This window comes from Pungitius pungitius, chromosome 4, assembly GCF_949316345.1.
Source record: "Pungitius pungitius chromosome 4, fPunPun2.1, whole genome shotgun sequence".
In the NCBI taxonomy this organism is placed as follows: domain Eukaryota; kingdom Metazoa; phylum Chordata; class Actinopteri; order Perciformes; family Gasterosteidae; genus Pungitius; species Pungitius pungitius.
In genome coordinates this window covers 16,973,285-17,033,993 of record NC_084903.1, presented here as the reverse complement: position 1 = coordinate 17,033,993, position 60,709 = coordinate 16,973,285, and the positions used below count along the sequence as shown (strand labels likewise).

The 60,709-nt window shown below is 41.9% G+C and overlaps 9 protein-coding genes across 13 annotated transcripts; 6 read left to right on the top strand and 3 right to left on the bottom strand.

The window, feature by feature from the left end:
• Nucleotides 1–7,392: 7,392 nt before the first annotated feature.
• On the top strand, nucleotides 7,393–13,415 carry zdhhc7 (zinc finger DHHC-type palmitoyltransferase 7). Of its 2 annotated transcripts, none has more exons than XM_037482558.2 (8): nucleotides 7,393–7,541; nucleotides 8,316–8,415; nucleotides 10,473–10,817; nucleotides 11,350–11,474; nucleotides 11,620–11,716; nucleotides 12,190–12,271; nucleotides 12,690–12,820; nucleotides 13,087–13,415. In XM_037482558.2, the coding sequence occupies exons 3-8, from the start codon at nucleotides 10,479–10,481 to the stop codon at nucleotides 13,285–13,287; spliced, it is 975 nt and encodes a 324-aa protein (XP_037338455.1). In that variant the 5' UTR covers nucleotides 7,393–7,541; nucleotides 8,316–8,415; nucleotides 10,473–10,478; the 3' UTR covers nucleotides 13,288–13,415. The 2 variants fall into 2 exon arrangements, with proteins under 2 accessions (XP_037338455.1, XP_037338473.1); XM_037482576.2 differs by having other exon boundaries at nucleotides 13,105–13,413.
• A 3,851-nt stretch (nucleotides 13,416–17,266) lies between these two features.
• terfa (telomeric repeat binding factor a) lies at nucleotides 17,267–24,815 on the top strand. Its single transcript, XM_037482544.2, has 13 exons — nucleotides 17,267–17,443; nucleotides 17,865–17,960; nucleotides 18,257–18,393; nucleotides 18,545–18,631; nucleotides 19,504–19,644; nucleotides 19,923–20,047; nucleotides 20,431–20,970; nucleotides 21,427–21,540; nucleotides 22,728–22,838; nucleotides 22,924–23,058; nucleotides 23,324–23,406; nucleotides 23,537–23,589; nucleotides 23,835–24,815. The coding sequence occupies exons 1-13, from the start codon at nucleotides 17,293–17,295 to the stop codon at nucleotides 23,991–23,993; spliced, it is 1,932 nt and encodes a 643-aa protein (XP_037338441.2). The 5' UTR covers nucleotides 17,267–17,292; the 3' UTR covers nucleotides 23,994–24,815.
• Nucleotides 24,528–26,025, bottom strand: nip7 (NIP7 nucleolar pre-rRNA processing protein). Its single transcript, XM_037482588.2, has 5 exons — nucleotides 25,863–26,025; nucleotides 25,663–25,749; nucleotides 25,438–25,576; nucleotides 24,864–25,004; nucleotides 24,528–24,665 (listed from the first exon to the last, which is right to left on the bottom strand). The coding sequence occupies exons 1-5, from the start codon at nucleotides 25,916–25,918 to the stop codon at nucleotides 24,546–24,548; spliced, it is 543 nt and encodes a 180-aa protein (XP_037338485.1). The 5' UTR covers nucleotides 25,919–26,025; the 3' UTR covers nucleotides 24,528–24,545.
• cdc42se2 (CDC42 small effector 2) lies at nucleotides 26,026–32,089 on the top strand. 2 transcript variants are annotated; one of them, XM_062561816.1, is made up of 6 exons: nucleotides 26,026–26,129; nucleotides 26,821–26,905; nucleotides 27,831–28,043; nucleotides 28,307–28,408; nucleotides 28,499–28,577; nucleotides 29,834–32,089. In XM_062561816.1, the coding sequence occupies exons 3-5, from the start codon at nucleotides 27,990–27,992 to the stop codon at nucleotides 28,571–28,573; spliced, it is 231 nt and encodes a 76-aa protein (XP_062417800.1). In that variant the 5' UTR covers nucleotides 26,026–26,129; nucleotides 26,821–26,905; nucleotides 27,831–27,989; the 3' UTR covers nucleotides 28,574–28,577; nucleotides 29,834–32,089. The 2 variants fall into 2 exon arrangements, with proteins under 2 accessions (XP_062417800.1, XP_037338499.1); XM_037482602.2 differs by lacking the exon at nucleotides 26,821–26,905 and having other exon boundaries at nucleotides 26,032–26,129.
• Nucleotides 32,090–32,849: 760 nt separating this feature from the next.
• Nucleotides 32,850–36,037, bottom strand: LOC119194999 (interferon regulatory factor 1-like). Its single transcript, XM_037449564.2, has 7 exons — nucleotides 35,948–36,037; nucleotides 35,757–35,856; nucleotides 34,339–34,518; nucleotides 34,068–34,229; nucleotides 33,911–33,963; nucleotides 33,660–33,750; nucleotides 32,850–33,436 (listed from the first exon to the last, which is right to left on the bottom strand). Exons 1-7 carry the CDS (start codon nucleotides 36,035–36,037, stop codon nucleotides 33,336–33,338), a joined length of 777 nt encoding a protein of 258 aa, XP_037305461.2. The 3' UTR covers nucleotides 32,850–33,335.
• Nucleotides 36,038–38,921: 2,884 nt separating this feature from the next.
• On the bottom strand, nucleotides 38,922–43,177 carry LOC119228436 (uncharacterized). Its single transcript, XM_037487977.2, has 10 exons — nucleotides 42,848–43,177; nucleotides 42,689–42,753; nucleotides 42,492–42,600; nucleotides 42,242–42,393; nucleotides 42,004–42,146; nucleotides 41,676–41,838; nucleotides 41,134–41,227; nucleotides 40,919–40,994; nucleotides 40,196–40,269; nucleotides 38,922–40,114 (listed from the first exon to the last, which is right to left on the bottom strand). Exons 1-10 carry the CDS (start codon nucleotides 42,859–42,861, stop codon nucleotides 39,214–39,216), a joined length of 1,791 nt encoding a protein of 596 aa, XP_037343874.2. The 5' UTR covers nucleotides 42,862–43,177; the 3' UTR covers nucleotides 38,922–39,213.
• A 184-nt stretch (nucleotides 43,178–43,361) lies between these two features.
• On the top strand, nucleotides 43,362–46,798 carry si:zfos-1056e6.1 (uncharacterized protein LOC107988029 homolog). Of its 2 annotated transcripts, XM_037487989.2 has the most exons (9): nucleotides 43,362–43,485; nucleotides 44,340–44,407; nucleotides 44,521–44,568; nucleotides 44,699–44,763; nucleotides 44,874–44,911; nucleotides 45,367–45,446; nucleotides 45,866–45,928; nucleotides 46,098–46,148; nucleotides 46,377–46,798. In XM_037487989.2, exons 1-9 carry the CDS (start codon nucleotides 43,401–43,403, stop codon nucleotides 46,428–46,430), a joined length of 552 nt encoding a protein of 183 aa, XP_037343886.2. In that variant the 5' UTR covers nucleotides 43,362–43,400; the 3' UTR covers nucleotides 46,431–46,798. The 2 variants fall into 2 exon arrangements, 1 of the variants encoding a protein (XP_037343886.2); XR_009956025.1 differs by having other exon boundaries at nucleotides 45,367–45,928; nucleotides 46,377–46,412.
• Nucleotides 46,799–47,000: 202 nt separating this feature from the next.
• On the top strand, nucleotides 47,001–51,411 carry ddias (DNA damage-induced apoptosis suppressor). 2 transcript variants are annotated; one of them, XR_009956024.1, is made up of 6 exons: nucleotides 47,001–47,393; nucleotides 47,609–47,770; nucleotides 47,954–48,053; nucleotides 48,754–48,780; nucleotides 48,866–49,067; nucleotides 49,367–49,494. XR_009956024.1 is itself a non-coding variant. In XM_037487965.2 (5 exons), the coding sequence occupies exons 1-5, from the start codon at nucleotides 47,272–47,274 to the stop codon at nucleotides 50,079–50,081; spliced, it is 1,413 nt and encodes a 470-aa protein (XP_037343862.2). In that variant the 5' UTR covers nucleotides 47,001–47,271; the 3' UTR covers nucleotides 50,082–51,411. The 2 variants fall into 2 exon arrangements, 1 of the variants encoding a protein (XP_037343862.2); XM_037487965.2 differs by having other exon boundaries at nucleotides 48,754–49,067; nucleotides 49,367–51,411.
• Nucleotides 51,412–53,970: 2,559 nt separating this feature from the next.
• Nucleotides 53,971–56,562, top strand: LOC119228004 (zinc finger protein 786-like). The gene is made up of 3 exons (XM_062561815.1): nucleotides 53,971–54,106; nucleotides 54,510–54,631; nucleotides 54,744–56,562. The coding sequence occupies exon 3, from the start codon at nucleotides 55,150–55,152 to the stop codon at nucleotides 55,906–55,908; it is 759 nt and encodes a 252-aa protein (XP_062417799.1). The 5' UTR covers nucleotides 53,971–54,106; nucleotides 54,510–54,631; nucleotides 54,744–55,149; the 3' UTR covers nucleotides 55,909–56,562.
• Nucleotides 56,563–60,709: the final 4,147 nt, after the last annotated feature.

Genomic DNA, 60,709 nt, shown 5'->3' with positions numbered 1-60,709 from the left:
ACGAGCTTAAGATGTTTTTCATGGCTTATTTGTAAAGCTCGTTGTACCCAATGGTACTTTGCCTCTGCTTGTGCACACTGCAGCCAAGAATACAAGGAGAGCTGGTGGCCTTGTGAGCAAAGGCTCTTGGCCCTGTCTGTTTCACTCTTGTGGTTTTAGAAAAGCCAACAGATTCAGAATATCCTCTCTGAAAGGCTTCCAGGTCGGATTTGTGTGGGCGGAGCGAAGGTGGGTGCAACAGAGATAAGCCACTATAAGGTTAGAGGTCATTGCATTGCAACAAATTTAGGAAATGTCAAAGCTCACTTCAATTCATTTGTGCATTCTGATTTAGTCTGATTTTTTTAAAGATTAGCTGCGTAAAGTACTATCATTCCAAAATACATGCATACCACACAATGATTGCATTTTACATTGCACCCAACCACAGCTAAGCCTTTTTCTCTTCTGCACCCTTCACTTGCTCTCCTTTTACCACAGATCAACTGATGACAAGACGCAGTGTTTAATTCACTAGCTCCAAATAAATCCTCTTGTGGTGTTTCAGTCTTTAAAAATGTATGAAGACTTTTCGGCTTTCTTTTTTTCTCTTTAAGTAAACGTTTCCCTCACATTGTAGATCAGAATCAGAATCAGCTTTATTGGCTTTAAAATGTTTCTAACATATACCAGAATGGGGAAGTGCTGCTTTACTTTAAACACTGGGGTTTAAAGTAAATTTATTCCCGATTTTCTTTCCTATAGTCCAGTTTCAGTGTTTTACCGTAGTCTCTTAACCACGCGTTGGGTGGGTAACATCAAACTACAAGTGAATGTCGAACCTTTCATTTAATACAAATAAACTTTGACCACGATTGTCTCTTCGTGAATATCCTAAAATCATCTAAATGTAATGTAATCAATCACTGACGTACAGATTTATGTGATTATCGCTTTTTCAAAATGTATATTTCCTCTCTCATCCCCTCTGATGTAGGCACCGCCCCACGTCGTATTTCCCCTTTGGCCTCCTGCAGCAGCACACACCCTGACCCACGGACCAGCTACAGTCACATCACACACTCGCTCCAAACCACTCTGCTCTCCACTCCACTTTGCTTCACTTGATTTCACCCCGAAAGCCAGCATGCAAACCGAGGGATGAGGTATGGGTGAGGGGGGACTGCACCAAAACAATGACACGCATGGGAGTCCAAGCCTCCTGGCAGGAGATTTTGTTTGTTACAAGAGCACTCAGCATTCATTATTTAATTAGATACAAGACTCCTAATTACATCAAGAGTTAAAATGAAAAACCCCTCCATGTCGGAAATTTGGTTCTCCCAAATGCATATTCCAGTGCATCGGGAAGGGGGCTGTTTTAGGTGAATGTATATCAGGCAGGGAGAGAACTTTTAGGAGGATGCAGAAGACAGTTTACATGTAGTCGTAGTGACTGCTTTTTTGACGCCTAGTCAGCTGCTCATCTAGCCAAAATGGACAAAGTGAGAGAAGTAGTTCTGGAAATGGAAATGGCTTCAGTCTCCTCATTCAGCCTTTAAGCTGCTTTAGAGGATTGCTGAGTATTTTTTCTCTCCCTCCCTCTAAAACAGAGCTGATATTGGCTCTGAACCAGAACAGGAGTGGACAGAAGCTTCTGAGCTTTCACTGCGCAGCCGCACACAGAGGGCATAAAGGCTGAGCAGCTTTGTCTTGACTTTATAATCCACTCTTGGGAAAAGACATGTGATGGCAGAGACTGGTTAGGAAGGTCATGCTGCTCCCTACTGGGGACATGCTGCTACAAGCTGGCACTCTTTCCCTAGCTGACCACATGAGACCCTGGTCAGGTCAAGATAAATATTCCACTCAGTCAGACTAAGTGTTTCTCTTCAGCGGTCACTAAATACCCGTTATGACATCAATGACAGGACCTAGAGTGTAACATGCACAAACGTTTTATCCTCAGGACAAATACAGCTCTCTGAGTTGCTGAATTACTCATGCTTTTTTTTTGCTGAAGTTCAAAGTTAAGGTCACTGTAGAAATGTCAAAAGGGTTCATTGATATGGTTTTCTAACAATAGTTCAGGCAAGCAAGATACCATGAAATGTTTGTCCATTTCTTTTACCTGCTTATTCTGGTCAAAGTTAGATGCTGTACGACTTACGGCTGTAAGCAGCATCATTTGAAAATGATTCTTGCAACCGTAGCAGTGAAATTAATAGAAAAATAATAGAAAAAATGAATACAGGCTTGATGCACACTGTGAAGGTTTGCACCATTCATAAATTTATCATGGAAATAAATGAGAATCAATGTTTTATTGGAATGGTGGGTAATAAATCAACCCGAAAACACATGAAAAGTAACACATGAAAAAGGACATTTAAAACCACTGGTATGGCACCTTAACCCGAGTCAGAGCTTTTCTCTTTGTGCATCCTTGGCCTTCCTTGGTCCTGTGCATGAGCACAAACTACCGCTGCTGCTGATTGGCTGGAACAGTGTTATCTGGATCCTCAAAGCAGCTTTGTTTGCTACGAGCACACAACTAAACGCGCATATCTTCAAATCAAGAAAATTACTAAATACTCTGGAAAAAAAATTCATGAATGGATGCATACAACATTTAACAACTGCCTATTTAAAAATGACAAATTATGTGAATTAAAATTCAAACTGAAGTATTATTTGACTTTGACACGAATTTTAAACCTCTTGTGAATTCAAACTGCTGAGAACCAAATCTGTGATTTTTTGATTGCTGGACGAGATCTAATCGGTACAAATTTTGTTGGAGAAGTGAACTGCTAGAAAACTGAAAAAGGCCCTCCGGCCGCGGAGCATCGAGGACGACCACCGGCTGAAGGAAGTTTGCTGTGATTGGAACCTTCGGTGTGCAAGTAAGACAACGTTTTGATCCCCTTACGTCCTTAGAAGGGTCCCCAGGTTACAAATGAGTACGACACATTGAGTTTAAAGGTGAAAGAAATAAGATTTGATGGACAAAGACACTCATTCGATGATTTCTCCGTGTAAAATGCTTATTGGAGGGGCGGGTTGTGTTACATCTCGTGGGTCATCTCTGGGATGTGTCAAACATTAGTGTAGATGTTTTAAAACACTATTATTTTGGTTTGAGGGTATCAAATAATCACTTAAATAATTGACATTTGTAAAAAAAGATGGCGCTGAGAAAGCCATGGAACGCTCAAATAAATGTTTTTACTTGGAAACCACCAGGTCCATAGAGACGGTTGAGGCGTGACGTCACGACGTGCAGGTGTAGCCAACACGGTGGTTAAAACCTGCTTATGAATGTATTGTTACATGCTCCATACACTATTTCTCTGATATTTAACATTGAAATGCACTCTGCTCGTTGTTGATGCATTTTATAAGAGTGACAAGAGAGCGATTTGTTAAGTAACCGTAAGGGACTGCATTGTGCGCATCTGCGAAAAAAGAGTGATAAACTAAGAAGTTCATGTGGTCATGTTGGATCAATGCCGCCGTGTTTCACTGACGCACTGCATATAAAACACGTCCACGGTGTCAATGACGTCCCGTGCGCACACATGCAGAATTAACGTGAACTGTGCCTTAGTTGACCCGCTAACTGGCTGATTAAAAGCATTTTAATATTAGAAACCCTAGCGTATTTTTTGTCACAGAATGACAGTAGGGAAGACAATAATGTGGTAATAATAGTTAATGTGGTGATCTGCTGTCGACTTTACAAATTAAAACTGTATTGCTCATGTGATCCAGAAATATTTCATGTAATGAGAAATCCTGACAGTTTAAATATTTTCTCTTAAAGCTTGTGTTACCTGCATCATGGAGTGTCTCACACAACACTGGCCCCTCGTCGATGACCACGGCGTTCTCCCCAACTCCTCGTATGAGGTAAGTGAGGTTAACATTTATGCTGTGGTTGAAGGTGAGTTTCTTCCCCAGGCATTTTCAGATGACAACGAGGAGGATGAAGAGGAGGACGAGGAGGAGGAAGATGACGAGTCCAACGGATGGAGCGACGGAGGGATGGACGGGGATGAAGAGGAGGAAGACCACGAAGATGACCCTCTCACTCAGACGTGGCCACCTCAGAGCTTCATGACGGAGTTGCACCGAGTGCTGTCTCACCCCCTCCCCTCTGAGGTGGAACGTTCTGATTCTGTGGGTAAGTTGTTTCCAGGGGACTTTTCTGAAGAGGAAGAAGAGGAGGAAGAGGAGGATGAGGAGGATGAGGAGGAGCCCATGTTGGACTTGGGGCAATTGAGGCAATTGATGCACTATCGTCTGGAGGCAGCACTGATATTACTGTGGGACCCACACGATGAGGAGGAAGAGGAGGAGGAGGAGGAAGACAAGGATTCTGGGTACGACTCCATGTCTGATGACGGATGCATGGACTGGGTGGCAGAGGAGGAAGAAGAGCAACATGAAGATGGCCTTTTCCTGCAGTTTGTACTACTGCAACCCCCCCCCCACTTCCTGAAGAAGCGCCGACCCCAGTCCCCCAGATGTCGGGATTGTCCACCAAGAGGAGCAGGCAAGAGGACGACACCGGTCTCGACCCCTTCTCCACTAAGAGGACCAGGGAAGAGGACTACAGGGAGTCAGCACCCTCCACTTCAGGCCTCGCCCCACCCACACACAGAGGATACTGGCAGCAGGCGGAAGACAGCGACTCGTTATTGATGTCCTGAAGAAGAACCGACCTCACTCTTTCAGATCTCAGGGGTGTCCTCCAAGCAGGAAAGAGGACTAAGAGGACAGGTAAGTGTGAAAAGGCTGAGGGACGGTGACGAGGACCACGTAGCCACAGTCCCTTGTACTTCAGGTCTATGCCCCTCGTCCACTAAGAGGACGAGGGAAGAGGACTAGAAGATACTGGCAGTGGGCGGAAAACAGCAACTTGGATTGACAGCGAAATTCTGATTGCTGCAGGATGTCAAACCGCCTTTCCCCGTGTTCAGCGAGGTTGGCTATAGGTAGCATCTTGCAGCAGAGTTTTTACTCTTGTCTCTTTATGGACGGATACATTTGCGACCAGTACAATCTCCCCCACTCCCTTCTTTTGTGGAATGTCCTGACCAAGCGCCGACCCCAGTCCTCCAGATGTCAGGAGTTTCCTCCAAGCATGCAAAAGGACGACATTGGGCAGGTAAGTTTGAAAAGACAGAGGGACTGTGTCGAGGACCACGTGGACACAGTCCCTTGCACTTCAGGTCTAGGCCACTCCTCCACTAAGAGGACCAGGGAAGAGGACTACACTGAGTCAGCACCCTAAAATTCATGCCTCTGCCCCTTCTCAATGAAGAGCCGAGCAGATGGCTACCTGTGGTTTTCCCTCCTCCATTTCAGGCCTCAGCTCCCCCCCCCCCCCCCCCACACACAGATACTGGCAGTGGGCTGAAAGCCCTCTTGCTGCACAATGTCAAACCTTTGTGTCTGGTGAGGACTTATAAAGCCCCAGACAGCCTTTCCTCTTGTTGTTAGTGTTACATATATCTTCTTTATGGTTTTAATTTGGATTAATAGTTGATGCTTTACAGAGGCCAGAGGTAAGGTAAGTACAGGGGATAGTTGTTATTCTGTGTTGTATTTTTCTTCATATAGTCTAGATGTTTTTACCAGACAAAGGTAGGTCTATGCTTATTAATAACATGCATACCAAACATGAAGTCTCTATAGACTTTATAGTTAAGAATATGAAGGTGACTGAACCCGCCAACATTTGTGTAATATTCCCAATGTTATGAAAAGGTTTTCAAGTTTATTTTACAGTAATCCAGGATCTCCTTGACAACGGAAAAGATGAGCCTACTACAGGACCAGATGAGAAGAAAGGAGGACAGGACGAGATGAGAACGACGGAGGACTACAGGACCAGATGAGAAGGATGGACAACCAAAGAGCGGCTGGCGCCTTTCTTTCATTGGGCCACGTAAGTAATCCTCACTAAAACTACTGAAGCATCAGTAATAACGATTCAACACAACAATGTAAAAGTTATTTATTTGAGCTCAAAGTTTTCATCACTTGTGTTTGTGTTTCACAGGGAGAGACTCCTCCAGGATTTCGTCTCCCTCCTGGGACAGCTAAGAGTAGAAGTCAACCAACCCGTCATCCTAGGGAGACCCAGACCCCTGAATCCCTCTCAGCACCCCAGTGAGTCCCAGACCCGCCACCCCAAGACCGCCCGCCCCAGCCACCCGGAGAGAGGACCTCAGCAGCTGTCAGCCAAGAATTCATATTCCCAAAAAATGATCATTCACAACTTAAACTTAAATAAAATGTCATGTTAATTATGATTTATTGTTTCAATTTTCATTGGCCTTTAAATGCATTACTTGTGTTACTGTATTAATACTAGTAAAGCTGTACAGTGCTGTGTATATTTACAATATTACAGATAAATATGTGGGGATGCATTAGATCAGTGTTTCTCAAATGGGGGTACATGTACCCCTGGGGGGCACGTGAAGGCACTTCAAGGGATATGTGAGATTTTTAAATAAATCAATTTTAAAATTGGCATCCATTTAAAAAATCTTAACAAAAATAGTTATTTAATAAATATTAAATAAGTGTGAATTCATAAACTGAATTCTATATTCAATAAGCTATTTTATTTCTAATTTTATTTCCCCCCCAAAATACATCCCCCATACTAGGATGCTTTTAGCCAACCTGGCAGACGCCCACTGTCAACACCTGTCAGAAAAGACGTCCCCAAGGTGCAACCCACCCAAGGTGTTGCTTCGGTTTAAGAAATCAGACTCAGAGGGCACATTGCTGTCTATTACATCGTTTAACAACCAATAAAGGCTTTGCACTGCGTAAGGGGTACTAACTTTATTCATACAGCACTTGACTGAAAGAAATATTTCTTAAGAAATACATCACTAAAAAAAGTTTGAGAGCCACTGTTTCAGATAATGGCTCAGTCATTCTAATAAAAAAAATAGATTAATACCGTATTTGTGTTGGAAACATACCCCAAATAAACCTGCGTGCGAATGTTGGATAATCCTAATGGGCTGATGCGGTAGCCCTTGCCATCAATGTGATATATATATCAAAATCAGCGTCCTTACACTGTATAAAGAGAGTTAACAGTATTTTTCAATATTGCTCAAAATATTGTAATGAGCTGAGTTAATGTGTCCCTGTTACAATATATTATAATAACATGATCTGCTCACTAGCTGCTGTCCTTCACCCCCCTCCTCTACGGAATGGCTGTCTATCATTTTGTTTATAATAAATGCCCATCTAATCCAAACCGGGAGCAGAAATGTGTCATTAGTGTTCATTGAAAGAGTAATTTACGCTGAGTTCTACGGTTCAGGGTCGACGCTTGGTTTTATTTTGAAAATCCAGACGGGAAGTAGTGTTGTATTATACTCGCTGCCTCTCGCGGAAAGTTGTTAGAGCGGTATGTTACTGCTGCTGCGGGCACGGCCGCGTTAAACCTGGAGTTTAGCCCAAACAAGCCTTGAAGATGTACTATGACGTCTTTCCGAACGAAATAAATAAGAAATATTACGGTATGTCATTCAGCTGTAATTCTGGGAGGCTTTGCTTTTAGCACTCGTTGCTCGCATATAACATGCTAGCTGTGTTAGCTTCTTTTAGTGGCTAACGTTAGTTGTTAGCAAGCGAGATTTACCAGCCTGCCCGGATGCCTGTGAAGTGTCAGGCTAGCAAGCTGTGTGTTTGTGTCTTGCTGAGTTTCAATCACGACCGTGTTACAGTTGTTGTTATTGTTGCTGCAAAGACCTAAACGAGGGCTCTCTAATATCAAACCTCTCCAGGTAACTATAATCTGTTGAGGGGCTTCGGTTTATCTTTTTTGTTTTTTTTAATCAAGTGATCATCTGTCCAGGGTCGAGGTTCGAACATCTAATCATAGACGCTCACTATTAAATGGAAGTAAAAACGTCACTTGCCTATCATTATATCACAGTGCTAGTGGTAAAGAAAAACACGGATGTGGTTGATGGCGATTTTTAGTGTAAGTAATTGTTGCATGTAAGATCTCGGCTACATCGAGGTGGTCAAAACGCTCTGGAGAGGATCCATTACCACCCCGGAGACATTACAGGAAACTCCGACAGACTGTAATAAGCAGAAAATAATTGCGTACCGTATTGCTATGACTAGCCATCAGGATTGGTGTTTTCTACACCATGCAAATACAGTTTCAACAAAAAAAGATTATAAGTTTCATGTCAGGATTTAGGTCTTTGTAAAATGAACTAGTGAACAGGCCTGTTTGTTTTGAATACTGGATGAAACCTTTTTGTGTGTGTCCTTTTCAGGTGTCTGACTCTATGCGCTCCCTACTCATGTACTTCATCCTAAATGCTGGTCCAGGAGGTGCACACCACAGCATGTTATTGTGAGGAGAGAACACATTAGGTAGGTCCCAACCGTTTCCTTAGTCTGTACGTCTCCTGTTTCACACCGAGAATAATCTCACAAGCATAATGCTATTATACCGAATGTTAATGGGTTTCTGTACATTTATGACTATCATTACACTAATCTAATCCTCAAGGAGTTGTCAATCACCACCAAAGATTCCCTCACAGAAGTTTACTTTTTTCAACTGTTTTTATTTGGTTGGTGATATTGTAGGTGGAAGCCGTACAAATTACAGGTCATGTGATGGTTGTGATAAAAGATAAAGCCAGTACAGAATTATTATTTTTTTTTATTTTTATTTTTGTTCATTGTTCTTTTGTTCTAGTGGGGGCTTGGTCCGTGCTATTGTGACAGTCTTTTTTGCACTCCGGTCAGGTTCACCCATCCGTGACCCTTGGAAAGACCTCTATTGTATCTTATTACATGCACACAAATATAAATGTTCTGGAGGCACAGCTTTGTTTTTTGGTATTGAATGTTAGAAAGTGTCTGTTAAATTCTCCATTAGAAATGTTTGTGTCTGTCAAATTCTGAAATTTGAATTTAAAGACGTGTATAGTTTGTGTAGTGTAGCCTCAGTCGAACCATTTCAAAGTAACTACATTACCACAGATTTACTATTAACTTGCAGTCACTATTAACAATATTTTTCTAGAGAACTTCCATTATTGGGTTGTTGTGTCAGCAGTGTTTAACCAATCCAATTGAAGTGCTCCTTGAGGATTACAAGGTTACGCTGCCTCTTATCTGTCTTTGTGATTAGTGTCTTAGTTATCATTTTGATATCATTTTGATAACTAAGAGCAGCGCACCCACACCACCCGAACTCGACTGAACTCGGTTGAACCCGACTCCCCTGTGACAGTCGGGTTACAGCTTTGCATTCAAAGCGCATCTCATCACCGTTGGCATTTCCATGTTCCCAGTAATTATGATGACACCCGCTGACGTGGAAATTATTTTAACGCAAGCAGAAACTAGCAGCAGGGTGGTGCTTGGAAAGCCCCGTAGCTCTGCACCGTCCATCTCGCTTGAAATGTCTCATTTGATCAAAATGTTGAGCAAAAGGAAGCAGCCATTTGCTTCAAAGCGTTAGTCAATTATGTGGCTTAATACGGGTATTGAGGCAATCGTGGTCTATAAACTGTCACTGACATTTCCTGAAGGGGGAGAACCATGTGGAAGGCTGACAAAGACTGTGTCATGACAGAACAACATGTGTGCATAGCAACTCTATAATGCCTTCTTATATCAGACGAAAGACTTCCCAGTGGGAGAAGTATCTCACGCCTATGTCAATACATTCTCTAGTCCTATTTTATCTAATGTTTTACAGTTAAACATACTTATCTCCCACATTGGTATTAGTCTGCACTAGTTTTTAAATGTCGCTTTATCCTATGTAGTTTGCTTAATTTGATCAGAGAAACAAATGTGTTTTTTTAAGGCTAGTCATACACTACATTGTAATATTAGTCTTCTTTTTACACCAGTTTGATCTGATCCTTGATAAGTATATTACATCCGTGTTTGTATTGCCTTGTTTGAATGGTTTACATACACAATGCATTTCTCACATGTTCCTCAGTCGCAGGATCAGGTTCCCTGAGGGATCGGGTCAGCCATTGATTTATCTTAAACAGCGGTCATTGTCTCACGGGCAGGTCATGAACGTTCTCTTGTGACCTTGACATAAATACAGAGGAAGAAACTCCAATGACTCAGGTCTGTTGTGATAACATGGCTGAAGGTCGAATCCATGGTTGACTCACCCTTGCTTATGTTAACTTTCCCCCTTCTGGTGGTGCGGTTCTAGGATGCTTAGCAAGAGTTGTGTAAAGCTTCCAGCCGGTACACATTAAACATGAAAATGATGTTCACGGTTGAACAATATATCCCAAAGGTTAAGGTGTGGCTATTATTCTATGTGACCATCCTTTCAAAATAATGACAACTATTAAATACTGTACGTGTCTTGTCCTCTTTTTTGAATTGTCAGAAGATCGACACAGCCTCTTAAACTTGCTTCAAATATTTCCCCTGAACCCCAGGGCAGGATGCAGTCTTCAAACCACCGACTGCGAGAAATGGAGCAGCACCACCCGCTGCTGTCGGCGGGTGCCGGTGTCGAGACAGGAAGCCTGGCAGCCGGCGTGATGGTTGGAGGAGCTGGCCACGCAGGGGGGAACCGCACCATGTGGTTCATTCAGGACAGCTGCGGGATGGTGTGTGCAGGCATCACCTGGTTCCTGGTGCTGTACGCTAATTTCGTGGTGAACTTTGTCATGCTGCTGCCCAGCAAGAACTTCTGGTACTCGCTGCTGAACGGGGCCACGTTCAACTCCCTGGCTGTGCTCGCTTTGGCCTCACACGTGCGCACCATGATGACCGACCCGGTAAGGCTTTTAAGAAAAGTACGAGCGGGTCAGGTTGAGGATGCGTATGTAGAAAAGGGAGTAGGGAGGAAAAGTAAGTAATGTATTATATGAAGCATTCCGACATCTTTAAGCAACCTCCTGCAGTATGTGACGGCACAGTCAAAAGACAGTGCCACTTTCCTGAGGATCAAAACGGACAAAGAGAGAAGTTAACTATTTGTGGCGTAAGGGTGAGCAAACATCCTTTGTGCTCAATGGTTACGTGTAGGTTGCCTTCCACCTGAGCATCTTTTTCCTGTGTGTGACATACTTGGTCCCCCTCGTACACTCAAAAGCACGTTATTCAGCCAATTTGTGCATCAGAAGGTCGTAGGGCAAGTACTGTGGTGCTGCTGCTGCAGTGTTGACTGTTGTTTACTCACAGAATCAAGATGCCAGCTGACAGCTGATGAAATTGCTGCAAAGACAAAGATGCACAGCACGTTGTTCATTTGTTCAGACTTTTGTAAGTGACAGCCCTTGTCTTTGTCTGTCTTCACCCCCTCCTTAGGGTGCGGTTCCTAAGGGCAACGCGACCAAGGAGTACATGGACAGCCTACAGCTGAAGCCTGGTGAGGTCATCTACAAGTGCCCAAAGTGCTGCAGCATCAAGCCTGAGAGGGCACACCACTGCAGGTCAGTCTAATCCATTGCTCGGGCCAATTGACAGACCAAATGAAATAGTGACATTCTGCTTTTGTACACTTTGTGTAAACCGCTGCAGTAGAGACATCAACTTTCAGTTTGTCATGCATCAACATTTTGTCTTTCTGGGCTGCAGTATTTGTAAAAGATGTATCCGGAAGATGGACCACCACTGCCCCTGGGTCAATAACTGTGTGGGAGAAAAGAATCAGAGGTTCTTTGTTCTTTTCACTGTGAGTATACAGAAGCACTCGCGGTGCAGTATGTTTTCATTTTCACAAGGGCCGTGGTAACGACAGGAAATGCAGTGAATGGATACAGTTATTACTTTAAATGACTTGACGTCCATTATCATAAATGATTAAAAGGATTCTACACCTTTTTTAATTTGAATATTTTTTGTTTTAGAATTAAATGATATATACTTGTCAGACTAAAGGAGTAGTTTCCACAACTTGTATTTCTACACCAAATAACCGTCTGAGTTTCACAGTTAGTAAACAGACTCACGATTGTCATAGATGGAGAGGTTAATAGTAAGGAAAACCACTACACACACTGTTTTTGTTTTTATTATCTGAGCATACAATACCAGTGTCTGCAAACCAAGCTTGTGGGATAGGAGTGGATTTATAGTTTCTCTTCTCTGCCTTCTCTCTTTCCCCTTTTAATCATTGTCTCTCTCCTCCCCCCTTTCCTTTTACAGATGTACATATCTTTGATTTCTGCCCACGCCCTGGGCCTCAGTGGCATGCACTTCTTTACCTGTATTAAGGTCCAGTGGAACGGTGAGGCAATAACACAAACAGTGAATGTCAGAGAGATGAGTATATATATATATATATATATATATATATATATATATATATATATATTGAGACAGCTTACAGATAGGAAGAGAGCCCGGCATGGCTAAGTGGAAAAGGCAAAGTCATTGTTATCATGTTGGCGCCAACAGCTGCTGCAAACAGCTGCCATTGATCTGTTCCTGCTCTCTTCTGGGTCTTGTAGGAATGAACCATAAAATGAATATATTATTTTATTTTTGGTATAGATATAATATTCCAGCTTTGAGAATCAGGTAACAGTTTGTGAAGATAAACGAGAGTTTATATATATATATATATATACACACACACACATATGTATATGCATCTGTAATTAAGTTTATTTCATTTGGCATTTTCCTTTGTTCCCTCTGACTAGAGTGCAGCAACTTCTCTCCAGGGGTGTCCGTGCTGCTGCTGATCTTCCTCTGTCTTGAGGCCATCCTCTTCCTCACTTTCACTGCTGTTATGTTTGGTACGCAGATCCACTCCATCTGCAATGACGAGACGGTCAGTATTCACATCACCCGGCAAACTTTGTTCCCCTTCACGAGTTGTGTATGTGTGGGAGCTCATAGCACTGATGAGGAAGATGACATGAGATAGTCTTGATACAGTATATAGGATGTGTTAATAGTTGTATGTCCTACTTTTACTTTTGAGGTGAGAAAATATGTTTTTTAGCAGGTTTGATGTGATATATTATAATATGTGCATCCAGCATACTGATGAGCCAATGCAAACCGGGACTTAATGAGGAATCTTTTATTCACCAGGCCTCTAATGTCTTGCAGGAGATCGAACGTCTTAAAAATGAGAAGCCCACATGGGAGCGTCGCATGAGATGGGATGGAATGAGAGCTGTATTTGGAGGCTCGCCCTCCCTGCTTTGGTGCAATCCGTTCACAGGCCTCCGTCTGCGGCGCCTGCTGCTGTTGACCCATGGTCGCCGCGGCGGGTCTGAGTTCTCCGTTTGAGAGCCGGGCGGGGGGGACTCAGATCACCAACACTTGAGCGCGTGTGAATATATCCTTCTTGAAAGGGGCGAGGATGGACCTCTGCTCCGAGAGGCGGTGCTCTCAGTGTGGGTGATGGAGGCGGGGGGGGGGGGGGGGGGGGGCAGTGGGACCTCAGTTAACCATCACTGGGAGTTTGGATCCTCACATGCTGATGAAGACCCAAAGCCTTTGGGCTGCAGAAGCATTCTAACCAAGTGGAATTTTGTTTCTACCACGAGCAGATGTTTTGGTTTGTTCTTGTGTTTTTAGGTAGAGCATGCGGTATGTATCTCAAGTGAGTCTTTTCTTCCTTGTGAGACGTCCAAGGTGCTGATTGAACTCTACTCGCCCCGCTAAATTACACAACACAACTGCTTGAATCAGTAACATATCTTTTACCCTCACTGGACCAGATGAGTGGATATAAACTGGGGGCTTGAAACTTGTTCTGTTTGGATCCGCACAAAGAAAATCACATTCAAGGACATTCACTACTTCCATGGCCTTGATTTGCATGTACAATGGCTCAATCAGTCCGTGCTGCAGCCAATCGAACGAGGCGTTCATCATCTTCATATGGATGAGCAGGCTACTCTGAACTCAGGCCCCATTCTCATTCAAGAGGACTGAGTGGTGTTTCTCATCTGTTGAACCTCTGTCGTGATTTCCTTCATTTGGCTGGAATTGTTGATTCTTTTAGCTTACTCAGGCCAGTAGAAATGAATTGTCCTTTTTTAAAATAATGGCTGAAGGCTTCTTTACCGTTCATCGCTGTGAACACTCCTTAGTTGTTGACCACAATGCCTCACTTGAGATGACAACTGTTATACAGAATTTTCATTCGGATACTCAAAAAAAGATCAGTTTTGTATAAATTGTACGTACGTATACATGAATTTACCCTTCAAACACTTAATGCTTCTCCAATTCTCCTTCTCTAGAGATGAACAGTGTCGCCCAGACCACTGATTAAACTCTGTGTTTTCAAGAAGTCATTCAGGTTTAACAACTTTGGCTGCTGAAGAGACAGGAATCCTTCATAGCATTTTAACCAGACAGCCGAATTCCAGACCTCCTTCGGCTGCTTTGGAGCTCACTCCGATCTACAGAGCCAGCCTCCTGTGGAATTGAAAAGGAGGTGCTTTGTGAAAGGGTCACTCTACAAGCTTTGATACTGAACAAAAGCCTTTCCTGCTTCACTACAGAAAATTCAGGCCTGTAACATCCAGCGGCAGGACTGTAGCGAATATTTTTCCAGTGTTATTCAACATGCATCCAGGCCTAAGAAAAAGAAGAAAAAACATATTGAGTCAATTGAAAATTGCCATACTTATGTTTTCATTCTGTCAGAACTTCTCTCTTATTTTTATCTGCATAATCAATGGGCCTGTTTTCACTGGACGAATGCAACTTGAGGATTTAAAGAAACTTCTTGACTGGCTGGTATTGTCAAATCTAAAGTAGTCTAATCTTTGTGGTGCGTTGGGCGTATTACTACTATTTGTTCTCCTCTGTGGATGCCAGGAGAAGGAACTCCACTGTTTACACTAAATAATGGTATCTGATGCTCTGTGGCTTTTAATGTTTTAAGAAATGTAGAATGTTAAACGTATCTATTTTGGGACGAAGGGACGCACCGCACTGAAAGCTAACTAATATCATGGTACGTTATTTATGCTAGCCTCTCATTTCTGGTTTCATTCTGCAGGGCTGTATTGTTGGTAGGAAATGCATTTCTTATTTGTGTCATACTTTCTCCATTCTTGGCATGGTTCATTCAGCAGGCGTTGCATCATAACGTGCTCGATCCACTGTTTTAAATTTTAAATCATATGTAGAAATAGAAGACCAACTAAATATGACTTGGCAGCAATCAATAGTAAAAGTAATGCTGCTTAGGCCTGCAGGTAACAGCTATTCAATATAGTTAAAGGCAAAATGGGCAAAATTACATCCAGATGCAATTGGAAAACTTCTAATAAACAGAGAAAATGACTTGATAGAAAAATTATGTCAAAAGTTGGACTCGAAGTGAAAAGACTAAGACACTTACACTTTCAGTGTTATTTGTAGGATGTAGCAGAGCACCAGCGCTATTTATGGATTGACAAATATTTCAGTGATGACTGCATATGAACATTGGATGTTGATAGATTTTTATGTGGGTACGCTTGGTTGAAGTCTTTCACAGGATGGTCCCGATTCATGACCTAAATCTGATGCTGTAATCATAATGTCTTAAATTGAGATTCTGTAACACTGTAAGTAGTTTTACATTCATGGTCAGCGATAGTATCAATGATTTTTAAAGGATTGTACCAATAATTGTATTTTCTCCACCTTTTGCTGTGTGACTTTAAAATACAATCAACATGGGGAGAGGATTGATGGACAGTGAAATGTGAAAAATTGTGTAAACGGATACATTATTCGGTCAAGTTTCTTTTCTCATACAAGTTTGCAGTAAAAGTGGATTTGCACAGAATATGTTAGCAATGATTCTTAACAGGATGGATATTTGATCAGAGAATGAATATTGCTGTTCAAGTTGAGAGAGCTTTTGTTTTCTACTTTCCTGGGAGAGGTTTTCCAAATGAACAAAAGTCTTTCACCTTTATAAACAAAGTATAAAGGTTACCATTTACAATATATGAATGGAATGTTTTACTCTAGTTTTTTTTAATTAATGTCGTAATTGTATGTCTTATATCCTCAATGTTCTTTTGCATAATAAACTTGATTAAATTAAAGCTATGAACAATGATTGGTAGACCATCACACATTACTTTTCTAACTCCTGGGTTCTGTACAACAGGGTGATAATCTGCCAGACGTCTGCGTAAAAATCAAGAAAATGATTTTAACCTGATTGCACATGGAAAACGCACATCCCAAATCAGTGAAGAGAGTCCTTCTGTCTTGTAGGTGGCAGTACAATCTTTCAGAACAGAAATAGGTTTGTCATTGTATTTCTATTCCCCGAATACTGGACTGCGGTGAAGCTAGTCTCTACTCCCATGCAGTGCGCTCATGTATTAGGCATTACGGTAACAGCGTGGAGGAACTTCAAAATAAGAGCTAAGTTCCGGTGGACGTCAAAAGACATGTCACATTCATGTAATAAATCAGTCGACGGTCTGCAGTATGATGATTTCAAAATAACAATACACTAAATCAAATTCAGAGACCGCAAGGTGACACAAAGAGACTAGTTGAGTTTCTGATTCATAGCATACATTTCTCCTGTCAGCTTTAAATACATTTATAAGGCAATTCATCTCTATCTTCACGTTAGATTTGTGCTATTATTCCAAAGATAATAGCAAAGTTACTATTGACCTTTTCCTTTACAATCGAATCTTAATTTAGAAGAAAGTTTGCTCATGAGTTGACTGAAAGTTTTTGAAGTCGATCTAGTGTACGATCAATTTGAAATCATACTAATTTGTGTATTCTTTATTAATGTATTTGAGGGAGTAGTCACACAATTGGAATTGCATTTCTTCTGGAAAAACAATTAGCATGGGGTCATTATTCATTTTCAAAGTTATGTATTACATTTATAATTTGACATTCATTCAGTTTCAGTTACATACATTGATAATGTATCCATAATTTACAGAATTATCCAATTATCCAATTCATTGGAACCTGGCTCTTGTTTTGAAGTCAGCTCCTAGACGCTCTTACGCTCTTACCGTAATGCCTAATACATAGACGCTCTGCGGAATAACCTGCGGACTGGCGCGTCTGTATCGTTGGAAGCGAAAGCTGGCTTGACTTCAGTTTTCGTGGTCAGGTCTCGTATTATAGGGTTGCGTTGTCATTTTGTCTAGAATCCACATCGCTGAGACGAAGTGCAACCTGTGAGAACAAATGCAGGGTGCAAATCCCGCTTGAAGGTTCTCGCTGACGTCATTAGCCCCGCCCTCGCCGATACATCGTAACCGTTAACTCCCTCCAACTTCCGTTGATGGTGTAAATATGGCGGCAAATGAAACTGAAGTCAACAACATTGCTGCAGTGGAAGCTACTGTTAACCGCTGGATAGTGGACTACTATTCACATCTAGCGTTAGATTTTTTTAAAAACAAGAAGTACGCAGAGTTCTGTGGTATTCGAGATGTACTTCAGAGTAAGTATGAAACACTCATCGTGTGCTCGCTCCTTATTCCACACGGATGTCGTAGTTAGTTGCCCTAACCTGGTCGCGAAAAGCTAACATTGCTTTTATAATCCGGACACGCGCAATTTTACACTGGTTCCGGCCTTTTATTTTCGTCAATCGCCTTGACAACATAGGTAATGTCAATTCATACATGTCAAGGAATCTACGTATGAACTTTAATATATATATATATATATTACACTTCCCGAGTTAGTGCTCCTTTACGCAACATATTGTGTTAGAACACAGCATAGTCGTCTATAGGACATGTATTTGCTGTGGGTCGACCCGTCCTTTTTTAATGTCCTGCCACCTATATGTGAATACATAAGCCAATGTACCTTTTTTTTTCGGGGGAATGACGTGTTAATTCCTCGTCTTGCTGTAGGTGTCCTGGTCCGTCCTCTGGAATCCTCTGACGGAACTCAAATTAAAATTAGGATTTTGCAGTTCCTTTCCCGGATAAGTGATGGGGAACATCTTGGTGAGATCAACCGTGGTGCTTTTGGTCATCTAACTTAACTTTGGCTACTCATGTGTATTGCTTGGTTTTTCCTGAAATGCAGACGTATGATATCTGATTTCCTCCTTACCAGTAAATAAGATGTATTTAAATCTAAATAAGCTGTATTAAATTCATTTAAAGGATGTCAGGTAATCAACTGTATCCTTACATCCTATTTGTTGAACAGAATTCAATCCTTGTCCATTATGCATCTAACCTTACTAGCGTATTCGCTCCAAACACCATAGTGAATTAAGATTTGTCTTTGCCTACAGACCTAACATTTGAGTCCGATGAGTCACTTACTCCTCTGGAATCCGCCTTAATGGTCCTGGAAACTATAATGCAGGAATGCATAACGTCATTGCTAGAGCAAGATTTCGAGAGAGTATGCACTTCGTTAAAAGAGATGGTAAGGGGATTTTTGTTATGTTTTTTGCAGCTTAAATGTGTTCAATGTGCATGCTGCTTCTTGACTAGAATAAATACGCTGGGGTTGTCTTAAAAATACTTGCCGTCCTTAAGTTTCATGTTATAGAACTTTTTTTAACTTCTTTTTGCAGATTGTGGGGCTGTTTATTAAGAACAAAGAGTTTGACCAAGCAAACAAAGTTCTGAAAAAACACTTCCCCAAATCAATGGTTGGCAAGGTGAGTTCATCAACTCAAAGACTATGTTCACTGAATAACTCATTTTATTGAGTCAAATCCGTATTCAGCTTCCTCTCTTTTGGTTACTGCTTTCATGTGGTCATTATTCCCTCTCTGCGTGCATTGTTATGATGATCTATAAATAAGTTAAACAGATAACTTGGTAATAAGAATCAATATTTCTTCTACCCTTGTGATTGTCAGTATTTATTCCAACACGTATGCATAATCAACTTTTTTTGGTCAACATTTAACAGAATCCATCTAGACGTATACGCACGGGATGTTCTTGTCGTATATACTTTTATACACGTATTTATCATTGTTCACCTCTTGGTAATATACCATAATATATACAGTTTCACAGTTGCCTTTGTTACGATTGGTTGTCCTTAAGTACAGCAAGAGCAAAATAACCCAAATTTAAAATGCTAGTGTACTCCAAACTGATGACTTTGTCGCACAGTTCCTCTATTTAGCTTGTGATCACTCACAGCAGTGAACCGCGTCCTCTGTGTAGTCTGCTGATGGTTGGTGTGAAAAAAAAAGTTTTAGAGGGGAGTTAAGGGTCCGAGTGGGGGGGGGGCAGCAGCCTCCTCGTCAAACCTCTTGAACCCTTTTTGCTGTCTGGCTCCATTCGAGGCCTCTTCAATCACCGGCTTGTGGTCAATGGATCCTGGGGCCTCTGCATTTTTCTTTTTTTTCTTTTTTAATTTTGCTGCTCCTTTCTGTAATCATTTCTGTCTTCAGTTGTATCTCGCAAAGCACATTGATGATTCTCATAAATATAGATGCTAGGTCAGCCACACATTCAAATGTTCAGGTTTAACGTGGTCCGTGTTGCATGTGACATCTGTCTGTGTTCTCTGTAGAAAGCTATATTCATGGGTCTCATCAACAAGAAAAGCAACGTGCACGAAGTCATCGAGCAAATCGACTTTCAGCAGTTCATGGATGAAATGTTTGCCTTCTGCCAGAAGCTCTGCCCACTCAATCTTCCGTTTCTCAACAAGGTAGGCTGCTATAGTTTAGGCATGAGAAAAGGGCTCACTGCCGTGAACCATGATTCTTTCTTGCATTCTTTGTATTAATGAGGCATTTGACGATTCATTTAAAAAAAATGGGTTTCAGAGCTGATCTGTTAACGGCACACATCACAGTAAAGCCTTACCTGTAATGACTTACGCACTTGTAAGGCCAATCCAGGGATGCAACACTGTTGATTTGCTGATGTCTGTAGATAAACGGCTGTACGCTTGTTGTGTCTTTTGGGTTTGTGCGTGTGTGACAGGCTGCAACACAGCTTCTGGATAAAAGACTCTCGGAGCAAGTCGTTGATGCCGCTGGGTCCGATGAGCGAGACGAGGCCCTTCCTTCCTCCAGTCAACAAACAAACCCCGCCCAGTTTGTGTCACGGTAGGCTCTCGCTCCCTCCCTTTCACCTCACTTCAATCATGTTCTTGATTACTTTTTATTATGCATCTTTGTTGGCTCACGTCATATGTGTGTATGTTACACTCCCTACCCCTCTTATCATTGGACTGCGTAGTAACGTTAGCAAAACCCACATCTTCCAGTTGGTAAATGTGACACAGAGATATGTTAGTTTCCCCGTAGATCTCATCCCCACCACCTCTCTCTCCCCAGATGATGAACAACCCAAATCCATCCGATAGACAGAAAATGTTTATTTATTTCTTCTAGGGCTCCAGGCTGAATGCTTCAAGCACAATTATTATTATTGGGCACCTCTGTGTACTCCATTCAACCTCTTTTTCCTGTTTTTGTCTATCTACCAGTAAACCTGCGATAATCCAGAGGTCCAGGCTGGAGATGGCCTACAAGGCTTTGGCTGCAGGTTCTGGTGAGAGGACATTTGCTCAGCTGGAGGAAGAAGTGGCGGAGGAACAGCAGGCGAGAATCAACGATCTTTCACAGTGCCTCTCGCCTGCCCCCAAGAAGGCCGCTGTTTTGGACTCTGAGTCGGACGCGCTGTTTCAGAGAGACTCAGGAAGCCCCATGGAGGCTTCCCCAGCCGACCAACCCCAACAAACGGATGCCGTTCCTCAAACGGAGTCTGGTTGTCTCTCAAAAGGCCCACCGGTGCTGCGAAAGAGGCCCATCCACAGCGTGGCGCGCCTGGTGGTCGAGCCGGACAGCCAGGCGAGCTCGCAGTGCACGGCGGCCTCTTCGGGACCAGAGCCTGACGCCAGGCGAGAAGGGCCGCCGCAGTCCCCGGCTACTCAAAGGGAAAACGACTCGCTGAGCCTGGAAGCGGGTAGCGATGTTTCTGTACCCGTGCGGAAGCTCCGTCGACGAGCCAACAAATTTTGCAACAGGTAAATGTTTTTTTTTAAGAAACGTACATTTTCGACGGTGAAAGCAAACGTGCTTTTCACCGAACGCTACACAGTCAAGTGATTTGGTCGGTGGTCTTTAATTCATTTAACCACTTATTTTATAAAAGTGTTATCTCCTCAGAAATAGTTGAAATGACTGCTTTCGCTCGCTCTAGTGCATTCACCAGATGCACGATGGAGGTAGCCAGTGTAACAGAGCACAAGTACGCAGAGCTTATTCATATCATACTAGTTCTGAAATCTACAACTATTACATTAAAGGAATTCACTATTATTTTGGAAGTGTTTTTTAAAGAAGTAACCAGAGCACATTTTAAATAAAAAGTAATTTTCCCAAAAATACACAAAGTATTAAAAAAAAGAAAAATGCAATGCAGGTTCTGATATCTCCAGAGACGAGTGTATGGCGCACAAACTGTTTGTTTTGTCACACAGCGCCTCGATTATTTTGTCCCAGTCGTCTGAAGACGATGACCCACCTGGCTCTGCGGCCAAGCGGGACAATCCTGTGGGAAAACCATACAACCAGTCCAACAGTTTACTCTGCAAGTAAGTCCAAACGTTCAATACCGTCTCACATGGGTCTTCTGTCGGGGTTATTACCAGAGGTGGGATCAAGTCACTGTTATGCAAGTCACAAGCAAGTCTCAAGTCATTGCCCTCGAGTCCCGAGTCAAGTCGAGTCAAAGACGAAGCAAGTCCCAAGTCGAGTCACAAGTCACAGCCAACAAGTCTCAAGTCGAGTCACAAGTCGTACCATTTTAATTTCGAGTCATTTCGAGTCCTTTTATTATAGTGGGGACGGGGAACCCCGGGTGATGGTGCGCTGCCTCACAGACCTAGACTACGAAGGGAAGGGTAATGGTGGATCGACTGTGACTGTGTTATAGTACTTTAACGCTCACCCCAATGCTGCAGCGTAAATAAGGAGGCGATGACTGGCTTGCAACTCCGCTGCATTTATTTATATAAAACAACTCAACTTCGGTCACTGTTGGCCGTCACCACGCCGAACGAACACTTCCGCATTCACGGCCCCCCAAAACTCGGGTTGTCTCGCGTAACTACAGCTGGTAACAGCAAAACGTGAACACATGCAACATCTGCATAACTGATTAACTAATAACTTTAACTCAGCTCATTACACTACTTTAAAACTGACGTTGACATAATGTTGGCGAGGATTTCCATCGGAGTCTGAATCCGGGTTCAAAAATCCCGATTTTTGTAACCATGAACGAGCTGTCTCGTTGATACGGTCAAATGGACTGCAGTGATTGGATGTCGTGCAGGCAGCGCGCGCTCTCTGCATACAGGTGGCGCATAATATTTTGGCAGATGCAGATAAACAGAGCGGCGCGGTGGTGTGAATATGTTTACCCCCAGTTTTCATGCAAAGTAGCAAGTCTTCTCGAGTCAAAAGGCTCGAGTCCAAGTCAAGTCACGAGTCATCGGTGTTCAAGTCCAAGTCGAGTTGCAAGTCTTTGTACGTTTTGTCGAGTCGAGTCACAAGTCATCAAATTCATGACTCGAGTCTGACTCGAGTCCAAGTCACATGACTCGAGTCCACACCTCTGGTTATTACCCACACCCATGTTTTCTGCCGTTATGAATAACTTTGCATCTATATTTTTACATTATCAAACGTTGTGCAATCGTCAGTCCAGTTGTAAACACTGTTATTGAATTTGACTAACACAAAAGAACGCTTAACCTAACCCACTTGCATTGTGCAGTAATTCCACTGAGTCCGAGCAGCCAGCGTCGGACAGTGGGGACGACCCACAGCAGGCCCCGGCTCCCAAGAACCCCCCGGTGCAGAAACGTCGCAGGCAACTTCTCAGCAAGCAAGTCCAAATGCCACTTTGATGTGACGGCCTTATGCTGGCTCGTGATTTCTTGCCATTTGATAAACGTTTCATATTCACGCAGGGTTCCAGACGAGGTCTGTATCGTGGACTCTATGGACAGCTCACCCGAACCGTTGGGTGTTCAGACCGTGCCTCAAAGGAGCTCTACTCCTACCAAGGACTTTGCTCCAGACAAACAGCCGTGCCAATCAAAATGGTGAGTCAACATTGCACCAGCGGCTCAAGTATTAAATTAAACAAAGTAGCTTAAACTTTGACCCAAAGAGACCTCTGCATGAATTTGGCTCTTTTTCTATTCATCGGTTTTACAGATGAATTAATCTAAATTATCAGCTTTTCTCAAACGGGCATGGTTCAACATTTAGGTTTTCTATTTTTGAAATTAGTCAATGGCATTGTTTTAGCTCTTTGTCGCATCATAACTCGAGGGGTTTGAAAAAATGGTTTGCTCTTGTTCACAGGAAAGTGCTGTACAACAACGCAAAGGAGAGCAAGGAAACATGGAGTGACGAAGAATCCTGTTCAAGCTCCAAAAAGACTAGCAGTAATATTTTATAATACTATAATAATATAATAAATATAGTCATATTAATATACATTTATATGCTTCTACCTGTTGGCAACATTTTCAGAAGGAAGTATCTTGTTCATAGAGTAATGTTTTCTTTCCCCAGCCAAAAGAACACACAACGATAGCACCATTTCAACCTCAGGACACAAAAAGAGGGTAAGCGAGACATGGCTTGTTTGTAATCCAAAGTCAAATTTGCACAATACGTCAATTGCAAGGTCAACATTTGGTTGATTTTTGCATTGGAAAGAGTGAATTTTATGCCCTTTGGCATCTTTGAGATTTGATTATTCAACAGTTGATTAAAGCCTAACAAGAATATCTTAATTTGTATTACTTATCAACTACTCAAAATAAGAAATGACAAGGTTGAGTACACTCATGTTCCTGTTGTGTTGCAGAAGTGGAGCGAGGATGAGACGAATAATTTGAAGGCGGGGGTCAAACGGTTTGGCGAGGGCAGCTGGAGTCAGATCAAGGCATATTACTCCTTCGAAGACCGAACAAATGTCAACCTGAAGGACCGTTGGAGAACGCTGAAGAAATCAAACTTGATTTAGTTCAGGGAAGAAAGCCAGTTTGGTTCAAGTAGTTTGGGTAAAGTTTAAGGCACCTGATGGACAATATCTTAACCGGAATGTTAATCTCACAAGTATATCTCGTTTCCATTTCTCTCCTAATTTCCATCATGTGTCAATTTTAGTTCACAATGACTTCTAATTCAATAAATTTTTATAGTTTATTTTATAACTTTAGCTGCTCTTTTGTTTAAAAAAAAAAAATACAACAGTGGTGTCTTGTATGCATTTTCCAATCAGATTCTCAGTAGCCATATTTAGCAGACAAATACCAAGATGGATTTATTGACATTTACAAAAGAAAATCACAAAAGCCCCCCTTCATTTGGAGGATCTGAATAGACATCTTGTAGATGGGCAGTTTAGTGGTATCCCAAGTCAAGGCAATAGTTTTTTTGCATTGGATTTATGGAAAAGTCTGGTATAAAGACATTTCCGATAAAACAAACCACGGTTCTGGGTGTGAGTTAAAGTTGTTGAGTGTGAAACGGGTTGAAGAAAGGATCATTTGAAAGTCCAGCTATCGATGCATCTTTATGTTAACGTGTCTTCATTCCTAATGAACTCTCCTACGTCGGCCTGGTGGAACACTACGATGGACATTGGGTCCACTTGCCGACACTCCGCGGTACACTTGGCTGCAACTCCAAAACCCTGCAAAATGGGACACATGACACATGTTAAGGGACCCCCTCTGAGCAGAGGTAAAAATCATATGTGCAGGATCTGTTATGTGAGCAATAGACCCATGTGCATTTTCAGCATGATAGAAGTTTAACCATATTGGACATTTCCCCAAGCCCCCCCCCCCAAAAAAAAAAAAATCAATGACTGTTTAGTTCCAGAACTTACCAATGGCACGTCCGTCATGGAGTAGACCACAACTCCTTGGTACTGCATTGTGTTCTCTGTGATTCTCCCGAGCCCAGATTTCATCACATGGTTCCCGTAGAGGAAGGACTGCTCTGCTCCGGGTTTCACCCACACCTTGAACTACAAGACCAGACCACAAGCATCACGTTACCCATATGACATTTGTGTATTCCTTTTAAAAAAAGGAAAAGAACAGGACACATATAAAACAAATAAGTCTTTATATCTTGATGCAGGTCCTTCAGAGAAAGCTGCACATGAATACAAAACACCTGTTGCAGTAATGTAAGGTCTGTAGATAGTTAACTGGATCGAAACCAATAAAAATACAGCAATGTTGCAATTCAAATTAACGCATCCCATTGTTAAATACCCAAGAAGCAAAATATGTTAGTATTGAGTATAGACGTCATTCTAACATGTTATAGACTTGATTTGAAATAAATGCAAAATGAGGCTCTCCCGAAGAGCGCTCGTGTTGCCTCACGTGACCATTCTCCTCACTGGCAGTGAGAAGGCTGCAAATGATGAACACTTGGGTAGCCAGGCTCACCTTAGCATACGGCGCCAGGAAATCCAGAGCCGTGATGTGCAGGCGGAATTTGAGGGTCTTCGTGAACTTCCCAAAACACGTTCCCACTGACACGAGCTTTTCCCTTGCAATGTGTGTGGCCAACTTCAGGATTTTCTCACTGTGGACAGACGACGGAGCACATAAACGGATGTTTGTCGCTACAAGTCATTCCGGTAAATCACTCAACGTCGTTCCTCGTATTACCTCATGTAGTACACGCGGTCATTGTGCAGTCTGAAACAGTAGGAACCATCAGGTCGGTCCACAAGTAGTTTGATGTTTTCCCCGATGCTGTTGGGGTAGAAAGGACATGCATCACACACGCAGGCTAACAAGGATGCTACCTTATTAGAAATACTTTGAGTCTCCGTGGGCAGGCAAAAATGCCCGATAAGCCAACTTACTATTTCGAAAGCTTCTCGAACATCGTCTTCGTCTCTTCGTCGGTTAGTGGCCTCATTTTGAAAATGTAAAAGCAGCTTTAACCAGCGAATAGTTGGATCCCTTGTGAGAAGCGTGCAAAACGTGGGCAAGGACGGAAGCCGTCAACACTCACACCGGAAGTTGTATGACGTAATTAGTAAGCGTAGTTCCTGGTTAATTTTTTTTTTGCATTCTTTAGCTTTCAATCGATCGTTCGTTTTCTACTCCGACGAACCGCCACTCATCTGGTAAGTTTATTCACTAAAAACACTTAAAACGCATGGTAATGTGTTTATTATCGTGCTCGTAAACAATAATTTGAGCATTCAATGTTTTTTTACGTTTGGCTTTTGTAGAACATTGAAGACACGCCTTCAAAATTGGGCTCAGTTAGCCGGGGTTAGCTAGCTGTCAGTGGAAAAAAACACGAACCTCTTAGCTTGTGAGCTAATAGAGCTAGCCGCTGATAATGCTAACACTGGTTCGCTGCAGGCAACGACCGCGCTCTACTTATTCAACACGTCGTAACGTATATCGGTGAATATATCGAGCCTCTCCCGGGTGTGGGTTTAGCTCAGACCCGCCGTTTGGTGAGGGGATTTTTCGACGCCGCCGTGCGATATTACGTAATAATTTGCACGTAAATACCGATAACTTGCGCGTGATTGGTAACTTCGCGGGTTTTGGGGGGGGGGGTTTCTACATTCCTTAAAATCTACATGTATGACCTTTTACTCTGCCCTCACACCCTGGCAGCCGGTGAAAGGATTCACCTGCATTGGGCTGCTCAGTGACGGTTCAGTCTCGGTGATGTGTAATGTCAGCCGGAACCACTAATATGGGAATCTACATTGTCAGCGACCTCTAAGCGTTTGGCAGATCACTTGATCCTTCCATTTGAAAGTCGTGGTGTCTGCATTGAATGTTCCTGTTTTTCAGATGACGTTAAAGTAAAGTTACACACAGCAAAAAAAACACGTTGTCTTTCGACACGTCCCGAAATATCTGATCCTGCTGCTGTCCGGTGAGACTTAAGCATTTCGAAGATGAAGTAACGTTACTTTTTAAATTCTTGCGTTGGCATGTATCTTGTTATTTTAACGTCGCATGCTGTGACACAAATGGAGATGTGACACATGTGACACTTGTGTCAGCCTGAGTCATCATTTGGAGATCCGTATTCATCAAGCCTTTCTTCTCACTCATGAAATGGCATACATGCCAACTACGCGACAAGAAGTGTTGAAACTTAAGGCAGCATGGGCGTTTTCAGTCATTTTATCAGATGCTCCCAATTCTCTGCAATGCATTTAGGTTTTTTTGTGTGTGAATAAGCCCCTTGATTATTTAAGCTCTGGAGGGGATATTAAAAGTGGATATCTTACGGCATAATAGCAGCACTTGAGCGTAAGCTGATCCGTGGCCGTTATTAACAATCACGTACTTTGTTGATTACACAGAAGAGGAGTTTCTGGAAAGTACAATTAGGTCATCCCTCGTACAACCTGTTGGTTAGTAGGTGACTGGTCAGGATCCCACGTTTAAGACATACAGAGCGCTTTGAGCCACTTCCATTGTTAGGGGTAAACATTGAGAATATAACTAGTGCACAGTCAAATTCCCCTGTTTAACATATGTGGCAATAAATGGCTTCTGATTCTGAAATGTCTGCTTCTTACAACTCAGTGCCTCATTAGATCACATCCGGATACACGATAGTAAATGTAACAGGAGTTTATACAGATAAAGGGAATCCTGAAAAGCGGCTGTGTGTACACAATATCTGTCTATAGGTTTGACTTCATCATCTGTAGGCCTGGGAAGAAAAGCTGCCCACATGTTGCTGGTTAAAAAAATCGAATTGCTTTACATGCAAAACAATGTGTTTTTAAAGTATTTTAGCGTTCACTAATCTTTTTTTCCCATGCCCTTTTTTTATCGCATGGCAGGAGCGTGCTGACCCGTTTTTGTGCCAGACATCAGGCGTCTGTTTCAGTTGTCGGTTTCCGGCACGTTTGCGTCTCTGGCAACACTGAACAGGAAGACCGACGCAGAGAGACGTCTGAACTCAGAGCGGAAACTGCTGCGGCTTCTTCCTCAGCTTCAGAATGACTGAATTCTGGGTTTGTTTCAGCTGCTGCATTGCAGAGCAGCCGCAGCCTGTGAGTATAAAATCTACCTGCAATTGACAAAAAATCGATTTACTTGATTTCAATTCAAAACGGGTCAGTATTTCATTGGAGTACTTTAAGGCATTGCTAGTTGAATAGGGACTCCCGCAAGCCACATCCTGCTGTCTGACACAACACAAATTTGGATTGAATTAGCTTTTTTGTTTGTGATGAGTCATTGTGTATTGTTGTAGTCAGCTAGACCTGATAATCCATGATACTTGTATGTTTACGGTACTTTTTTCTTTTTTTAGAAACGGCGGCGACGAATCGACCGCTCCATGATCGGGGAGCCAACAAACTTCGTACACACCACACACGTAGGCTCGGGGGACATGGGCCTGGGTTTGCCTTCAGTACGTTTTTTTGTCATCATTCCAGAATAGTCATCAAACAGAATGAGGCAAAACTACATTTTCAGTCAACTCACATTTATACCTTGGTAGGTGGACCTTGTTCAAGCCCAGATGAAATCTAAAGGGGGCTACGTGCATGGAGGATCCGAAGGTTCTCAGTTGTAACAAGGTGAGAGATCTTTGACTTTTTAAATGCAAATAGTGTTTTTGAATTTACTGTACAGTAGTTTATTAATATTAGGTCAACATCTTCCAAGCCTTAATCCATTGTGTTTAAAAAAGAAATACACTATCCAAAACTTAGCTGTGTTGTCACCAGCGGCCCCTGCCAGCGATGTAGAGTAATGCTTGTAATGCTTGTAATGCGTGAGGAATCAGCCGGCCGTCAATGGCACAGCAACAACAGGCATTAAAAGCTTTTTTGAGGACTTGCGATTCACCCCGATGTGAGAGGTTTTCGTTACAACACCGTTGTAAAATCATCCAACGGGACATTTGTTAAGTAATACTTCCACGTAGGAGACAGAGTTGACAACACACTTAGGTCATAAATAACGGCTTATCGGGGGGAGGGGGCGGGGTCAACAAAAAGTGCTGGTCATCAATGTTGTTCAACACCTCAGGACATGCATTTTAACCCATGAGTTACCACGAGGGTCTTGGCCATCAGCTGACGTTACGCATGCTTGTAGCGTCCTAACAGGGATTCCACACGCTCTGTGTTGTCTGCAGCCTAACTGGCTAACGTTTGATGCAACAGAAGCCGTGGAAGGACGTGGAGGTTCCCACTCGATCGCGACCGATAGCATGATCGTCCCGGGGGGAAGGGAGGGTGGAAGGGGGAGGTAATGATAGAAAAGCATGTTGGCACATGATGGCAAGTTCGTCCTAAGGAACCGTGAAAGGAAACTGGTAAAGGCCGTTAGCAAATATTTGCGCTACACTTTATATGGTCATGTTTTATTTGGGGACTTCAGAACTCTCCCTTTTAAGGAATGCATGAATGTTCCTCCTCTCGATCAGCTTTGCAGTGGCTATAACCATTTCCCATGTGACATTGACTTTGCTGTCGGTAAGATTATTTTTATTAAGTTTGGTTTCGGCCTGATTTGAGCAGTGGCATTCCTTTCTACAGGCCTCAGGCAACTGGTTAACAGTTAATGTTGCACACCGCCTCGTTTGTTAACGCTCACTTTCAGTATTTACTTATCGACCTCGTCTCTCTTTGGGCTCCGAAACCGATAATATCGAACATGTTTGTAAAAAGGAGACGGGTAAAGGAGGCCGAGGGAGCACGCTGCTGGATGCTCACTAACGTGGAGTCAACAGGCTCAGATCGGATGGCGGACTAGTTTGTCTTTACACAAAGCCCAATCATCGGCAATTGAGATCCTAACGTTTGTTCCACTCCTTTCCCCCTCGCAGCCCTTCACAGTCTTGTGGAAACTACTGTTGTTGATAAGAGGAAACGTTTTCAAAAAGCAGTTCTGTCCGTAATGGACGCAGGACCAAAAGATGAAGCTACTGCTTTTCCATAATGTTGTATATATTTTTATTTTCCATTCCTTTTTTTTATTTTTTATGAAAGCACTGCTATCCATTTGCTGCCATACTGTTGCACTGTAAAGAGTAACTTTTAAGAATAGATAAGAGGGTTTAGAAAGCTCATAATCTCAGTCCGACGTATGCTTGTTTGTATGCATGAGGAAAATATTTTCAAAAATATTTGCTGTTGTAGCCCATTTGGATGCCTGTATTTATTATCTGATTTGTAAACGGACCTCATGGTGGCTGGGCCACGCTGGAGATTTGGAACATTCAGTTTCTTTCTTTAATTTTCAGAGGGTTATCAAAGGACAGGCAGAGGTGTCATGGCAAAAAGCGTTATGTTTGTTTTTTCATTCTGAGAAGTACTCATTCTCTGAGTTGCTTTCAGGGTTAAAGATTGCTGTCTTGTAATAAACTTGAAATGAGTAGAGTACACTGGATCATACATTGTACACTCACACTTGCTTAGGAATTTTGCATTGATTTTTTTTATTTTTATCCTCATTTAGATTTGAACCATATAGAATTTTAATAAACTATGAACTTCCTTATCGGCCTTCTGAAGTCATGTTCATTACTTGTTTTACTCGTGTGTCGTTTGGCAGCTTGATGCCGCAAATACAGAGCTCAGTGGCTCCAACAGGATTCATATTTTTCTATTTTCTTGTGCAGTAGAGCAAGAATTATACTTGGATGTAACCAAATTTACAATCCAATCACAGCCACAGGTTTTATACTGTTTGCGGTATTTTCAGATCTGCAACCTACCTTCTGTATGTCCATCAACCTCTCTTTTGGTTCCTTGTACTGCTGTTCCTTTTTTGTATTTCACAGTAAATGTCGTGGCATCGAACGATTGTCTTCCCATGAATTATTTTTTCTTTTAAGCATTTCCTGTCACTTTTTGAGATCTTAAGTTTCATCCTTTTTTTTTCTCTTTAAAAAAAAAAAAAAATGAAATATTGACCAGCCGACACATGCAACTAAATGGCATTTTACCTCATGGGACCTGCCTTTTGGTAGCAGTGTTTGAGATTTAGTTGCTTCAGTGTTAAAGTTCTCTTTCCTTAATCAAGTAGAGCTCATCTTGTATAAAGGGTCCCTCTCGTAGGGAAATGTGAATGAGCGCCGCTCTTATGGCCAGATTACGCTGGTTGTCAGTTGATCTAATGATCCGAGTGGAGTCCTTGTTCTCCCTTTTTATTCACTGGCTTTTCCATCCCTCTGTATTGTCATGCGTAGTCCAAATTTCATATTCAGGCACCTTTGGGACAGCAGCTGCAGTATAAATCTCAAATGCACCTGCCACTCATCACTGCTTGCTGTTATCTTCAATTAAAAAGTAAAATGTGTCGAGCAAACCAGCAGGCCTGGATTTATCAATACACGTCATTTTGTCCTCGACGTTCATCTCATGATTCTCCAACAACAGAATGTGGTGGTACCAAGTCAAGCAAAAGTCTGTGTAAGTTGATGTTAAATGCATGCTGTTGTCATACTATTTATGATAAAAAAAAGAATATCCTCTGTGTTGGTACCAGGCAGCGCCAATTACCAGATGGATACAGTCACATTTTAATATCTTAATATTTTTTTGGCCTTAAAACTGCTGCCAACCATTCTCCCAACCCACATTTAATTATGCGATTTGTCACGATGAAAATATTGTCACAGTGCTCATCTCTTCCTCTTTAAATGTTTCTGTAGTAATTCCTGTGTGAAAAAAAGATTCAGAGATGTGTAGACTAGCTTGTGTTTTTTTTCCCAGCTCTGTGCACAATTCTGTAGTATGTCAGACATACTGGGATGGCAGTATATTATGTGACCAGCAGGCTGTGCTTGTGGACTGGTTGAATGTGACTTTAAAATATGTTTCCTTTTAGGATTCTTGTAATTGGACTTCTTCTATGATGATGCTGTAAATATGTAACATGAAAGTAATGGATCCATTGTTTCTATGTATTCAGGGTCGGAGATATTTTAGGCTACTTTTCTGTTTAACATCACTGGGAAGGCAGTGTTTTTTGTTTTGTTTTCATCAGGAACTGCCTGATGTGTCATTCCTGCTTTAAGGGAAGTGCATCTCGTCTTTTTTTCTGCATTTTTCAGAATAAACAATGAGAAATAAATGTTGATGTTTGACCAACTGTGTGTTCCATGTTTTCACTTAGATGATAGATGGCGTATCTCATTCTGGAGGAAAAGCACAAATAATTGATTGCAAAAATAAGAAAATACAAGGTCTTGTCAATAAGTGGTAGATGATGTGCAGAGATCATTTCCATAAAGAGTTACCAATACAAACACGTAGAAGCTCTCCACCACAAGTGTAAGTGCGGCATACAAAACCTACGTAGGTAATGAAGTATCAAAAATAATAATATCTCTCATGTTAAAAGTGTCCCCTGTTTTTTCTGTGTTTCTAGTTTGCTGTAGTTAAGTCAAAAGGCATTTTACCTTTGAGCTTTGGTCCCCTTCCAGGGTTTGAAGTCCTTGACATCTGAAATGTGTCGAAGGTCCCCAACCAGAAGATTTCTGGTTGCCAGGTTTTATTGATTGAAGTCCCACTAGACGTTATATTCAGGTGGGCTTTACTGTGCTTCTCCTGCTAGGGCAGGTCAAAATGTTGCCAAATAAAAAGGCTTGTACAAGTACAAGCACTAAAATCTGCTGTGAAAGAATAAGTTAAAGTTCCGGTTTGGTTTCTTTCGAATGATCACGGCACTTTACAGAGTAGCGTAGTAATGATGTGTGAGTGACTGACCGATGTCATTCATTTCACTGCTGGTTATACAATTTATTGAGGAGCCAGCTTCTGAACCTCTCGGGTCATCTATAGCACACGATTTAAAGACTCAAAACAAGGTTTTGTGTTTTTGTTGCTTTGACACTTTATATACACACACATATTTAGGGAAACAGGTACAAAACCCCCACAAAACAAACTGCACCACATGAAAACTTGAGTATACATTTTGCTGCTCCGCCCTTCTTGAACTGTACGATGGCGAACAAAAGAGCAGAACGACTGATCCTGCACTAAAGCGAAATGAGATCTGTTGACTCTTGTCAGCTGTTGCGTGAGCGGCACTGAACCTCAGTGAACCCCCGGTGAGGGTGACAGAAGAAGAAGCTTGGCTTGGAACAGGATCCGAATCACAGCGTGCTCAGCAGAGAGGACGGCCGGCGACTGACTCACAGCGATGTTCCGCCTCTCTCGTTTCCCCTCTTTCAGCGGTCAGCTAAGCAGACGGGAGGCAGGGAGAAATCAGCTGAATGTTGAGGGAAAAAAAAAACCCAAGAAGCTTCGAAATGGAGTGTTGTGGTGACAGTAACACAAACAGCAGGATGACGCATCCAGCTAATGCAGCGGTGGTTTCTAGTGAATGGACCAATCGGGGAGCTCCTTGATGTAGCTCGACCCCGACAGATCACTGTAGTTCTCTGTGTGCATGGAGTACAGGTTATCTTCACCAGCACCTGAGGGACCCACACACACGCAAAGACACAAATAGACGGGAGTTCATGAGAGATTTTCTAGCATTAATTAACATACACACATTGTGTCTCTAATCAGCATTATATATGTTTGCAAGGCTGGATTAATTTGTTAAGAACATTAACCCGCTGCTGACGCAACCTGATTATTTGGTAGGATTTACAAAACTATACGACTATTTTTAGGATTCACATGGTGTCGTACAGTGCCAGTGGTCCCACAGCGGGTGTGTTCTCCATCCTCTCTGCTCCCCGGCCTGGTTCCACACGTCACCGTTGCTCAAGTGTTCCATCAACTACGGGAAAGACAAAGCACCGACGCCCAGTCAGACACGTACGCGCAGCACCGACTGCACAAACACAAACTGTGAATGTGCAACCGACCACCGAGTAGTGGAAATCCCCAAAAAGGCTTCAACAGTGTCGACCACACAATGTTCGCGAAAGGTCCGATACCTTGAACGCGGCCTCGCTCTGCTCCTGGTCCTCCGGTTTGGGCCCCCAGGTCCCTGAACAACGGCCGTCATCGTTACCAGGCAACAAAGGCAACCTTCTATTCTAATCATTCAGAGACGCAACGACGCGCACTGACGCCCAAAAACAAGCGTCTCACCGAAGGTCTGCTCGCTGCCCAGCGGGTCTTGTGCAGGGCCGTCCAGCTCCTGTGCCGCGCCCCCCGGGACGGGTCTCGTCGCGGCGGGACAAGGACGCGCCGCGCCTGCGTCTTCGCCCGAACCCGCCTGTCTCTCTCGAGGCCGGCTGAGCAACCGCAACCCTGAGAAGAGGGGAGGACAGCACGGCCCTGTCTTGAGAACACGCTCGGAGTGTTTTGTTCGCCCATTTGAAGAGACACGTGTACGTTTTTGTAAAAAAAAGCGTTTGACCTCTCGTGCGCCTGTGGGCCTTGGTGCTGGGCAGCATCCTGTAGACTCGGTAGGCATTGCTGCCCCTCTTCTTGCTGTGCTTCCGCAGCTCACAAATGTCAGGGAGGGAATTCACGGCGCAGCGGAAGTTTGCCTTCCACGTCTTGGGATCTGGCTGGTCCTTGCCTGGGCGGTATCGGCCTGGGGCGAACAAGCACAATCACTGCGCGAACACAAAGCAACGTGACATTTGTGAAGAGACACAACCACTAAAATGAATGCACTTCAAGTCGAGGCCCCTAAAGATGTGTTCATTCAGCACGAGGGACCAAGTGGCTCTTGTGAGATCACCTAAAAGATCCAGACGTCTAACTGGAGGTAAATTCGTATTCAGAAAAGGTTTAGTGCAGCATGGCAAGTTGAGTTGAGTGACGGGTAACTTATTTTAGCACTGAGCTTGAACAACAGGCAGCATCCCTGGTGGCTGTGCTTCGGTGCACTTTGTTGCCCCTCTAATGGCAGGCACCAGTGCGGTCCACATGAAGTTCAACCACCGGAGGTCAGCAGAAAACAACATTTTTGAGGGCTTCTTACAGAAGAGATCCTGTGTATTTAAACGTGGTTTATTACATATAAATGCAGACGTTGTGACATATGCGTTTGCACCCGCCGCCTCCATTGCAGAGACAGGCAGAGGCCCCGTGGCACCATGTATCATGTAGCGTGTGACTTCATCCAGTGAGACAAGTTCTCATATTCAGCACCATGGTGGGATCTGGATCTTTGCCAGTCCTCTGAATATAATTACAAGCCGAAGTATTAAAATCACTGGAGCTTCAACAGATCCACAACGAATCATTTACAGCAGTCAAAGGCTAACGAGAAGAAAAGAAGAAGAGGCAGCAGCGGCTATATTACGTCGTAACCTCCCATTGTCAACAAATACTTGAACTGCCTTTGATGGTGCAGTTCTATAATCTGTATACTGGTTATGAGAATATGGACATAGTAATGGGAACACTGGGTTGGAACAGGCTTAGATGTGTGCTGTTTGCAAACGCTATGTGGTTTCAATATTTTTTTTGGGATACACTGTTGCTATCTAAAATTCTTGTGAAATTATTATCACTTACCTGAAAACTTCAACAGTGATATGAAACTACTAAAAAATGGAGTGAACAAAGCAACCAAAGCTGCTCTGCTCGGAAGAAGCAGGCCGCTGCAAAACGTCTTCAGGATTAGTTGGAATACATTTTTCTATTTAGATAACGTTTAGAAAATGTATATATTTGTCTTTGATTGCATTATTGCGTCAGCATGCAATTGTAACTGTAAGAACATATCTAAAGGTATCAGGCAAAGTGCAGGACAAAGATAACAAACAGTATTCCGAGTAGACCATGCAAACGGAACCATTTGCATGAATGTGGGGCTCCTACCAGTATGCACGGCCCAACTCCTGAACAGTGTGGCATCTCTGTCAATACTCCATCCATGACGAGCGGCGTGAATCCACGGGATTTGGAAGATTTGTGCTGACTGTGGAATAGAACAAGGTGCCAGTAACACAGGATGCATGGTTGCCAAGTGATTACCTTTTTGTACCCATGGTGAGAAAGAGCAGGTCTACCTGGTCCAGCCAGCTGACTCCTGGATACCTGCCAGACTCAATCTGCTCTTCCAGCCACGGCCTCAGCCTGAGCCGGCCTGGTTGTTGCATGGTGCCCAGAGAAGTGGAGAGAAGTTTGAGCTAAAACAGAAGAATTCTCAGGAGCTCAGATTTAAACTGAGGTGACTCTTCCTCCCCTTTTACCTTCTGCCCTCCTCTGCAATCTTCCAACCACAGACCTCACAGTTGTGTCAATCCCCGTAGCCCTCCAATGACTTTCCTCTGAGGCGAAGTGGCTCCTTCAATTACAGGAAGTACGCCGCTGTATGTTGTTCTCTTCAAAGAGTATGATGGATTGTTTTTTAATGATTTTCCTGTATGGGCAGAATTGTGGATTAGTCACTGTTAACACTTGACTGGTCCAATGTTTCTAGTATGTGGTTCCACACAAAGCTACTGTAGAAGCAGTGAGACGTATTCATGCAAATCTACTAAGTGAAAGTGGAGTGAGGCCCAATGTCCCCCCCTGGACCTTGAGCCCTGAAACCTCAAGACTAGACTGATGTCCCCTGGTAAGTGGTTGAGTGTGAGAGTCTGAAGACTTGAAATAATGTATATACAGTATATGTCAAATGTAAATGTATAAGAGGCAGCACGTTGAGAAAAGGGTTCATAAGGAGCTCAAAACGTCTGCCAGAAAGCCCTCAAACACTCGGCGGTGGGACAGTGGGTCAGGGGGACATCCCTAAACCCTCTCGGAGTTGGGGGGAGCGCGCCACAAATCTGTTAATTTGTAAGGGGGGGGGGGGATTGTATGGAAGTAAATCTGTGTCATCGGATTTTGAAAGAAAAAGGTGATTGAATTTCTAGCACTGAATATTTATGCATTGAAATTATGTATCTGAATGTTTTTCAACATTAAAATATTCAACTGCAAAAAATCAGCTGACATTTGTACATTAAGAGACTGTAAGGATCTTCGTATCTTTAAATGAATTCAAAACTAGAAGAAGAGGCGTATTCTGAGCGGCTGTACGCTCTCGTTTAACTTCCGCTTAGTTCATGTCCAACACGGTCTGTAATGTACAAATGTCCGCTGTCTATTACGGAATCTTACAGACACAAACCACACTGATGGCATAAAGAAGAGTTAAAGCCCCGTTATTATTGGACATGGATACAATCCAAAGCCCAAGGTGTATTGGGTGCTCGCTGCTTGTGCTTGATGCACGCTCCTGAACTTGAATCTAGAATCGATTGCTCTTTTTTTGCTCTTTTTTTGCAGTTGAACATTTTAACGTTGAATTATTTGCGGTTGAATATTTTGCAGTTGAAAAACATTCAGAGACATAATTTCAATGCATAAATATTCAGTGCTAGAAATTCAATCAGGTTTTTCAAAATCCGATGACACAGATTTACTTCCATAGTATCGGGCCTTTGTGACGGATGAGCAGCTGTGCATGTTGAAACAGTACATCTACTTTTAAAATTATTATTATTCTGTTGAATTAAGCACGAAGTTGCTTGTAATCCTGTACGCCTCTTGTTAACCTGTTGTAGTTTGATATAATGTCATTTACTGGGCGCATTATCAAATGAGCATTAAATAATGCTTTATAATGAACCAAACTCTATAATGAATTTAAATGTTATTTCATATCAAGCAACAGCACTGTCCAACATCAGTACAGTTGAACTGTATTCAGTGCTGTTTTTGCAGAAGACGACGTCACAATACTTGTTGGTACAGTCAAGACTTTGGCCTGAAATAGAGATTACACAAAGAAAATAACTATGATAGTTATTGTAAAAGCTTTATTAAATATGTCTATATTTGCACTACACGGTCCACAGAGATTTGTTGCAATATTCCCTAAATTTAGCAGGAGAAAAGATTTTGTATCACAAACGCACATGAAAGGATTTTCTTTTTCACTTTAATTTGTCATATTGGGTGATTTAAGTTACAAGAACACTTTCCATTACTCCAGGTCACCTTTTAAAACACCACGCTGAAATGATTTGTTTCACGTCTCCTTCATAAACAACACACTGAGGGCCATTTTGTGAAGAATGTTGTGTAGCTGAGGGCGTGCTTACATGTCGGTCCCACAGTCTTCCTCGTGGGAAGCTCTTACTGGAAATGTCTGGCCACTGACTCGATGGAAGGGTTTCCCACGCCCATTTCCTCACACAGTATAAATGAGAGCTGTTATGTGCGAGCTGCACTCAAATAATGTACAATAAAAACAAGTGAGTAATTAGTTTAACCTTAGCGATGAAGACGTAATAACTGTAGCAAATAATATAGGAGCAGCTGAACATACGGTCCAACGTGTGAAATGTAATTTTATTGTTATTTCAAACAATTTAGTTAATTGTGTGTATTCATGTGAAACCACCAGGTGAAACCACCAGGTGAAAGCAGAGTCCATAGAATACGTTTTGTATGTTGCAGTCAAACAGGACTTTGAAGTTCATGTGAAAAAATGATTTCATTGAATTGGGAAAGAACTTAAACTTACATTAATCTTGTCAACAATGTTGCAATTTAAGATTATTTACTGGCAAGATGTGACACGAAAGCAAAAAGTTAAACCCAAAGTCCATTCATCCAAATCCCATGCGGCTAGTTTTACTCTACCTTGTTGTTTTTGTAGTTGTTTTGTACCTCAACAATTACTAAAATGATTAAAACATTAAAAACTACTAAAGAAACAGGCCTTTAGTGGTACCATCATACCAATGAGAATGACAGCATTTCTCTGCATAGTGTATTCATGATTAAGAGGATGTCTTTGTTTAGACAAATCCAGCCTGCAGTGACAATGCAATGTGTTTCTTTGGACGCGTTTCCCTGGAATTCCAGAGAAGAGCAATGAGGAAGTAATTTCACAATCCTGAATTGCACCAGCTCACTGTGACATTCACTTACCCTAGTTTCTTTTTACTTTTCCTCACTATTGACTGCCAAAATCTTCAGACTCTTAGGAACATTTAACCATAACATATTTATGTACAAAGGCAGTCACACACAGGTTAAAGTCATTCACAAAATTAAGCACTTGTTTAAGTTGATTAAGTAATAACAAAATGTAACAGTGACACCACCATCAAATCAAGGTCCCTTTGCTTAGTCTTCTGGAGCTTTCTCACTATTGTGATTTCTTACATTTACAACACAATTCATTTTCAGTCACATCTTCCTCAGTCTCACTTTATACATTTCACAGCATCCCTTTCAGTAATAAAACGCAAAACAATGAATGCATCCAAATCCATCCCTACACTCTCTGATAGCCAGGCTCTGACATTAATGGACCAGACGGGTCAGCAGGCATCAGGCAGAGTGGTGCCCCATCCTGGACATTGTTAATGAAACATGCGACTCCCGCGCTTGAGAGGCTCTGAGGCGTCACGGTGAACAATTCCTCTGGATACTTGTTCAAGTGTCCCCCTTTGTCATCGGCAAACAACACGGGAGGCAGCGCAGCCTGACTCTCAAACGGCTGGTAGTCGTCCTCCACTGGAGGGAAGCCGTGTGAGCCTGCCGTCAGACGGGGAGGTTCCTCACATGGAGCTAACCCTTCATCTTTTCCCCGTTGCCTCATCGCGCCGCAGACCGCCTCCTCGTACCTCTCACACCTGGACCCTAGACTGGACACGGCGTCGCACAACGCCACGCTGTCCACTGGGGACGAGCTGAGGGCTTCTGCATAAGAAAACCCCCCGGAATCTGCATTGCACGGCCGATAGGACATGTCTGTTGGCGTTAGAGACGGATCTCCTAGTGCTAAATTAACAGGCAGACAAGACGGTGGCTGGGGGTCAGCGTTTCTGCGATTGTATGCAGAGTCACAAGGGATTTCCGCCTGCGTCTGGACCTGAGAGATGTCCGTCGGAATGAGGATGGAATACGTTCGGTTGTCGAAGCTAAATGCCCCAGAACTCACGTCATCAGCTTGACGTGGTTGTTGAGGAGCGGGGGGCAAGCCACTGGCTTTGCTCACTTCCTCTGTGGTGGAAAAGGGGACGATATTGGTCAAGGCGTGTTTGAGGGCATCGCTTACACAAGCTTTAATGTCCCGTTCTGTGTCAGGGTAACTGATGCACGAAGAGCCCGTGCTGATTCCACTGCTTTGATCCAGGCTTCCAGTGCTACCGTTTCCCAGGGACCTCTTCAACCTGAACAGAGAGAAAAGGATCACTTAAAACTTCAAATAAATAGAAATCCTTCAGGTAATGGTCTCATGCAGCCACACTCACCAGGACTTGTTGTCATCTGGAACAAGAGGCTCAACGGAGACAACGGAGTAGTCGGTTGTTCCAGGCTTCAAGACCTAAAACAATACGGATATGAAACCATTTGGTCAAAGGGTTTGTTTGTAAAAGCTTTTTTACCCGATAGATTCAATATTTATTATTTAAAAAGTGCAGAAATAAATATTTTTAAATGGACATGTTTGACACATTTACTGAAAGTATGTGAAGAAGTTTAAAGTTATTAAGAAGTCAGTCATGGTTGGTTTGGTGACACCAAAGCCATGTTTATTATCGTCACTAGAGTGAACAGCTGTTGAGCAGCTACATACATCACAAATACAACCCATGAACTATTGGTGTATCAGTTTACAAGGCAGCCAGTGGAAATGTTGGTTCAATACTAAATAAAGTCACTAATCATTGCAACTGTAACGTCCACACACACACGTCCATTTCACAGCACCATTAGTTTTCTAATATTAATTAAATAGTTATGTATCACATGTTACATGCATAAATTGTGTCCTGAAAATCGGAATATATACACTATAGAGAAATAATTTGATGCAGGTTTTAAATGCATTGAATGTCCAACGTACCAGGCTTAACAGCATGATTCTGTGAAATTACATGTAATAAAGTCGAAGAAATGGATGAAACAATTAACGCTGCAAGTTTGTAGATCTATTTTTCCCCAACATCAAGTTCACATCACTGGTAACTCACCTTTTGCGTGCTTGGATAAATTACAAGTTTTGGATTTGGACATTTGGACACTGCAACCCACCACTTTGTTTTGACCCTAAAATCAACAAATAAATCAATAAAAATCCCATACATTTAACATAAACACAACCAAGGAGTGTTTAAGGGAAAAGCCTTTTATATCATTCACACACAGAGAGAAACATAAACACATTTCTTTAATCTACATGACTTACTTTACATAGCTGACATATATCACACTGGTGATGACGACTGCAGCAAAACAGAGGCTGATGATAACAATCAAGGGCAGGAAGACTGGGGACATAGCTGTGAAGCAACATGTTTGAGGTCAATTAAGAAATCCCGAATGACATGCAGCAGAGAGGTTAACCACAGACAAGTGCAAGGCATCCAAATGTAGATTTGCACCAGGGTTGTGTCATGTGGAACACTGCCCACAATGACATGACAGCTTGTGGGACTATTCAATGTAGTCGTGATCATAACTACTGAATGTTCAGTCATGGTTGAATGTTATTATCAACTAAATATGTGGATGGAAGTTTCTTGTGCGCTAAAACAGCATCAATGAGCCGACATGAAGCCAGGAGAATACAGCACATATATGTGTTCGTAATGATATTGTGGTACTTTTGGTGTGTGTCATTATTGATTGATTGGGTGTTGTTTCCATTTAAGTGTAATGTATGTCTATCCACCCATTTATCACATGCCCTCTTGTGCCTGTAGAACAAGCTGAGAAGGTGACACTTACCGGTTGTGAATTCCATTTCGTTGCTACGGTCACTGAAGATGCCGCTAAAGTCACTGTAGCTTTTCACGCTGACAACATACGTTGTGCTTGGCTCCAAGTCTTGACCAAGTATATTAAAGACATTTGATCCATCGATTGTACTTGGTTGGACAAATCTAGACACCTGGTATGGAAAGAACGAGAATTGCAAATAAAAAAGATGGTTCAGTAATCATAAGTCTTTAATTCACCAGCACCGTGACATTAATTAAAATGGACAAAACTAAGTCAATAAGTCTGGAAGAAAAGGATTTCAGTATTATACTGTTTCATATGAAATTGCTCCTACCTTTTTTGTGTCTGCTTTTTTATGGTAAGTCAAATTAGTTTTCATGTAACTTCTTAAAAAGGAGTCCATATTTGTATCCCACGTGACTTTAAAGTTCCCCTCAAATTGTTTCACTGATCTGATTGTTGGGGCTCTGGGCTTTACTGTAGAAGAAGAGAAGAGAAGATTAAGGGGAACGTTTCATCACCTCCCTCCGGTTTGACATCCATTCTATTTCATTTAATTTAAGTCAACTTACTGGTCAAAATGACACTGAAGTTTTTGGACTCCAGAATGTTGTCCCCTTTCCAAACTGTGACTGTATGAGTCTCCCCGAAGGCTATAATCATGTTTGTGATGGAGCCACAACACTGTCCATCATCACACTGGGTGAAAGCTCCAGTCCGATTTCTGTGGAATACAAGATGTCATACATCTACTAAACGTATCATTCTAACAGAGTAAAAGGCTTCACGGTGAACAAGTAGGTTAAAAACAAAAACACTTACTCCTTTTCGCCGGGAATCTCGAGAGTGAAAGTGTATTCAGTACAGTTTTGCGCATTGAAGTGGCAAGAGACGGTATCTGTAAGGTCGTTGGTACATTGAAGACTTTGGCCTGAAAGACAGATTAAGAGAACAGAATAATCATGATAAGGAGTTATTCTAAAAACTGAATCTGATTTCGGCATTTCCACTCTAAGTACCTGAGGCATCTGTTGCAATAGTCCCTAGAATCAGCAGGAGAAAAGGTATCCTATCACGGACGCACCTGAAAGCCAACAAAAAGCAGATCATTCCTTCATTTTGATGTGTCGGATTGGGTGACTAAAGTTACAAGATCCCTTTCGAATACTGCGGCTTACCTTTTGAAACCCATGCTGAAGTTATTTGTTCCACGTCTCCTTCAAAAACGACGACCCAAGAAACCTGGGATCCATTTAGTGAGACATGTAGCGCAGCTGAGGGCTTGCTTACACGTCGTCCTCGTATGGAAAGCTCTTACTGGAAATGTCCGGCCACTGACTCGATGGAAGCGTTTCCCACGCCCATTTCCTCAAAGAGTGAAAAGAAGGAAGCACGCAGCCCCACATTGAGAGCACGAATGCACTCGTACTAAGTCCACAGTGCGGGAAAACCAGCAAAACATTACAAACACGTGGAAAGTTTTTATGAGGATATATTATTGTCTCAATTGTTTTGTTTCTACGATGATAATGTCATTTTAACCTCGTGTCAGCCCGCGTGACCAGCGAAGTGAAACAGTCCATTGCGCTAATGAAGAGACTTGCGGTGTAATCCTGCCGCCTAGTGGACACTCACTGAGCCGCATGTTGATTTGATCAAAGACTTAATGATTTATGTTGAAAGTCTCTAACCGGAAGTGTCAAGTAGGCTTCTCTCTCAGTGTTTGATCGCATGGTTATAATGTCTAACGTCAGTTTTGACCAATCACCACGTGTTTCGAAGGCTTGGATCGCTCTGAGACGACTTGACAAAAATGGTGAGTAGGTTTCTGCAACCTTTATGACTATACAATTCGTTATTGATTATTTAAAACAGCTTCCCCGTGTGTCCGACTGTATCCATGGCAACCAATTTCTTTATTCCTTTGACCTATTAAGCGCTCATGCTTTTTGCCATAGAAATGATGGTATACATCCTGTTTACTCACGTTATTCACATATTCATGTGTTTCGTTTTTTTTACTTCAGTAAAAGGCCAGTTGTAGCTGGTGAGGCTTATTTCCATAAGTGTTTAAAGAGGAGAGCAGCAGCTGTGTGTGACTGCTGAGTGTTTTCAGCTCTGCTGCAGTAGCCCGAAACACCTATTTATTCTGAATATGGAATTGCTGTTTTATCACCTGATAGGATCTACAACAAAATGATTACATGTAGGCCTACTGTAAAAAATACAGGAAAATATAAAGAATCCAATATTTTTATTACGTCAAATGTTCAAATCTAAAGTCCATTTTTTTGTGTATTGAAGATGTGAAGGAGCAATGTTACAAAATGTCAAAACACATTTTTGAGCCAAAGGGCACTAAAAGAAATGTATTGTTGACCATAGTGAAAGAGGTTAAATTGTTCATTGGACAGGTTTTTCTCAACAATGGTTTATAAATGTTCAAGTTACGTTATTACCAAAGATAAATAAAACCTGATCGTTTAATTGAGCTTGACATAAGAAAACTAAATAGAACATCATTCAAATATATTAAATGATTTCATTCTTTTTGGGATGTTTTGGTTAGGCCAAATAGTTTTATGTTATTATCAAAACAATTAAGTTAAAACCCGTTTTAAAGGTTGACATATTAGAGAGTGGTAGAATTTCTAGTTGTATCCGTTGCAGATGACAGAGTGGTGGCTCTTCGAGAAGTGTCTATTCCTCCAGCCGCTGAGGTCAACAAGGTCATTCAGGTGTGCAAGTACATAGAATGTTCTTGGTCATTGATGTATGATGCATATTCATTTACATATATGTATATACAGTATGCAGAATATTTTGACATGGATCTTGAATCTCTTTTCAGATTATCACCACTACCTTTGGCCTGAACTCTTCCGATGTCATATTCAAGGTACAGTGACTCCTTCGCTCTAATGTCAGAGCCCTATTACTGAAATGCATGTGTCCACACAATATTGTTAAAAAAAAAGAAAAAAAAAGTTTTGGGCTGTAGCTGGAATTGTGCTTTTGTCTGTTTGCAGTTAAGGAACAACCGCGGCTGTCTGATCCCTCTCAACAGCTCGATCCCTGCCAACAGCAAGCACATGTGAGGAGTCATCTTTCACCGCGCTTAGTTAATTCTATGCATCTATTTAGTGAGCACTCTTATGAACTACTTATTGATTTCAAATGGTTTCATTTTTGTTTTCACCACAGGCCTTTTGTACTTGAGGTAGCCAAGATCTTCCAGCATGGTGAGAGTGAAGTTCCTTTTTTTATTTTTGACGGGGCTTTCCTAAGGATCTGGACAGGGTCCTTGCATTGGGGGGGTCAACATAACACGACCATGTTCATAGAATAGCAACACATAACCTGCTCGCTGTTTTACACAAATATAAGATAATTGGGGGTGTAAATCCAGCTAATAAATGACAGGACCATAAGAAAAGTTAGAAGTTATTGTTGACAAATACTTGGCTGCATACAGCTACATTAAAGTGTCCTAAATATTATTTTGTTCAAGGATAGATTAGATATGTTTCTGAGCTGGACTTTTTACTATATATTGTATTTCCGTTATACGTCAGAAAACATTGTACTTACTGTAGAATCATAGTTTAATATAGATAGTATAAGCCATATCAATTTACAAATACAGTATTAAGGAAGTTATTGATATCTGTAACGCGTCGGATGTCTCTGATCCCAGTGCGTCCGGAGCCCCGAACCGTTCCCATGACCGTAATCAACAAGAGCATGAAGACCAGACTACAGACCATTGAGCAGAGGGTAGGTTTACCAAGGGTTCATTCCGGTTCTTTCAGCGGTGATCAAGTGTTTAACCCGGAGTCCTTCCTCAGTATTCTTTGTTTCTTCAAGTGTCAACGAGGAGGTTATCTAATGCACAAAACCTCTGCCAATAACAAAATACAAAAAAACATCTTGTCTGGTAAGGTAAGAGAGAGGGTAAGGAAGTTGTTTTCCTTCAGAAGACTATAAGTGTTTATATTTTTGTGGTTATGTTTTTAAGATTCAGCATTAAACATTTGGAATTGCCAAAGAAAAGGCACAAATTAAAAAATTAAGTTTTCAAATTGTAGGACTAATGGTGCAGAATTTTTGTGGCCAGAACCAGCTCAAGTTCAACTGTTTTATTGTAAATGTATTATTTTTTACAACTTGCTTTAAGATTCTGTGTTTTATTGCAGATTCAAAGACTGGAGGAGCTTCTGCCTCAGATCGAACTCAGACGCAATGAAAAACTAAGCCAGGTATTTGAACTTTTCTCTGGGCCTTGTTCAACATTAAACACATCGATAACCATGTGTCATCATGAGTGTAACACTTAGGGTGTGCCCCACCGCGGTGACAATATCACCGTGATGGGGCATCTTCACATCCAATTGACCATGGAACACCTTCTTCTCTGTCATATTGCAGGAGATTGAATGTCTTAACCAGAAGTTGAGGTTTCTTCATAAGAGAATGCAGGTGAGTCCTTCTGATCCTGACTTTGTTGGTCAAAGTCGTTGGTGTCGCTGTAGTTTTTACCTTTTGAGTCATTCTAATCAAAGACAAAAAAACATAACTTAGAGTTGAATATTTGAATACATGTTTTCATGTATTTTCTGAGTCTCTACATCTGCTTCTTTTTGTTTCTTACCGCATGTTATTATTTTTCAGTTTCACCTTTGGACACACTTCTTTACTCTGTTTCAGATGGTAGATTCCCTGAGCTGGAAGGGGGTGCTGACCAGAGCCCCTCTGTGGTAACAAACATCCTCCTTTCTGGCTGTTTTACACAAAGCATCAGTGGAACAATGGCTTCACTCATCATCCCCTGGAGAATTGATCTTGTATTTTTTTTTACTTCTTTTTATTTTCCCATATACATCATTCCAAGTATTTTCAGTAAATAACTTATTAATGGTATGTAGAACAAAAACATTATATATATATATATTTTTCTGCCTGGAAATGTAGTGGTAAAAAAGACTTTTGTGCCGTGCTTAACTAGAATTACTATGGAACTCACCGTTTGGTTTGACCAAAGGCAACGTGTGATACAACTCTTATGATATAACTAATGTTGTGAACATCAGTGAAATAAAGGAGAAATGTAGAAATTGTCTATTTTTTTAAATACAGCTGCAACACTCTCAAAGCTAAATGTTTGCATCATTCTTTGCCAGACCCACGGACAAAATTGAAATGACGTGAAATCACTTTTGGTACCAAAAAAATGTATCGTCGTTTTACTTTGTTTAAGGTAAGTGCAATATCAATAAAAAATACTATGAAATCCCTCCAGTAGGCGGCGACAGTGGGCCTCGAACCCTTCTCTCCAACCGTCAGCAAATCAAAACAAGCAGAAGAAGTATGCAGCGGGACGTTACGAGTTGAAAATGCACCCGATTTGTACGCGTTTGGGTTTTCTAGCTGTGATTCCTTACATTGTTCCATTGTTTTTTTAGAACAATGGTTCCAGGCAGCGTTAGTTAAACTCTGTGTGACACTCGGGCGTCGCGTTGTGAGGAGTTAGCTTTCGGCTAAACTGCTAGCTAGCTGCGGCCTCGGGAGTAACTTCTCGTTAGTGTCCGTAGCGAGGGGCTGGATGCCTGCTGCTCGGGCTCTGGTGGACTGTGTCGTGTTGTCTCTGCAGACCGCTTGTGTGTTTTATCCGAGCTGCAAAGACTGCTTCTCAAGGATCGAAGTTGAGCAGCGGGACACGACGAGGTAAACAAAAACACACACAACACACAACTTGTGTTGCATTTTAAAAACGTTTTAGTCTTGAAAGTTGCCTGAAGAAACTAAAACAAAGCATCACTTTATTCTTTCTCTAAGTCTTTTCTCAATCAGATTAATGAATTTGTTCATGCAGTTCAAATGATCTCTTTGACACTCACAAATGGACTTACTCTCCCCGTTTTTTCTGTCTTCCATCACAGATGCAGATGCTTCAAGTGTGGTTACAGCTGTCCGAGGGAACAGGCAGATTACAGATATCGTCTCTCACTGAAAGTGACCCGCAACAGCTGCATTTTTGGATTAACTGTATTCGGAACGTGCTTGAACCCATTCTTTGGTATTCATGCAAAGGGTTTGCAGAGGTGAGCATGAGGAACTCACACTTCTGTTTACATGTTTTAAAGTGTATTACGCTACCATGATTTTAGTAAAAATATATTATAGTTTATTTAACTAGTGTTATGTGTGGTCTCTTCGTCAGTGCCCGGTCTTTTCCCGTTAAGTAATAAGCGTTGTGGATCTCTGTTGTTTCTGTGATGTTGCAGGTTGGTGGAGAACTCTGATGGAGCATCGAGGAGATCCACATTGCTGATGAAGGCTGTTGAGGATTGTTTCATTGGCAGACATTTCATCTTCGGTATAAAGGTACAATTGTGATTATCTATTGCTATATTCAGCTGATTTCAGCTATTATATACATATCTAATGTCTTTATGTCTGTACAGGTCAATAAGTACCAAAAAATTGCCGCACAGAAAAAATGTTTTTTTGTTCTGAAATGCTACTGCATCAACAGGCAATATTAAATAACTTTACAACTAAAGAGCACATATGGCTGCACAAAACGTAAGGTTTTATTGATTATATACTGGCATATCTTATATAAGTGCTATTTAACAGGGCTTTTCTTTGTTCCACAAACACTTTTAATTTGTGTTATTATTGTTATTTTTTCACTTTCACTTTTCACTACTATAATACCTCCCCTACTACGGCCCATCTCTACGTGCCTGCACTTCCTCATCATGCGCCCTCAAAGAACATTGTGGCCAAGACCATTGTCGTGGCACTCTGAAGACCAGCTGAAAACAGATCTCTGAAAGTTAGCTGAATGTCATGAATTTCTAAGCAACATTTTCTGTCAACTAATCAATTACTCATATTGAAATATTCCAGTCCGTACCAAAGGGGTGGGATGACAGACCGACACTTTTGTTTTAAACAGTCAAATGTTAGTTTTTGTCAGGCCATAATCATACGTATTCTAACAACATGTCAAAAAGGCTTCATTGAATTCCAGCTGCTTGGTCTCAAACATCTGTGGTCTTGTCTTTGTCCATTTTAGGTACCTGAAAAAGAAAGTCTGCCTTGGGTAGGAGCGCCTGTTGCGAATGGGTCCAGCAGTAAAGAAACTGTCCACTTCATTGCCACTGAGATGATTCTCCCCAACGCTACAGGCTTGGGAGGCTGCACAGTGGTCAGTTATTACCGGATGCTTCTTCAGAAAGCGACAGAATATGAGCTGGCATCCACTGATTCCAGCAAAACCTGCGGACCCCCAGCAGCAACCCTACTGCTGATTCCTCACCATTATCCATCCGGCAGCTTCAATCATTCCAGACTTTCTGCCTCAGATCTTCTGTCCCACTCCCCGCCAAGGTAACAACATTTACAAGCTACTGATTATGATTGCTTTATATCTGATCATTATCTCCGCCAGGCGTATCCTAATGAGACGTTGAGATTATTTTCTGCATGTTAAGTGGGGATCATTTTGATTTTGTTGAAGAAACTAGTGTTTTCTGATATCAGCTCAATTGTGAAATAATAAAATATGAAGTGGGGTTGAACTCTAACGCTGCTGCCCCGACAGTTTTTTTGGGAATACCTTATTTTACTTATCTCATCTATCTCTCATGTGCCTCTGATTGTTTTCATTGCTTTCATTTGAATCCTAGTTCACAGTGCCAAGACGGCACCCTTTCCCCCACCCCTCCATGGGAACAGTCACTTGGGCTGGTTACCTCATCAGCAGAGCAGGAGGAAGGCTGCAGCCTGCTGTCTGGTGGAGATGGGATCGGCCGACGGACAGAAAACCAAGAAGCGCGACCCTGTGCTCTGAGAGGCTGCCCCAAGGATCGTGAATTCAAAGAGGAGAAAGCGCCGTCCCCTCCTCTTTCTTTGGGGTGCAGTACTCCCAGCTGTCCATCATTTTCCAAATACGAGAAAGATGTTGAAAACACGTCCGTCCTGAACACTTGGATCAGTCCCCCCCTACGTGGCCACAACCTCTCCAATGAGTGGGGGTTTTCTACCAGACGACCCGCCCACACAGTTTTGTCCAGCTCCTTGGCCTGGGGAGATTTGCCTTTCTCAGAGAGTCTTTCAGAGTATTTGTGTGAGGAGAACAACCATCTTGACATAGTTGTTGCAACAGAGCCACATCTTAACGACCTGGAAATCAGTTCACAACACAGTCGATTTTTATGCAAATCAAATTCTGTCTTTCAAAGTAACACACAGATGACAGACAGCCAATCACAGATATCACTAGAAATCACCAATAAACCTGTACTGAATGGAGGGCACAGGCGTGATTTACCTGACCAGATATACAAGACCCCCCAATGGATGTGCATTCAAGAGTCAGGACAAATTAGTTTTTACCCATGAGTGTAATCGGCAAGAGGAGAAGGCTGCTTGGTCTTCTGGAAATGAAGAAGAGCAGCTTGAAGGTGATATCTACAACTGTTCGGCAGACCTATTCGGTAGCTCACTACTTTCCGAAATGACGACAAACAAACTCCGCACACATGCCAAAGGTGTCAGGGCGACCACAGAAGTTGGCTCGCTGCTTCCCAAAGCTAACGAACAATCCCGGAGGAGCGAGAGGGATTCTCTTTCAACACCAAACAAACAGAAACGGAAGAGTAAAAAGCACATTAGCAGAGACAGTTTATTAGCAACAGACAAACAAGAAGTGGATTTCATCCCTCCCACCCAGTCCACGCCCATTGTGAAAGTCTCACGCTCACCTGCCTCCACACACAGAGACTCCACATTGACCAAAATCGGTTTACGAGCCGATGGTCACGAATCATGTGCTTTCTACAGAAACCTGCCTGAATCTGTGCCGTCAAATTCATGCACCGCTCCTCTTTGTGAATTAAACTGTGTCGGCGCTGCTCAGCGGTCCCAGTATGGCAGAGAGTCTATAAAAGAGAACCTGGATTGGAAAAATACTTCCAGCCGACACAGTCACAGACTTACTGCTGAAAGGGGCCGCTGGAAACCAGGGCAGCATAAAAACCCTCTGCTGACTCAGAAGCACCCGAGGGTCCAGAGAGGGACCCAAAACACTGTGTCAATCAGAAGCATCAACCACAAATGCTACTCAAGTGATTGTGACGTGAATGAGGATGGTGAGGTAATTATTCCCCCGACCCCTGTTCCTGAAACGCGACCGAAGCCCAGAAGAAGAAGAAGAAGGATGCAGGCTGGAGACGGCAGCAGTCCTTTAGATTACGCTAAGAAAGTATATTGTAAAAAAACTCTGTTAGGAACTTTCACATCATCACAGGGAGGTCCGGCTCAGACCGAACATTGCGACAGTAAGGCGGTTGAGGAGGGGATTCAGGACGGATACTGTTGCCACCTCCTCGAGGATAATAACGAGCCCTGTGATTGGTCAAGAGATCTTTTCTCTGACTCAATCTAAGGTTCTGTGTCACACCGGGCCTCGACACATTGATACAAAAAAAGAATACTTTTTAAAATGCATGCCATCTAGTCCCTCACTCTGTGCAGAAGGGTCTGAGAATAGATCAGAATTATCAAATCGTAAACATAGAGTTTTAAGAAACTCTGTGTGAATCCTCCTAGTTGCACCATCTTCAGCTATTTGCACTTTTATCTTAAAAATGTGGTTTTGGCAGCATGAGGGAGACCTGTCCTACCCTACTATGGAATGCCGTTTTAGTCAAAATTAAATAAATGACCAAATACACGGTAATGCATAATGACACTGCATTTCATGATAAATAAATGAATAAATACACGGTAATGCATAATGACACTGCATTTCATAATAAATAAATGAATAAATACACGGTAATGCATAATGACACGGTACTCGGTTATGCATAATGACACGGTACTCGGTAATGCATAATGACACTGCATTTCATTTCACGTTCTTATATGCAAATCAGGGGGCGTGGCTATCTATCACATTCAGAACAGACGACAGAGCCGTGTGCCGTCGACACCGCTAGCGAACGCGGAAGCACCCCCCCCCCCCCTAGCATGCTAGCATTAGCGGATCAAATCGATCAACATTGGTTATCTGCAGATACTATTTTGACACATATTGAGGGTTTTTTGGAAATACTAGGGCTTGCGGTTCCCACTTCGGCAGCTCTAGACTGCGGTCAACTCAGGCGACACTCGGATATCCGTGGTCAACTCAGCCGACACTTGAATTTCAGTGCACGTTTATGCTGACATTTACGGTATTGAGCAAGTAACCGGACCAAACTTTGAGAAATTGTACCGTAAATGTCAGCATAAACGTGCACTAAAATTCAAGTGTCGGCTGAGTTGACCACGGATATCCGAGTGTCGCCTGAGTTGACCGCAGTCTAGAGCTGCCGAAGTGGGAACCGCAAGCCCTAGTATTTCCAAAAAACCCTCAATATGTGTCAAAATAGTATCTGCAGATAACCCATGTTGATCGATTTGATCCGCTAATGCTAGCATGCTAGGGGGGGGGGGTGCTTCCGCGTTCGCTAGCGGTGTCGACGGCACACGGCTCTGTCGTCTGTTCTGAATGTGATAGATAGCCACGCCCCCTGATTTGCATATAAGAACGTGAAATGAAATGCAGTGTCATTATGCATTACCGAGTACCGTGTCATTATGCATTACCGAGTACCGTGTCATTATGCATTACCGAGTACCGTGTCATTATGCATTACCGTGTATTTATTCATTTATTTATTATGAAATGCAGTGTCATTATGCACTACCGTGTATTTATTCATTTATTTATCATGAAATGCAGTGTCATTATGCATTACTGTGTATTTGGTCATTTATTTAATTTTGACTAAAACGGCATTCCATACCCTACAGCTACTATTGACCAACAGCAGCAAAATGGGTGAGACCAAAGATCTCAACACTCAACTTGAGCACCTGATCCTGTTAGTGAATTGGCTACATAAGTCCTGTGGTACTTCTAACCAGAAAGCTTGAGATCAGATTTAACTTTTGAACATCCAGGGGTATACTTTTTTTGTACCTTGTTTGACATATTTTGACCATTGGATGTGTGCCTGACGCATCATTGACTCGTTTCCCTGTCTGTTCTCCATCCAACTTTTACAACTGTGAATGCTATTTAAGTGAAGAAAAAGGGTGATGTGTATGATTGGGTTGTTGTCTGATGAATTAACTGATTTTAAATATTAAATTCTTAACACTGGCATTTCTTTTGTGTTCTAGTCTTTATTAACAAGAAGTAGTGTTTGTATAAACAGGAAGACAACAACACCATGTGCTCTACCTGAAAGTGCCACAGAATGTTGGCTCAGTTCCTTCAGTGATATAAAATGTAAATATGTCCCTGGGTGGCAGGTAGTATAACCCCATGTGTCTGTTTATGTGGTTTAAAATACAAGCTACTGCACACACAAAGTGCCCATTGGGAGGATCTGAATGTAACAAATACACATCTAACTTGATCTTGTCTTTTTCTTGGGTAGAAAAATAAGTGACTGGTTGCTCTGGCATCCCCAACAGAAACCTGCACAGCAAGTAACATCAAGGCCATATTAAAAAAGGTAAAACATGTTTTTGAAACGCCTAACTTTAAAATATTTACCATTATGTTTAATACACATGGTACTAAAAGGATATACATAATTGCGCAGCATATTGTAATTAGTTACTCTACCACAAGACTAATTTTAAATAGTTCACTATGGGAGTATCTGTGCTTCAGTAGCATTTACATTGCTTCTGTCGAGGAAAATGAAGTACTGACCCGTGGGCAGCGACGTGTGTGTTGCTAACATGTTGCTTTAAAGATTAAGAGGCGTGACGTGGAAGGGAGGAGAAGTGGCTTCGAAGGGAGTTGTCAACAGAGCGTTGGCTCGTAGAATCAAATCATATAGAAATGTTTGCACACAGACTACAGTGTGTCACTTGTGTATACTACATGCTACACTGCATTTTGTGTCTGACCATGACCTCTGACCTCCCTGCAGACGAAGGAGAATATTAAGGTGTGTATGACAGACACGGTTCTGTACTCATTTCTGTCATAATGATAACTCTTCATTCACTGCAAATTTGGATACTGGAGAAAAGGAGGCCATCTTCTTGGGGTGTTCATATAAATACTGTCTCTGTTTGCTGCAGTTCTGTGAGCTGGTCTCAGTATTTCTCCACACCGTCCATAACGGGCCATGGAGATTGTAACGTTAGACGAGAGCGTTCCTTACAAGCACCTGTCTCAAAAAGCGTTTGAGATTTTTTTTTCTCCCAAGTGTACGGCGTGCGTAGAGAGTAGACTGGGACTATACAGCGCCGAGGTTCTTCTCTTCACTCAGCTGCAAGCAAGACCTGCAGGAGCTTTACACTGCACACCGCAGGATAGTGGACGTCTGTTGCTCCTCTAACTTTGTATCATGAAGGTAAAATAATCATTTAGACTTGCTGTACACCTTCAACTAGTCTGTGTTACAGCAGTTACTACTCTGACATACACAGAAAAAGTTACTCATCTATGGGTATTTTTTCTTTTGTGGTTTCTAATGTAATACATTTTTCAGGCTTGTACCACTTGGTTGTAAAAATGTACTGTCAAACTGCATCTTGAAAGTATGTATTGTCTTGCTTTATGAACTTCAAACCTTGACGGTGTGTTTGAATAATACGGTTTTAATCAATAGTAGCATACGTTGCCTTGAAAAGTCTATTTATTGTTAAAGCTCTCATGAAAGGAAACGACTAATTTGACCTTTTTCTGTGGCATTCTTTTGTTAAATCTTGTACGGAGCAATAACCACTAATGACTGCGCTCTGTCCCGTGTGCAGGTCGCTGGTAGCCATGCTGTGATGCTGTTGGCCTGCCTGAACCGTTAAAGAGAAGTAGCTCAGTTCTGTGACAGCGTGGTCAAACCGAGACAGAACCCTGGTCATCTCCACCCTGCACACAGGTCAGCAGAATAGACATGAACCACTAGGTAGTGGTATAGTAATAAAAAGATGTGAGAGCCTTACAATGATCTAATGTAGCGTCCCGTATTGAGGAGGTCTTTGCTCCACCAGGTGTGTCCTGGCAGCTTCCAGTCCGGTGTTGGCATCTCTCTTGTCCTCTGCTGGTGCCTTGGTGGAACTGAAGGATTGCCGTGCTCATTGTGATTCATTGTGATTCATTTCCGAGCAAGAATCAAATAAATCATTTTGGGGATGATTCAGTGTCGCAGAGTAAGAATTGTTTCACCAGAGGATCGCAGAATGAAACTGATCTGATTTCTGATGATTTTTCTTCCAAACATCGGCGACTGGATTTTTGTGAATGGCAGAATGTCTGCATGGCAACAGCAGCGCAGGAGCAGTCAATTCACGCACAGCATTCGAGAGCCTTGGTCCCGCCTCCTGTTCATAACTTCATCATGGGAGGTGACTCGCTCTCTGGAGACCTAAAGAAGAGCACAGTTCAGCAGAGACACTTATGCAGACCAGCCACTGCACCACGGAGCCACACCACCGCTTCACGATGTCTGTGGACCACAATACGTCCCAGCCCGTCCATTCAGACCAGTCCAGTGATGAGGAGGAGGTTGGTGCCTTTGCCCGACCATGTTACAGTCCTCGGAGGCAGATCTCTGCCACAGGGACCACAGACCAGATTCTACTGCCGGACATTGGTGCCAAACCTGCTGACTCGCTAGTCGCCAAGGCATGCAGCCAAAAAGAAACGTTTCCAAACAGCTTTTGGAACAACGGAGAAGCGGCATGGAATGAAGTAATATCTGTAGCACAGTTTGACACAAAATATTGGGTAGGAGAAACACATTTTGATGCAAGATCTGTTGGTACAGAACGAAGCAGGCCAGGAGCTGAAGTCATGCGTGCAGAGGTGGTTTCCGTCGGAAACCAGAGCGCTACCTTGAGAGTGCGTTCGCCTCCAGGTGTGCCGGCCTCCGTGTCGTCCGCCTTGCCTGCCTGCGTGCCCTCGTCCCCGCCAACGAGTGTACCGGCTCATCCGTCAAACCCTGTTCAGCCCCCTTTCCGGTGCTCTCTGTGCGCCCGGCCCTTCAGCCAGCGGGGCTCTCTGAACAGGCACGTGCGGAGCCACCTGGGCGTGCGTCCCTTCTCCTGCCCCCGCTGCCCTATGACCTTTTCGCGTCAGTACCGTGTCACAGAGCACATGCGTGTTCACCAGCGCTTTGTCCTCAGGAGTGACTTTCGACCTGCTTCTTCGATTTGAAGCACGGAGAGCTAATGATGAACACTGATAAGGCTGCAAAGATGGCCATTTTTTATTAATGAGGAAATAATTATGAATGCATCTAGAATATTTTATTGTTTACGGCATAAGAACCACTGATGATGATCACAGGATGATCCTTTTCTCTTGCACTCAACTAGCCAAAGAAATCTTTTTGCTAAAAAGCAATATCAAATAAAAAGAGTTTTTTTATTCAGGTCTAGAGTAACCAAACTATCAGTTAAGAATTGTTCATTTTGTGATTGTTCGCCCTTTGCTCTGTTCCTGCAACAGAAAAGGTGATCATATGCTGTATACTTCTATTCTTGCATGTTTTCTCCAGGCTTATTATTTTTCAGATTTACATTTTGAACCTATTGTGTTCAGTGCGACTATTCAGCAGAGTACATAAATGTCACGATTCAAATGACATCCTATTCTCTGTTCATATTACAAAATCTATTAGTGCTATGTCTCACATGCTGTCCTCTTGAAGTGAGGACACTGTGCTTAGTATCATAGCGTTTGTACTCAATGTTGTTTACTGCTGAAACATGAGCTGGAGTGGTAAAAGCAAAATGTCAAGGGCAGCCATGGGTCTTTTCAAAGGACAAGCAGAAGGAAGGGATCACGCCATTTTGTATTCAACACTTTAATTGAAAACAGAAGAGTTTACAAGATGCAAAGGTTTATGGTATTACCTGGCGCTCTGGCCAGCATACTTTCTAAGGTATTAGAACAAATTCTCTCAGATCGGGTTAAAAAATACATAATCGCCACTGACAACTCACACTTTTGTTTGTAAGTATAACAGACCAAGACTAAAATATGTGTTTGTTTCCTGGATGCGTCTAAATTAATAAAGCAAATGAATCCTTTGATACAACACAGAGTGACACTTGGAGAAAGTGTTATGCTTGTTATTCCACTGGTGTTTCATTCGCTGCAATGGTCATCATTACAACGGCCTAAAGGGAAGAGAAGGGCAAATTGAATCCTTGACTTAACAGATATGGTGAGTGCAAGTGGTACATATAAAGGCCTCAGCTCAGGCTGTAGTCAGCATGAAATGATTTTTGTCTTCCTCACCTGGCTCTTGGTAGACCGCAGAGAAGCCACAGCCAGACATGACATTACAATGAAAATAACTGCACCCAGAACACTGTAGATCAGGCAGATCCCTTCCGCTATAGCTCCCACTTCCTGGACAACACACACATGAAGAAATCCTCATGATATCCATGCCATGACCAACTTGAAATTAGTTTTTTTGCCATAGTGTATGGATACCCAGTGTTTATTAATGAGGTTATGGTCATGACTTGTTATGCTTTTTATGCTTTCCAACAACTTTTATTAAAAACGCAGATTTTCATCACAATGTCTTCATGTGTAAATTCAAAAAGAAACAGGGCGGATTGATTTAAATAACTGACTGTGTAAGACTTTTTCACAATAATGTATGTATACTAATAATAAAACAAATGAATATCCAATCCAAAGTTTGCTGTGTTAATAAAGATGCAGTTTAATAAATAATTAAAATACTAAATGTAGATAAAGATTTGCCCATGTCCATTTAAAACGTGTTATATTATGTTTGTCTTTCTGTAAATCCGAAATTCTGAAAAACCTTAGAGGTTAGGTTTTTATTGTGTACAAACCTACACAAATTGCATGTTGTTTTCTACTTTTTCACTGTAAGACATATAAGCATTCATTTAACATAGATATATAAAAGTTAAAACCTGTTTAAGATTCATGATAAATATATTAATGGCCACCACTAGCAAAAATAAGAAAGAATGATAAAGAATATGAATCACCTCAGATGTCAAATATGAACCATCAGTGGTATTGTCTTCAGAGAAATCTGGGAATCTGAAGCGATGGTCTACAAAGTACGGCACGGATCTCAACAAAGTCCAACACACCACGAGTATGGTCACAATACTCAGAGCCAACGATATGGTTACCTTCATGTGGACAAAAACGGAGGCAGATGAAGGAGAAACAGAAAAAAAACATGGGCAACATGGAGAGCGCAGCAATGCCCCCAAATCAATGGATTCACATTATATAACATAAACAATGGACAAAATAACATATAGTATATTTATATAGGTTATCTGGAGGGGGTCTTTAACATTTATGCATACATTTATTCCTCCCTTGAAAGAGATAGTTCTGGAAAAGTTGCTTTTTAAAATGATATTAGAGCTTACTTTTTTCTTGGTCGGGTTGTGCTCTGTCAGAATATATAGAATCCCACAAAATGTGAACTAAAAGGAAGGAAAGGAAAAATGCTTGAATTTTCTCTTGAATGTTTTAAAGGATCACAGTGCTGCATGAGATTGTAACTATTGAACAGGATAGCACAACCCATTTATTGCAAAAACTCCTCCAAAATGTGCTGCCCAACAACCTACGCAAACCTCAATCTTTCAAGGTCAATGCCGGAACGTAACCGTTCATGGTCAATAAGTAACTATAACCATCTCCAGAGAGTTTAGACAATTGTGGGCTACCAGCTAGATTCGACTGTTGGGCTTAAACTTCGGAAGTAAATTGCAGAAAAAGCCCATGATCGGAATTCTGGACACATTTTTGTTATTGGGTTGTTCTGTAATTGGGCTGTAAATTATATAATTCAATCCATAATTTGTTGTGATTCACTGATGATCCCTTGTTGTGCAACCAACCATTGTTCCGAGCAAGAAGAGAGACGGGTCATTCGATTCTATGAAGTTTTCTGGCGCTATTGCGATGGCAAGGAGGAAGAAAGATGAGCCCAAGACCAGTGCAATGATCTAATAGATGAAAATGAAAAAGAGCTTAAAGCATAACATTTACACTTTTGTAAAAAAAAAACAGAATGTTTAAATATGGCTATCAAATTGGTGAACTGAGATGAAATGAAATTGAGGTGATAGATTATAATCAGTCATTTGAGCAGCAGTATGTGTGTGCGCCTCACGCCAACAATCTTTGGTTGTCCTTTAATGAAGCGGTGTAAAGGTTTCATTCCTCCCACTGCGGTGCCTTGAAGATTAGCATTATTTCCACTGGAGTCGCTTGCACGGTAGAGTTCAGCAGACATCTTATGGACAAAGAAAGAGATTGCAAATATTAGTTTGACATAAGCAAGGGTTGGCAAACCTTGTGATATAGAGTGCAGTTTGGAAATGTTCTCACTAATCAGTTTGCCATGTAAACATTAACGTGAAGTTCAATAATGAAACCTAGGAAAAAATGTGATCTCTAATTAATTTGAACTTTTATCTAAGGTATGTCACAAAAAAAACTACTTTTAACTATTAGGAAAGAAAAAGAGAAAAAGTAAGTAATTGTTTAATGTCATCATTATAATTATAGTTTAGTATGTCACATTAATTAAAAGAAAGTATATATAAATGTAGTATACTAGTATACCACCAAAAAAGCTACACAAAAGTCATACTATCATACTGTCATAAAACATTTGCTTCACAGAACGTAATGAAAACATTACATAAAATTGTTCTTGTTAAAATGTGATTTTCCCGTAGGTAATGCGATATCCATCCATCCCACAATAAGTAAAATATCCACACAGACTTCTCCGGCTTGCATGTATGTCTCCAACATGTCGTAATAACTTATCCTATATGCTACTCAGTCAACAGCACATTGTTCAAATAAGACCTGCTTTATTACATAATAACCTAATGTAATGTGAAGAAGAGCTTCATTTAAATAACCCTTAAACTGTCAAATCTCAAGCAAACCTGTTACGAAACAAAGCGATACAAAACAAGAAGAAATGCAGACCCTGTGCAGTGTTGTTGCTCGGTGCTGAAGCCCAGTATGAGCTGTTGGAAACGACCTGAGGATTGGGGATTTTGGAACGATCAGTTCATTTTGAACACAACCAGTACTCTATATGTGCTTGTGGAAAACGTTTTTTCTATTTGTGCTTTTGTAGATATCCTAGATTAACTTCCTTGTTTTCAACCTGGCTAAGAATTTTCTTCAGGGCAGTGAAGGGACCAGTAATCGTTTGGATGAACAGATTACCGGATAATCAGAATTCTTCCGGCGCCAGAAAAAGGTATTTTCCCCCATAACATATTAACATTGTAACATTTGCTGAAAGTACCGGTGCTGTTGAGTTCTTTTGTTGTTCAGTCTCTGTGAAATAAAACCTTTTTGTGTCAATCAAAGCAATACTTTTAGATACAAACCAAAAGGATCTGTCATGCATGTGTTGTAGTTAACAGTTCATAGCATGCAGTGCCACATCCAGTGCCACATTATGCATACTATACATACAAAGAAAATAATTATCAAGTGCAGCCAAAGAGCTTCTTTTGTTGAAACAAAGAATGAACCACATTAGCAAATCTTGCTTTTTCAGTCCAAAATGGTGAAATCCTAAAAGAAGGCCAAACTTCTCTTTTCTGGCGGGTAGCTCTGTTGACCGGTCTCGAGGGGCCAGAGAGGAAATGGAGAAGTGAAAGGAATGTGATGAAATAGTTTGAGAGAAAAAAGAAGCAAGACAAGCTTTTAGTGTTGTTTGACACAGCTTTGTTTTCAACCTATAAAATAGCAGAGGAAGCATTCAGGCTTTTTAAAAGTTCTAAAATCCTGAGCAACAAAGTTTCAAATGTAACAACATTAAAATGTAAAGTATAACAGTAAAACAGAATAGAAATCACTTTTGAGTTTATTAAAAAAAAGTTGATTGTACACATGTATTTAAACTATGTTGTTAATATCTTGCATACTGCTCGGTAGGCTGCTTCACAGTGCATCATCTTTA

Excerpts from the sequence above, each read along its gene's own strand:
- zdhhc7 (XM_037482558.2), top strand. The coding sequence starts at position 10,479 with ATGCAGTCTTCAAACCACCGACTGCGAGAAATGGAGCAGCACCACCCG. Across the intron at positions 11,475-11,619 it reads GAGAGGGCACACCACTGCAG|TATTTGTAAAAGATGTATCC; the intron begins GTCAGTCTAATC and ends TCTGGGCTGCAG. Across the intron at positions 11,717-12,189 it reads GGTTCTTTGTTCTTTTCACT|ATGTACATATCTTTGATTTC; the intron begins GTGAGTATACAG and ends TTCCTTTTACAG.
- terfa (XM_037482544.2), top strand. The coding sequence starts at position 17,293 with ATGGCGGCAAATGAAACTGAAGTCAACAACATTGCTGCAGTGGAAGCT. Across the intron at positions 17,444-17,864 it reads TATTCGAGATGTACTTCAGA|GTGTCCTGGTCCGTCCTCTG; the intron begins GTAAGTATGAAA and ends GTCTTGCTGTAG. Across the intron at positions 17,961-18,256 it reads AAGTGATGGGGAACATCTTG|ACCTAACATTTGAGTCCGAT; the intron begins GTGAGATCAACC and ends CTTTGCCTACAG.
- nip7 (XM_037482588.2), bottom strand. The coding sequence starts at position 25,918 with ATGAGGCCACTAACCGACGAAGAGACGAAGACGATGTTCGAGAAGCTT. Across the intron at positions 25,750-25,862 it reads TTCGAGAAGCTTTCGAAATA|CATCGGGGAAAACATCAAAC; the intron begins GTAAGTTGGCTT and ends CTACCCCAACAG. Across the intron at positions 25,005-25,437 it reads TCCTGGCGCCGTATGCTAAG|TTCAAGGTGTGGGTGAAACC; the intron begins GTGAGCCTGGCT and ends CTGGTCTTGTAG.
- cdc42se2 (XM_062561816.1), top strand. The coding sequence starts at position 27,990 with ATGACTGAATTCTGGGTTTGTTTCAGCTGCTGCATTGCAGAGCAGCCG. Across the intron at positions 28,044-28,306 it reads TTGCAGAGCAGCCGCAGCCT|AAACGGCGGCGACGAATCGA; the intron begins GTGAGTATAAAA and ends TTCTTTTTTTAG. Across the intron at positions 28,409-28,498 it reads TGGGCCTGGGTTTGCCTTCA|GTGGACCTTGTTCAAGCCCA; the intron begins GTACGTTTTTTT and ends ATACCTTGGTAG.
- LOC119194999 (XM_037449564.2), bottom strand. The coding sequence starts at position 36,037 with ATGCAACAACCAGGCCGGCTCAGGCTGAGGCCGTGGCTGGAAGAGCAG. Across the intron at positions 34,230-34,338 it reads GGCCCACAGGCGCACGAGAG|GGTTGCGGTTGCTCAGCCGG; the intron begins GTCAAACGCTTT and ends CCCTCTTCTCAG. Across the intron at positions 33,437-33,659 it reads GCTGTGGGACCACTGGCACT|GTGCTGGTGAAGATAACCTG; the intron begins GTACGACACCAT and ends TGGGTCCCTCAG.
- LOC119228436 (XM_037487977.2), bottom strand. Across the intron at positions 41,839-42,003 it reads AAAAAGCAGACACAAAAAAG|GTGTCTAGATTTGTCCAACC; the intron begins GTAGGAGCAATT and ends TTTCCATACCAG. Across the intron at positions 40,995-41,133 it reads ATATATGTCAGCTATGTAAA|GGTCAAAACAAAGTGGTGGG; the intron begins GTAAGTCATGTA and ends TGTTGATTTTAG.
- si:zfos-1056e6.1 (XM_037487989.2), top strand. The coding sequence starts at position 43,401 with ATGGTTATAATGTCTAACGTCAGTTTTGACCAATCACCACGTGTTTCG. Across the intron at positions 44,408-44,520 it reads AGGTCAACAAGGTCATTCAG|ATTATCACCACTACCTTTGG; the intron begins GTGTGCAAGTAC and ends ATCTCTTTTCAG. Across the intron at positions 45,447-45,865 it reads TACAGACCATTGAGCAGAGG|ATTCAAAGACTGGAGGAGCT; the intron begins GTAGGTTTACCA and ends GTTTTATTGCAG.
- ddias (XM_037487965.2), top strand. The coding sequence starts at position 47,272 with ATGCCTGCTGCTCGGGCTCTGGTGGACTGTGTCGTGTTGTCTCTGCAG. Across the intron at positions 48,054-48,753 it reads ATTTCATCTTCGGTATAAAG|GTACCTGAAAAAGAAAGTCT; the intron begins GTACAATTGTGA and ends TGTCCATTTTAG. Across the intron at positions 49,068-49,366 it reads CTGTCCCACTCCCCGCCAAG|TTCACAGTGCCAAGACGGCA; the intron begins GTAACAACATTT and ends TTTGAATCCTAG.
- LOC119228004 (XM_062561815.1), top strand. The coding sequence starts at position 55,150 with ATGCAGACCAGCCACTGCACCACGGAGCCACACCACCGCTTCACGATG.